At 33.2% G+C, this 67,979-nt stretch overlaps 1 protein-coding gene and 1 pseudogene across 1 annotated transcript; one reads left to right on the forward strand and one right to left on the reverse strand.

Annotated features, from left to right (window-relative positions):
* Positions 1–4,326: 4,326 nt before the first annotated feature.
* On the reverse strand, positions 4,327–4,449 carry LOC123659330 (annotated as a pseudogene).
* Positions 4,450–16,768: 12,319 nt separating this feature from the next.
* LOC123658851 (organic cation transporter protein-like) lies at positions 16,769–57,073 on the forward strand. The gene is made up of 6 exons (XM_045594144.1): positions 16,769–17,185; positions 47,413–47,623; positions 52,313–52,568; positions 52,904–53,566; positions 55,770–55,951; positions 56,772–57,073. Exons 1-6 carry the CDS (start codon positions 17,031–17,033, stop codon positions 56,931–56,933), a joined length of 1,629 nt encoding a protein of 542 aa, XP_045450100.1. The 5' UTR covers positions 16,769–17,030; the 3' UTR covers positions 56,934–57,073.
* The last annotated feature ends 10,906 nt before the right edge of the window (positions 57,074–67,979 follow it).

The following is a 67,979-nucleotide window of genomic DNA, read 5'->3' on the forward strand; positions in this document are numbered from 1 at the left end:
TCTTCACCCATCGGTGTAATGGATAAAAATAACGTCATATTTAATTTAATATATTAAAAATAAATCGTAAACAGAGGGGCTGAAAAATTCCTGGCCAGGCTATATTTAGGTTAGGTTATATTTGCCAACTGTCATTCAAACCACGATTATTCCTTGTCAGCATGCATCATTTATTATTGCTTCCAATTTAATATACAGAATTTGTATGACAATTATAATTCACTCCCTTACGTTATTACAATACATCCGAGATATATTGTTGGATGTATATCGCGGGGACAATAGCATTTGAGTTAACAATCGCCGCTTTAACTGAACTGTGACGTCATTATATTATACCTAAATAAAACTTTCAACTGCGTCGCATTATTTTTTCTTATTTCCAACATTTCTCAAACTTTATCTGCTAGGCTACACATATTATTTTGCCCCGATCTGACAGTTCTTTCTGAATCGGAACAAGCACATTTTCGTTTTGAATTCTTGATTGACTTTGACTTCATTGACTTGACTTGAGTGTTCTATTTTTTGTCAAGTTTTGAAAATAGAATATAAGAAAACTCTTGATTCAGTCATTCATTTTTATAAAATAAATCCCTAATGATTTATTGAAGAGAAACATCTTTAGGCGCTTGAGGGTAATTTTTTTACAGATGAAACGCAGAGTTTTGATGAAACGGCAACGTTTTTGTCGATGGCACTGGAACGGCAATCTAAAGCTTTAGATTTGTATAAATATAAAGGAGACTTAAAAATTTGTTTGTCAAAGAAGTTTCACTACTGACATGTGTACTTTGTCTACGTGCACTTTTTTTTTAATTTCAAGAAGCACGCAATTCGTTTTCGTCGTTGAGTATGAACCGTTTATTTATAATTATGGTTCTTCTTTTTGTACCCAATGGTGTAGCATATATTTTTAATAGCGCCTGATTTCGTTCCTGCTGATGTATAATAGCAGTTATGCATTAGCGTTGCTATTTACTTTTTCTAGGCGACTGATTTAATTTTGGAATACCCTCGTATTGTACTGCGTCGCGGTGCACCTTAGGGGGTAGTTGTGTCGCGACGCGCGGGGGGTTTGCTAGGGTATATAAGCCTCAGGGCGAGTGTTGGGTGCATCTCTAACGTATCTACTCACTCAATTTTTTTTTGTTTAAAGCCTACGCCATAAGTTGTTGTTGTTGTGTTACAACTTAACTCTGGAACGGGTGGCGATTCCACATATTATTTTATTCTATCGAATATATATTCGATTCTAATTGTGTTATGCACATTCTAAAGCCTACATCAGGAATACGGTATTAAATATGGATTAAAAAAAAAAAAATGTTAAATTAAAAATTTTAAGTTGCTGCTGAGTGGTGCTCATTTATAGACCGTCACTCTGTGTGTCAGGGCGTTAATTGTCTAGGTCGGTTAACGCACATTGATAGTTGAATTTCAGGATGTTGTATGTTAGTGTTGTATGATTGGGTCGTAAGACAGTGTTGCAGTGAATTCAAAATTATATGTGGTGTTTTTGTAATTCGATTATCTCTTATGAGTAATCTATCAAATTTTTTTTTCTCTTAGTTTGGAGTTAAATTTTATAATCCCTTCATGAGCTTACCAGATTCTCTCCTTACATTAGTTTTTTTTTTAGAATTTTGCCAGAGATGCAAAATTCTTCTCTGTCGGGGGGGGTATTGTAGCATATATTTTTAATAGCGCCTGATTTCGTTCCTGCTGATGTATAATAGCAGTTATGCATTAGCGTTGCTATTTACTTTTTCTAGGCGACTGATTTAATTTTGGAATACCCTCGTATTGTACTGCGTCGCGGTGCACCTTAGGGGGTAGTTGTGTCGCGACGCGCGGGGGGTTTGCTAGGGTATATAAGCCTCAGGGCGAGTGTTGCGGGGCCTCTTTTTTTGGTTTGGATTCTCTCGCCGTCTTGGGATCTAGCTGCGATTTGTTGTGGGTGAGTCATTGTAGTTCTTAGGTATAAGCTTTGCTTTAGTGTAGTTGATTTTGTGAGTTTAAAAAAAAATTAATTAATATTCTGTAGGATTTTTTTACTCTCTCTCTTGTTGTCTCGTGTTAGGAATTGTGGGTGACGCTCTAACCCAGCAAGCAATTTTTTTAACACGTAGCAATGGGAACCGATATCTACAAGAGTTAAGCCCTATGAAGTATCATAGAGGCAGGGCAGTGACTTTATAGCACAGAGAAACATAACAGACACTTTTGCATTGTTTGCACGATACTAACCTTTTTTTCACACTGTAGGGTCGATTCCAACCCGGCGGAGTCTGGGTGTAGTGTAATAGACAATTTAAATCAATGTGTGTACGAGACCTTAAGAACAAATTTCGAATTAAAAACTCCTTGTTTTAAGCTCGTTTATAAATATAATCAACAATGACTCAACAGTATTTCCAAAAAGATTTTATACGAGTGCAGTCCCATTTCTCGAGCTCGCCTTGCATTTATTTATGCTATATCGAAAGTTTATTCTTGATATACGAAGAAAGACTAAATAAATGAAAACATCAATAATAATACCACGTTTTTAGAAGAACATATGAAAAAACAGTGGATTTGAATTAACCGAGGTCTTACTTTTTTTGGTCTTGGTTTTCCTTCGAGTTCGTGTCAGTTGCTAGCTATCTTCTGTCACAAGTGTATAAATATCAAATTTAGTAGTTTGCTAAAACCTTCAATCACGTTCAATTACAATTATATATTGATCATGTGACAGAAATGATAATTCAACCAAATCACGACGTATAGCTGCTTTGATCCTATAATACCACACTATTGCGTCTTAAAGACGGCTAATCGCTTATATATCTATACAACTGCCTTTGACCAAGCACAGTACATATGAAGGCCCTTATCACTTATGATATAGAGCTTAAATTACATTGATATGTTATGGTACATGGCCTATAAAGCGTGTTTCAATTAATCGTGGTAACAATGTATTTGTGACTAGAATATTACGCACGGTTCTGCCTCGGGCATCCGATTTAGCTCAATACACAATTATAATGCAAATACTGAATAATTGATAAGGAAATACGATTAATTAATACGCCTATAATACTAATATTTTCATCAATTAAATTAGCTAGTCAATCTCATAATCTAGCTACCCTGTCCATTGTCCTATCTGAATTATACGAGTATTGCTCCAGAAGGTTCTAGAAAAACAACTGTATTCGAGATTAGATTTTAAACAACTAAATAGAAAACCCTTGTTTAAGTAAAAATCAAAAATTATTACACTCAAGAAGGCATCAAAAGCACTTTTGAAATTATCATTTAACAAATTAAAATTATACTAGCGTCAATACATTAGTTACAATTAAAAGTGAAGCTACCACCAAATCGAAATGTAGATTCTGCAGAGATTCGGCAAGAAACTTTGCAGATACTCTTTGAAAAAATGTGTTTAATCATAAAATTATTAAAATCCTCCATGAAATAAATACAGCACCACTTAATCCACATGTCTTTATCATTAATATCTTCTTGAAACGAATAATAGCTACTAAATTATTTTTTAATTAAAACATTAAATTTATTTTCTGACAATTACAAAATAGTTTGTGTAATTTTGTTAGAATGTGAACACTACCTATAACCTAGAACAGAAACGTACTTTTCGCAGTCGAAAACTGGGAATTACAATTTTGTCATTCCTTTTCGTGTTATACTGCGATTTTTACTCTGTACATCAAAAAATTAACTTTCATGTAAATATCCTGTGACACAATTGTTAGTATATCTTATTATCATCAAGTAAAGTATTAGGATGCGCGCGCACACCATCAAAAAAATCGACACCCTGAAGTTAGCTAAGAAGAAGAAGATAATAACGTGAGGTTAGCTATACAATAAACTATAACTTCTTACGTGCGTACATAAGTACACACTTTTTTTTATTTGCCTAGGATGGCAAACAAGCGTCACTACAACGATGGTAAGCTGTTACGTAGCCTATAGACGCCTGCAACACAAACGCATCTCAAGCGCGTTGCCGCTCTACTCCTGATCCTTGCCGTGAGCTCTGCCAGCCTTGCTCACCACAGGAACTACACACTTCTTGAGAGTACTATAATTTAGCTTTGTCCTTTTATAGGGCTGAGGCACCCTAGTTTGAGCTCAATAAAAACGTTTGACAACATGAAGGAAACGCACAAGTTTTACAAATGTTAAATTAAGAGTTAAATTTTTATCTTACGTAGTGTGTTCTGTAAATACGTACAAAAATAATGTATGTAATAATCATTGATAAGTTATTTATAGAACGTAATATCCATTGTTAAAATGAAGTGAAAAAGCCAACATCACGTGGTGTTTGTTCCCAGGCGGTCACCCATCCAAGTACTGACCGCGCCCGACGCTGTTTAACTTCGGTGATCGGACGGGAACCGGTGTATTCAACGTTGAATGGACGCTGGCAGCTAAACTTCCTTAAATATCTAACGGATGCTTATTAAAAATATTCTCTATCTGATCTCTACTCTACTACTAGAAAATATGTAAAAAACGTAATAAAAGAGTATTTTATTTTTCGAATTTCCTTTGAAAAGCTTTCCTGGCTTTATTTGAGGTTATTTATATTGTATATCTTTATTACATACTTATTGTTTTACGTATATATAAGACTGCAAAACTTATTCTTGTATTTGAAGCATATTTTCTATCATACGAAACGATATTATGGTAGATTATCTTCGAATTCAATTGTCGTGTGTTATGTAGTATTTTGTGTTTTGTCTAAACTGAAAAAAAGTAAAATTTAAACAAAATCAAAAATATCAATGATCACTATCACTACATAGTATAAAACAAAGTCGCTTTCTCTGTCCCTACGTCCCTATGTATGCTTAAATCTTTAAAACTACGTAACGGATTTTGATGCGGTTTTTTTTAATAGATAGAATAGAATTGAAGAGGAAGGTTTATATGTATAATAACATCCATTAAATAGTGGAGAAATACTGTTATTTTTGAGGTTTCTGATGTGATGTCGTAAATAATTTCATTTTTACCGCTTACATTGCAAACGCAGGCTGAACCCTACGAGATTAATCCAAATAATGTACAAAGTATTGTACAAATTGAAAAGGTGTACAGAAAACTCCGCTATGGTATATGTCTATCTCTTATGGATATCCCACAATAACATTTTTTTTTTTGTTATTTACTTTTTACGACAAATAATGGCTAATTTTCAAAGCGATTTTAACCATTACAACATTAATCCTTATCTAATTAAATACCTTAAATACATTGTTGATTTAATATACATAGATCTATATGGCCCGTTACAGCATATGATTTAAATGAATATTTTCGAAGATATTACAGATTTAAAAATTGCGGGACGTAACGGTTCCGGCCGGCTTTTAGTCTAAAGTTAACGCGTGCGGGCCACGGGCAGTAATGAATAAATAAAAACTACTGGATCGATTTTAATCATTTTTTCAGTGAATGACATAAGCTATAATTATATTTTATACCCGTGCGAAGCCGGAGCGGGTCGCTATTTTCTAATATAATATTTCTACTTTTTTGTTACAGTACCTATATATTATAATAAACAACTGCCTGTATATTATAATAAACAATATAAATAATCAAGATTCCATAGGTCATGGAAGATATAACCTGCTTGTGTGTAGAGTTATTTATATAACTTATAACATAAAAACCCTCTAAATATAAACGGGCTTCAACTAGATAATATAATCTACAAGCCGAACGCGTGCTAAACTGTAGATAAGGCCACGTGTAATTTACTGCGTTATGGCCGCTTATACTCTAGCCGCGTATAACATGATTACACAGTGTTAATATTAACCACATTTACTGATATGTTGTTCTATTGATTAACTAGTTTTTAGGTGTATACTATAAGCTCATAATCAGGATAGTAATATGTAGGTATTTCATATTTTTTGAAGTAAAACTTGTTTAGGCACGCTTGACTTGGAGAGTAAGCTGGTGAATACATGACGAGAGAGTTACGAAAAGTGTGATCAGGCAATGACAGGCGAACGGAGCAAGAGAGTGAGGTGCGAGCATACATTTTCTTTCTCTCCTTCTCTCATCGCTTCTGCCTGTAATATCCCACTACTGGGCATAGGCCTCTTTCCCCATGTAGGAGAAGGATCAGAGCTTAATCCACCACGCTGCTCCAATGCGGGTTGGCGGATATATTCCCTACTATGAGTAACAATCGCTATCAAGTGTACTTGATAACAACCGGGACTGACGGCTTAACGTGCTCTCCGAGGCACGGTGGGGAGACCCACATTCCTTCTCTCATACCTAATTTCAAATATCTAAGACACAGTGCAGGCCTATTGCTAAAGAAGTTTTACTTCAGTCGTGTAGTCTAACAAAGCACGCTCGTTTTTTATTTATCTTCCTAGTAAAGAATTTAATAATGTAATTTGTTAAGTAATAAAATCGCATTTTGTACTTAGAAACGAAATAGGCCTTAATGAGCTAAACACAGCAGGAATCATGCTTAAAATTCTGAGCAGCTCGGCTGAGGAAGTACGTCCATCTAACAGAGCCAACTAACGAAAACTGCTCTCAAGCATTGTTGAGTTCCTATGGAGAGTAAGGTGACCAGAGTTCAGAGGAGAATCAGGAGTAGGATCAGCAATTACCTTACAAGTCTTGGTGTTGCAGACATCCGTAGGCTACGATATTCACTTACCATCAGGTGGACCGTAGGCTTGTTTCCCACCTTAGTAGAATAAAAAAACAGCTTTATTTAAAACCTAGCTATGCCCGCGACTTCCTCCGCGTGGAATTTCACAAAATAGTTATTGTTCAGATCGCAGTTATAAAAACAAAACTAAAATAAAAGTAGCCCAAGTCACTCCTTACTACATCAGCTACTTCCTGTGAAAGTCCCGTAAAAATCAGTCCAACCGTTTCAGAGAGTAGCCGGAACAAAGAGACAAAAAAATTTTAAAAATATTATTTTGGTATATGTACCGTGTATGCATATGGATGCATTTAGTAAAAAGCGGTTATTTTAATATTACAAACAGACACTCCAATCTTATTTATTTGTATAAATAATTTATTTCAATTTAAATAATTATATCAAAAAAAAAATATTATAAAAATAATCGAACATTTTAAGTTCATAATTAATTAGTTTATTAGTTTTGTAAATTTTCACATCGATCTTTTATCGAGTATCAAAAGTTTTATAAAAGCAACAGAGCGTAAAACAGTACGTGTCCAGGTAGGTCAGAACAACACGACACTAGGGCTAGACGTTAGGTCGCACGATTCATTGTTTGTCGGTTTTTCGACACGGTTTTACGCGCTGTGTGGTCAAGTTGAGTTTGGGTTTAGTCGCATTTACAGTTTGCATACAATGCGGTTCGTGTACGTGGGTACACTGGTTTCGCTGTAATGGATCGCTCAACTACAATTGTGTTTACTCGCAAACGAAAAATACTGACTTCAATTACATCAACAAGTCACCAAAACATAGGTAGACGAAATAATAGTCAAGTAAATACGCATTATTAGAGATTACTCAAAAAGAACTGATAAGATCTCGATTAAATTGATGGGGCTACATGCCAAGAACAACCTTTTGTCTATAAAAAGAATCATCGAAATCGGTCCGGACAGTAAATATTTATGGGATACATACACATAAAAAAAATTAAAAAAAATTGAGAAACTCCTCCTTTTTGGAAGTAGGTTAAAAGCAAACCATGATCGACGTAGATAGCTTTAATATGCGATACATATAGTATCTGTAAGGAGTACTTATTATGTGGGGTACAAATGAGCATGTAGTAAAAAAGTTATATTCATCTTGAAATATTTTTTGTGGTAAATAAAACTAAATATAAAAGTAAAGATTTGTAATCCACCACCTCTAAAGTAAAACGATTTAAATAATTTTTCTACCATTTAAATGACAAAATGTCCAGAATTATCGTTTCCAAACATCACTTAATGTAGTGGCATAATAAATAGATGTCAACGTTGATAAAAACGTGACTGACATTCAGTCAGTTGTAAGAAAATAACACGAACAAATCAAAAACACATCAAATCAATGAACACGGAAAACCTCCTCGTTACTACAGAACGGAACCGTGTTATTCACTACACCGCACTTAGGTGAGGCAGTCATTATTTTTTACAGCGCGATCATTTCAAAGAAAACGCCGTTTACACATAAATAGGGTAAACTTTACGAGACCGATCTTGTTAGGTTCCTCGTTACGCCATGAGTGCTTCAACTTTTATTGTATAACAAAAAAAAATCATTCGTTAAAACGTTCCTATTTGAAGTAGAATATGTTACAGAAAGATATTCTTTTACATTGAAATAATGATCAATTTGACGACATGTAATATGTGTAGTGCTGTATTTTTTTTTCGGATTTTGATGCCCTTAGAGAACAAAGATATGTTATTAAATAATAAAATTTAGTTGGAATATTATATTCCATTACATAAAGCTACTCTTAGTGATAACTGAGGTATCCTTGAATAACGACACATTCATGTTTTTATATTGTATAATTTTTATATAAACTTTTATTATTTACTGAAGTAACGTACAGCAGAAAAGATTCTGCTCAAAATCTGGAGCAGCTCGACTGGGTTAGTACCTCGATCTTACACAAGATCACAGCAAAATAATACTGCTTTCAAGCAGTGTAGTGTTTTTATGGTGAGTAAGATGGCGAGAGCTCCTTGTGGAGATATGGGGTAGGGTCAGGGTTCGGTTGTTGCAGGCGTCTATAAGCTTCAGCAATCGCTTACCATCTGGTGAGCCGTACGTTTTTTTCCCGACTTTGTTGTATGAAAAAAAAATACGAGTACATGGAGAGCACTACCCATCGATCATTTAGGTTCACGACGCGTTGAGAAATATCATTTACTTTGAGTCTGCTTCAAATCTCAATTCTGATTTGATTACATAGCTGTAACTATCACCTATTGAGTGACTGTCAAGTTACAACGACCATTGAGCTGAAGTAAAAGTAAGTGACACGTCTGAAGATTTGTCATTCCTAATGTTTACGTATTTCTCAATATCGACGTTTTTGTTTAGGTGACCACAGATTTACAATATTTTTGTAAAAAAAATTAAATCTTGAATTATGTTTTTTCATTATACCCGAACATCCAATTCTTACAAACATATGAGTAAAAGCTTAATAAATTTACTAAATACTTAAAAAATAAATCAGAAACTCGTAAATCAGTCGTCTGTTACCTATAGGTAACATAAGTTGCCTTATACCACGTTTTGCTGACGTTATGTAATCATCATCAGATCAGAAATTGATACAAAACTTAGCAAAAATTTAAATAAACTTGTAGCATTAAGGATTCGAATTAAGTGCTATCTAAAAATATAACAAAAATAAAAGAGGAAAAAGATCAAGAGTGATAGCATCTATTTTTATTTCTAGTATTTTTCAAGTATTGTAGAAATTCGACATTTTAAAACACAACAAATGAAAAACGTAATACCGCATTTACAGTTTTCAGTTTGCGAACATTGGCAGGTTTACGAGTATTATCCTCTGTACCATCTCGGTTCTTATTTGCATATTATAATTGTCAAATTCAAAATAAAATTTCTCGTGTATTCCCATATCTACAATCGCTAATAAATCTTGGGTTATAATTACATATATAACTCTATAATAATATTCATACGATTCATACCAATTAAAAAAAAACGAAAAATTATGAAGCATTTGTTATTTGTTGAAAAACTAATAAAATAAAATGAATGTCAATCGGCAACTGCTAATGACCAATAGAAAAATGTAAATATCTCGTTATGTTTATAAATTAACACATCAATTGAACAATTATTTATTACCTTTAAGGCAGGAGTATGTTACCCTATCTATATAGCGTAGCACTTACTTACCGGGGATGTGTGCTTATTCCTTTTGTTTTGCGGCACTTGGAGAACTATTTATCAAAACAAAAACAGCTACTTGCCATAAATCCCTCTGTAATCCTTTATTTTCTTTCAAGAAACACGAAAATGTGTCTGTAAATAATCAAAAACTCCCAATACCTACAATATGAATCAAGTTGTCGAGTTAATTTGTTAACGACGAGACGCGACAAAATGCAAATTTGTTCTGCGCGACGAAACTCAGCCGATATACTTGCCCCCAATTACATCAAAACTAAACTAATTGCGTTGTAGTGTAAGTAGGCTACATCTTCCGAGGAATTTTTGTTGGCTTTATATATCTAAAATACGTTAAACAAAAGGCGGAGCAGCCATGCAACTCCATATTTAACTAAGGTAGGGCACAGCAGGAAATTTCCTGCTCAAAATATAAACTGGGATAGTACCTCAACCATATAGAAGATCTCAGCTAAATAATACTATTTTCAATCTGTGTTATGTTCCTGTTTGTGAGTAAGGTGACCAGAGCTCCTGGGGGATTGGGGATAGGGTCGGCAACGAGCTTGCGATGCTTCTGGTGTTGCAGACGTCTATAAGCTACGGTAATCGCTTATCATTAGGTATCCTTACGCTTTTTTGTCGACCTAGTGATATAAAAAAAATATTTATATAGATATATTGCTGTTAGCATAATATCGATTATTTTAATACGTTTCGTGACGTCGTGCAACAGTGTTAATAAAAATAGTTCCCTACCCGCTAATACGTTTTGTAACGTCATGCAACAACGTCAATAAAAGCAGTCCCTACCCGTTCAGAGGGCTCTTTTGCTTCTCGGCTTTCGGAACGATAGGTCGTTGTTTCATGACGAGTGCGTTGATCATTTTTATATTCAAAGTAACAGTTGTTTGCTTGGTTAATTTAAATTGTAATTCTCGGTCATTATTTTCGATTAAGTTAGTGGTTAAGGTTAATTTTTGTGATAATTGTTATATTTGTAAAAATGAGTAATAAATAGAAGTTAAGTGTTCGGTTTTCTGTCTTTTTTTTTAAATAAATAAGTTTGTTTCTCCTAAAATTGCAATATATGCAAAAAGGAGTATCAAGATGTATTACGAGTAAATTAAAACAAAACAATAAAATGATAGAGACATTTATACTGACACTCGTAGAAGCTCACAGATATGTTTACTTTCACACATACACAAATACAGAGATCAACAACTTGAACTGTAACTTCGACAATTAAACTGCATGACCTAACATGCACGGTCATCTGAGCTACACATATGGAGTCCAAATATATATGTCTTCCAACTAACAGTGCTCCTGGCTATATTTGTAGACACGATTAGTTCATGCCGCCCGCATGTTGTCCGCACTGCGACTGTTTACTTGCGGCATGCAAACATCAAACAAGAAACTCTAACGACAGGCAAATCTACAATTGCGTTTGCCGAACATTAGGCACTAACTTATTATTGAGTCATTGAACAGGTTGATGACGTTTGATGAAGTTGCACACCTAAGTTAAATAGAGTAAAGTTGGCCAATAAAACTTAAAACAAAATCTAGTGTTAAACAAATCAAAATCAAAATCAAAAATAGCTTTATTCAAATTGGCTCCAAAAGCACTTTCGAATCGTCATTTTACAAATTAAAACATTAGAAATTAATTATTATTTTTGTAAAAGTGAAGCTACCACCGATTCGGAATGTAGATTCTGCAGAGAAGAATCGGCAAGAAACTCCGCAGTTACTCTTTCGAAAATAATATATAAACTGTGTTTTAGTACAAAATTAGAAACATGTTGCATGAAATACAGCGTCACTAAGTCTCTACACATCTTTATCAACTTTGTAATCCTGCACCGAGTAATTAGCTTTATCGAGTAATTAGATTTATTATTTAATTAGCTTTATCTAATAATTTTTTTTTAAATAAAAACTTTAAATTTATGTTGAGACAATTCCAAAATCGTTTGTGGTATTTTATTATACATGCGAATACCATGACCCAGAAAGGAAACGTTTACTTTTCGCAGTCGGAAACTTGGAGTTACAATTTTGTTATTCCTTCTCGTGTTAACAATGCGATTATTGCTATTTATTTCAAAACAATGAATATTTTGGTGAAATATATAATATTGTTATAAATATATAATATAATATTGTTATAAATATACTGCGACGCGATCGTCAATATGTCCACCTTTTGGAAAACATCCCGTAGGGAGACTCGAGCTCCAAGATCGTAAATGCCGCGAAAGCCCTTTTTGCAAGATAAATATAGTCTCAATATCTGCAGCATTACTCCACAGTAACAGGCCGTAAGACATAACATTATGGAAATAGCTAAAATATATTAAGCGTGCAGTTGCAACGTCGGTCAGCTGTCGCTTTTTTTACTGCGAATGCCGCGGAGCTGAGTCTACCATTCAAGGATGACAAATGGAAATTCCACTGAAGTTTTGAGTCCAAATGTATCCCTAAGAAAACTGTAGTTTTATTGACGCCATAAGCCTCTCGTTATTTATTATAAAATTATAATTTGGATGCTTAACATTAGGTAACGAAAACACAACGCACTTGGTTTTTTTGGCGTTCAAAACCAAGCTATTTATTTTAAACCAATCTTGAATTCGCGACGAAGAAGCGTTCACGTCATCATAATTTCCTTTTTTCCTATCAACTTTAAATATTAGAGAAGTGTCATCTGCAAATAGCACTATATCACAAATATATTTAACATAAAATGGCAGATCATTTATATATATTAAAAAAGAAATGGACCCAGAATCAACCCCTGTGGAACGTCCATTTTTAGCACAGATCCAGAAGACTTTGTTCCGTTTATTGATACGTGTTGAATTCTATTAGATAGATATGAAGCAATTAGATTAAGAGCTTTACTATTGACGCCGTAATACTCAAGTTTACTTAATAAGATCCCGTGGTCCACGCAATCGAATGCCTTTGATAGGTCACAAAATATACTAATAGCATTTTGTGACCTGACCCAGGCGTCATAAATATGTTTGAGAAGTGCCACACCAGCATCTGTCGTAGAGCGAGCGACCTCTAGTGAAACCATATTGTTCACTGTGAAATATTCCATTAACTTTAAAATGGAAAAGAAGTTGATTTAGCATAATACTACAAGACAAGTACCAAGCTTGCGACTAAAACAAGGATCACCAAAGTTATGCGGAAAAGTTATGCGGTATAATACTGCGTAGGTCGACAAAAATAGTTAAGTAAATACGCATTATTATACAATCGAACTGAGAACCTCCTCCTTTTTTTGGAGGTCGGTTAATAATAGAATTTAATTTATGACAAACTATAATGATAAACATAGGATATTATTTTACGCAGGTAGAGTGTATATTTGTTTAATATTGCTAGGCTTATTTTATACGCGTATTTTATACTGACTAAAACTAATAAAGTCATCAAGGAAATAATTAATTCAAAATACAAAAACCTACAAGCACATTCATAAACTACCTTTTGATATTACTATGATATTGATACAAAAATAATCAACTATTTTATATAACTAATACTAGTCATCCCGTAACCATGGTTGCTGTAAAGTATCCGAAACGTCGGGCATCTAAAAAGTTAATAAACCGCGATCAAATCCGAAAAAGTTGTTTCATTTCAATCAGTGAAATTCGCATAAACATTAGAAAACAATAACTAAGACTGTTTTGTGGGACAACAATTCTTCCCATTATTTCATGGTCAAACTTGTTCTAAAATATTTCTTACTTTGTTTCTATAAACTTTCAGATGTGTAAAAGAAACGCAGTAAATAAATTAAGAAATATTACAATATATAAATAATGCAATGACGTTCACATTTAATATGCACTAAATAAAAGTAAAACCAAAACTTTAACTTTTACAAATAATATTGTAAGTACAGATTAGAAACTAACAAACTGGTAGAGAATAATTATTAAATACAACTACCTCATAGCAAAAAAGACATCTGCATCGGAAAGACAAGAGAAAAATGGTATCAAACTGCACTTACCGCATCCCTAACAACTGTGAAAGTAATTTAACTTGAGCGAACAAAACGCTACAGACGTAACAAAGTGTAACGTCACAATCTGACCTAGAATCAGCGGAACAATGCGGCTGTGGATACTGAGATAATCCACTTGGCAGCTTCGTACAATGGACTGGCGTCGTGATAGGACCCACCTGCTTTTATTGAGGCGAGTTTAGTAAATGCTTTCTTATAAAACAAAAAAAATTAATGTAATGTTTCTGTATTAATTAAAACTTAATTCGACAATTAGATGACCATCGTTAGCTCACGTGAAGCGACGGTGACAGTGAGATTATGGGGGACAAAAAATATTCACGGAACCAATTAAAATTTAAAAGAAACCTTTGTGGAATAACAATAAATAAACACCTGTTTAAATAACTGATAAGACTTATTCTCAAAAGGTTTTAGTTGAAATAATAATATAATAGCTTACCCAATAGAAATGGTCTTGTGAATTTTGAAACGTGTTGAACTTAAATGGAAAAAAGTAATTCTGGATAGGGACACCCTAACCACCCAGCTGTATGAAATATACGACCTGACCTCATACCTACCAAATATTTAGATTAAAATCACAAAAATCAGGTGAGCAGTTTTGAATAAGTCAGATCACAAACACCGTGACACTAGATTTTTATATAAATAAGATTTTTATTAGAATACCTGACGTCGGGTGAGGTATTCTCTCCTTCGTTCCTCTCTTGCGAACTGTCAAACACACGCACTTTAAATGATCGTTACGTTTTCTGAATTTTTTTCTAATTCCTCAATTTTGTATTCCTCTCTAAGAAGTATAAGAAAATCTTACTAAAAATTATCCGGATTGGTCCAACCCTTCTCGAGTTATGCTATTAGCAACACTTTAGCGATTAATTTTTATCGTAAATATTAAAATTTAGACTTTAGAGTTGTGAAATTTTAATTTTGTTTACTATTTTGGAGTTTAGTCTTTAAATCGATTTTCTATAAGGCCCGGCTACAAAAAAATATGAGTAAAATCTACTGAACGTTTGACCTCGTTACATTTCTCGTAACGTTTTCTAATAAAACCATTTATCGAAACCCTTTGGGTTCCGATAGATGGCGTTATTTGATTCGTTTATTTACCATTTGATATGGTATTAATCTTTTTCTTAGACTAGTAAGCCATTTTTGTGCCTATTTAGACAATCGATCTGAAGGAGTAAATTCAGTCGTGCGTTGGAGCTGATACACGCACTTTTTTTGTTTTATTAATTTTCATTCTTTTTACATTTTGTACATTCTAAAAGATTTTTTTTTAGAAGAAACAATTGGGACTACTATTACCAGTACTAGTTATTCAAAAATCAAATCGAATGTATTTACATAACACTCAAATCCGTTTCACCGTTAAAGCGATTCAATTAAAATATTTATTTCGTACTTTATTCTCGTCTTCGTAGCTCCTGATGAATATTGAATAGCAAAAACGACAAACACGCTGTTGCTATTTGTTTTTAATTCGATAACTTTTTATCGGCAGCGAATTAATTATTTATTGAAACATATTAAAATTTTCGCAAAGATCGATGAGGAATTTTTCACTTGAAACAGCAAACTATTTATAAAATGCAATCAGTTCATCAGTTGTGATGGATATAAATATAAAATGCAATAAATTTGAATAATTCCCAATTTAAATAAAGCGCCAATTTTTTCTTTCTTTCTTTACATTTCTACTTAAGTATAGTAGGTACCTATTTGTAGGTATATTTTACCGTAACTAGGCATAAAATAGAACTGTGACTCTAGCAGCATCTCTTACGTTGTAGGTGTCCTTGGACCACAGTGACCACGTCGTCTTATTTGCTCCCTTTTGAAATTAAAAATAAACCTTCATGTTATAAACCTATTTATTTTAATTTATCTTATTAATTTGTTTGTAATATTAAGGGTCTTTCACCGGTACTGAAAAAAACATCTTACACATAAATTCTTGATAAGTTTTACCAATTAGTTATCATAATTCACGTAGGACTTATTAAATTAATTCAATCAACTAGTTACAATTACAACCCTTAGATTAAAAAAGAATTTGACGGTGAAGGAGAAAAATTTAAAGTTAATTAACCATTTAATAATTGATGAAACGATGCCTGAAGGTATAAATATTGTAACAATAATTATCATTCTGCAAAGCAGTATAGATAGAATCCTCGGATTCCACCTAATGGACGAAGCTATATGTCACAATTAACTATCGTGAGTGGTTAAACAGATGGTTGATTAATTTTTCCAGGTAGATTGTTAAATTGGAAGATCACTGTCAACTCGTTCTGCAGGTACATGGAATTACTCGAATACTATTAACCTTGACTCTATCATAGTGACTATTAATAAATTTAGATCATCAACATTGAAACAAACTATTAAATAACTAGGTAACTAAATTGCTACATAGTAATACATTTTAATTTGGCTGTAAACCGTAATTGTTACTTCTATAAATATGAACGAAGCTATTTCCTTAATCCGTTTGATGTATTTGTTCGACGTTAGTAATGTTATCAATCATATTGGTATTAGCTTAGTTGTCAAGCGACGATATAACGATATAATTATTATTTGTGAGTCAACAACTTCTTTATAATGCTAACACATGATTAACAATTATTATTAAAAATCACCCCACGCGTAATAGGACTGAGATTGTATATCTTTCTCTTTCACAACCGTTGGTTTAATATACACAAGCGTCTAACGCATCTCTTTCCTACAGACGTCGTACGGTTTTGACGGCATTAACTATTTTTGTAACGGAGAACGCATACATGTTTGAACTACAGCCGAGGGTTCTCGTTAAGGCTTAAAGCATTTTATTTTTTGTTGCTTTTACCGCAAAAGTATTTAGTGCACAGATAATAAAAAAAATATAACCAGTGTCGTACTGCGCATGCGTACGAAATGTCAATGACTGAGCACGCTGTACGCGTGTAGTTTGTGATATTTTACGATACATTTTATTAGAAATGTTATTATAAAAGTAAAAGTGACTTTAAAAGTACTAATATGGCTAAAGATATCGGTTTGGACGCTATTCTACGAGAGTTGGGTTCGTTTGGGAGGTATAATATATTGAATTTTGCGCTGCTATTATTCCCAGTATATTTGGCGGGAATGTATGGATCGGTATATGTGTTCGAGGCACCTGATATAAGTTATAGGTAAGAACAAAAGAATTTTGTTTTCGTGACTAAAAAAAATGCTTTTGTGAACTTTTATTTTTGTTAAACATTTTTTGTAATTCTATTTTGAAATCCTTGGATTAAAATAATATATATATACTATATAGATTTTGTAGTAATTAAATAAAATATTAAATTTATGTTAACATGAAATAAAAACTATTTACTACATTTTTAGGTTAAAGGTCCTTAGTCACACGTTTAGTACGCATGTGCAATAGAGTGACTTTAGACAACATTTTATACTCATATTTTTGAAAGTAAAACTTTTTACGCACACTTGACTTGAGGATCAAATAAATAAATAATAATAATAAATAAGTAAGAACCTACCTACCTCTTAACATTTACACATAGTCGGCTGTTCCTAAGATAACAGGTAACAGCCGGCTAATATAGCTAAATATTTAAAAAATATATATTAATGGAAATAATACGTATATACATATAAATACAAATATTACACCCAGACTCTCTACTACAAACTACGCCAACGGGCTAGTCAAAAGTAAAGTAAGCTGGTGAATACGCGTAGAGAGCGTTACGAAAAGTGTGATTGGGCGAGGCGAACCGAAGTTGAGAGGGAGATATGTTTTTTTTTTTAATTTACTCCTTAAGAATCGATTTTCATATGAGGCTCCCGGTATGAAAAAATATGAAGAGTAAAATCTACTAAACGAATGATCTCGTTACGTTTTCGTTAATGTCACGACGTTTCCTAATAACGCCGTATACTCTCGTTCTCTCTCATAGGCCTATAGGGTTCCGATAGATGGCGCTAATTTTGATTCGTTTTTTAGCATTTGATATGGTATCAATCTTTTTCTTAGACTCGTAAACCTTTTTTGTGCCTATTTAGACAGTCGATCTGAAGGAGTGAACTCAGTCATGCGTCGGAGCTGACACACACACTTTTTTATTTTATTAATTTTCATACTTTTTACATTTTGTACATTTTAAAAGAAATTTTTTTTGAAGAAACAACTGGGACTACTATTACCAGTACTAGTTATTCAAAAATCAATATTTATTATTTATTTAGGAAACAGTTCAATAATACAACAAATTAAAAAACTTATACGGTTAATACACAAACCAATAAAGTTTCCGATAATAATAACAATCCATAAATGAGCTATTCATAAAAAGCACACATTAATAAGAAAAAAATCGATAAATTACATACTGAAATATAATTAATTCAAGCAATACTAAAAACAATAATTAGATAAACAAAAATAATAGGAAAATTCCGTCCAATCATCAATAAAATAAATATTAAATAATAAATAATTAAAAGATAGCAAATTAAATTTTATACAACATCACAAAAAATAATTATATCAACTACTGGTTCAATACAATTATGATTATAATTAAATTAATTGAAAACAAAATCAAACCAACCTACTTCTGATTTACGTAAATAATTAATAGTAATTTACAAAGTTATGGCATATCATCCCTCCTTAAGTGCAATCTCCCATCTCCCAGTGCAATCTGCACTGTACAAATATTGGTTGTACGTATGATCGGTATTTACGGTACAATCTAAGAGTAAAATTGTTTTGGGTATAACTGGTCTTAGTTTTTGGTAAATAAAATAGGGACTGAATACGTACAGATAAGGAGAATCGACAAAATTAGGAAGTATCTTAAATAAAAATATTTGGTCTCTCTCTAATCGACGAATTTGTAAAGCAGCATCTTCAAGATTTTCCGTATGTTTCTTACATACGGAAAACTTGAATATGCGGCAAAGCTTTGTAACTTAAGAATTTCATAAATTTATGATTTTTTTTTTTTTTATTGTGCAACATGACATTTGTAAAATGGATTCCATACGGTTGAGCAATATACCAAGATAGACCTTCCAAAAGACTTATAAATTAGAACAATTGTGCTGAAGTTTTTAAAATCATGTCCCGAAGCGAGCAAGCAATTCGGGATGCTTTAGCAGTAACAAAATTAATATGTGCATTAAAACTTAATTTGCTATCGACGTAAACACCCAAGTCTCGCACCTTGGTAATTCGTGTTATTGTCTCCTGATTAAGTTGATAATTAAAATTAATTACGTTAGTCTAACGAGAAAAGGATATCACGTAGCATTTTTTATGTTCATATACATGGAATTCACTGAGCAATAATCGCATAATTTGCTTAATTCTCTCTGACGTAGAATGCAGTCAAAGTTTTTAGTCAGAGTTTTAGTATATCTGAATTCTAGTTTATGTATATCATTTATATAAATATTAAAAAGTAGAGGACCAAGGTGCGAGCTCTGGGGAACCAGTAGAAAAAGGCCCAAAAGAGGAAATACCTTTCACTGTCACTGCTTGGCTGCGATTATTTAGGTAGGAAGAAAGCCATCGAAGGAGATCACCATGTTTACCGAATCTTTCTAGTTTATTTATAAATATTGCATGTTGTATCTTGTCAAAGGCCTTAGAATAGTCGGTTACACGACATCCACCTGGTAACCCTCATACGTGGCGATGTAAATGCCATGGACAAACTCGCACATATTACTCTCCTTTGATCTTCCATCCATAAACCCATGCTGCTGACTCATTAAAAACGATCTAAAACTTGTATAAATATTGTCATCCACAATTTTCTCAAACAATTTAGCAACAGTAGATAATTTTGAGATCGGTCTATAATTTCTAACATTATGCCTACTACCAGACTTGTATACAGGAACAACGAAGGATCGTTTCCAAATATCAGGCATGATACCCGATCGTAAACAAATTAGTGAAGACAGATTGAGAAAGTTACGTTTCTCATATTACTTTAGGGACAACTAAAGAAGTTTGACTTCAGCCGTGTAGTCTAAAGCACACTCGTTTTTTATTAGGTCAAAATATGTAACGGTTATTATATAGGTATTAGGTAATTATTGTGATTTTTAGTAGTATTTAGTGAGTAAATGATAGTACACCTAAAAGGAAATATAATTAAAACTCTACATAACACTAGTTCATCAACCGCTCAGCAGACCTATTGCGTATCTCAACTTACAGTTCATAGTGAAGATCACTTGACATAATGTTCAAGATGAACTGTCAAACAGCTAGTTTCGTATTGGCTAACGTCAGTGACCAACTGGGATGACGTCATAAGCACCGAGGCTCGTTGATAGTCACCGTAACATATTTAGACAACTGTTTCTGTATCGATAAAGTTAAAGTTGCGATTCTGTAAGCGTAGTTGAATCAAATTGATAGTCATTAGACACTATCTAAATATTTTTGAAAGACACTGCTTAAGAACAGTGTTTTACAGATTAAAGGTGATTATCACTAATAATCTTAGTACATACTACATACAGTTTGGGTACTTGCTTACACGGAAAATTAAGATACATAGTGTTTCGTTGTATTGCTTGTTGCTTGTATTTTATTGCATTGTTGTTTGTTGAAATGGAGAAAATGAAAGATGGAAGAGAATAGATTACTGTATTACAAATTACATTATTATGCAAACACTTCGCACGACGAGAAGAAGTATGGGAAAGAGAGTTCAAAATGTCAAATCACTGTCTTATATAGCTAACGTTCTGTCACACCACTGATTGTCTATTGCACTCACAGTTTATAAACACTTCACACCGATGACCGGTAAATTAAGTGCGGACCACACGATGTGAACCAAGAGTTGCAACGCAAGATGTGAGACGTTCCTTAACATACTCCCCCCGTTGAAGAATCCAGATTCTTCAACTCTGTGTCTTCATCGTTGAGTAAGGGGGGGTGGCGAACCAGAGGGCGGCGATAACAGCCTGTAGTGGGCCGATCGCGAGAGCTCCCGTCTGGCCCCGGATATAGTCTGGCTACTGGCGTCCAGTACTCCAATATAAAGGTGGCAGGTCTCCAACCTTTAGCTTAAGTCTTGTTTTCATTTTGTTGTATGATTTGCTTGAGACGTGCGTAGCGTTTTAATTGTGGTTCCCTTTCATTCTCCAAGGCGCGAGCCGGCAGCTCATTTAGTAGTCTTCTGATTAAGAAGTGCCCTGGGGAAAGGAAAAGGAAATCGTCAAGGGAACATGGATAATGGGCGCAAGGGACGACTATTCAAAATAGCCTCCACTTGTGCAAACAAAGTTAAAATTGCTTTAAAAGTTAAAATTTCTTCAAAAGTTAAATGAAAATTCCCATGACTCGTTTATATATTATATATATGTTTGTTTGTGTGATGCATTGTTGATATGATATTTTGCCGGTCACACCGGCCTCCCATATGTCGCCGAAGTGAGGAGCGTAAGACAGAATGAATTTAAATTTTGATGTCTTGCTGAGCTGTAAATTCAGTTAACGCGATGTTTTGTATATCGGTGAATTTACTGAGCTCTCTTGCCGCTCCTACGAAATTGCGTTTGCTATTGGAATAGATGTCCGCTGGCCTACCGCGGCGCGAAACAAATCTATGCAAAAAACATGATGAAGGCATCTTTAGGTAGGTCATCTACATAAAAATCTTTTTGTATAATAATTTTGATAAAACTATCGTCGCATTCATCTCCTATCTGCCCTAGACATCGCGTACTTAAATAGCTGGCACTTGCGGTACAGCAAGTGACAGTATTTAGTGGCATTGCCTTGATTGGTAGGGACTCATCTTCCCTCCATAAATCGACCGTAACTAACTCGAATTAATATGGAGAAAAGAGAATCCTGAATGTTGTGTTGTACAACCATTAGCAAACCGTTGATTGATAAACCAGAAGAAGAGAAAGCGGAACTATCAAATATGACCCTAAGCTTAGTAGATTAGTTGGATGTTTTAAAGACAGCATGATTACAAAAATAAGAAGGATCTGGTAAAGTAACTGTAGATTCCGACAGATGGCCTAAATTTTGATATTCTCTCATGAAATGTAAATATTGAGATTTTAATGAAGTATATTTTTTAAAACGTTTTTCTAAATTGAATAATCGCCTTTTTGCTAAGTTATATGTTTCACCTAGACAATCAGGTAAATTGCGTAATGGAAGTCTGACACTAGACCTGCCAGAAGGAAGCCGTGAAGTGTGAGACCGAAAGTGGTTCTCACAGGCTAATTCTTTTTCGCTTAGAATAGTTTTTTGGTGAAGCTCTTCTAGCTTCCTAAATTTTACTAGTAAATTGTTAATTTTGTTTTTCTTTGGGAGGTTATCATTGATAACTGAATTATTGCAAAAAACTTGTTTAGTTTGATATGAAATAGGACCACCAATCAACCAACCGAAATTAGAATATTGTAATGTAGGCTTGTTTGCACCTAAAGAAATACGTTCGTTTTTTAAGAGTTGCCAGAAAAGATCGGCTCCTATTAGTATATCAATAGGAGCTGGCTGATTGAAATCGGGGTCAGCTAAATGCAAGTGCGATGGTATGTTTAATTGTTGTATATTTATAGGTGCCTTAGGCAGATTCCCAATCAGCCTATCAAGCACAAGACAATTTAATTTAGTCTTATAATTATTGTGAATGGATTTTAATTGGATCACACAGCTTTCTTTTGTTTGGTTATCTGAGTGACCGATACCAATAACATTAGTAGAAATTGGATTTGAATTGATTGAAAGTTTTTGTTGAAGAGATTTTGTAATGAAGGACGACTGACTGCCTGAATCCAACAAAGCCCGTACCTTAAGAGGCTCTTTAGTGATTGGATTCAAAATGTATACTTGGGCAGTAGTCAATAAAACTTTATTTGAATTTTTGTTTGAAAAGTTTGCTATAGTTTCTGAGACCTCACTAGAGGCACTGTTCACCTTTGGCGTGTCCACTGGATGTAATAAAGTATTATGTTGTTTCTTGCATATCTTGCATGGCCCTAATCGACATTCGACTAAAGAGTGACCCTGCCTTAAACAATTAATACATAATTTGTGCTTGGAAATGTCGTTTAGTTTGTCCTTTCTGGACTTTGATTTGAATAATTGGCAATCATAAATCCTATGATTTTGATTGCAGACAACACACCTAGACGAAGTGCTATTGTCGTTTTGATTAGTAGTAATAAATGAATTTGAAATTGGTCGATCACGCTTAATGTGATGATTGTGATGATTAAAATGATTATGATGATTATTGTAATTGACAGGCCTTGAATGTTGCATTTTACTATTGTTATTTGTTGATATGTTATTATGAAAACTAGAACCTTGATCATTCTTATTGTGACGCGTACATTCAAGAACATAAGCCCTATCAATCAAAAATTTATTGAATTCTATTAAACTAGGAATTTCACCTAAACTGTTGCGTTGCTCTTCCCATTTAACCAGTGTTTGCGTATCGAGTTTAGATGAAACCAAATGTATAATTAACGTGTCCCAGTGATCAGTAGGTTGACCTAGGTTAGCCAAAGCGCGTAAATTTTTTGAAACATGATCGACTAAAGAGCGTAATGAAGTGTCCGATTCGCGGTTTATTTTTTCAATATTGAATAATGATTTAATGTGATAATTTACAAGTAATCTTTTGTTATTGTAACGTTCATAAAGTAATTGATAAGCACTATTATAGTTGGCTGCGGAAACCTCAATGTTTGAAATTACCCGAGCTGCATCGCCTTCCAAATAAGAAACTAAATAATGAAACTTTTGAATCAATGAAATGCGGCTATTGTTGTGAACTAAATTATTAAAAGTATCTCGAAATTCTAACCAACGGAAGAACGAACCATCAAACTTTGCAATTTGTATTTGCAGCAAGGTTATAAAATTTTCATTATTATGATCGCGACCACATTGAGCATCTTGGAATAAGGACTCACGGCGTCTCTTATCCTGTTCTAAATTCTTTAATTCATTTTGTTCTTCAATGATATTTTTTGCCATCGCGGTACATAATATGAAATCTTGCTCAATGCGTTCACGCTCATCGAGCTCTTCGTCTAAATTGTCAGCATTTATTAATTCAATTTGAGTTTGCAGCTCATCATATTTAGCGGACAGATTCTCAAAGCGACTGAGCTTCAGTGAAAGCTCAGCGACTTCGATACCCGTCAGTTGAGATTGCCTTGTAATCTTGTCTAAATAGTTTTTGAATTTAGTAATTTGTCCTTTTATAGAACTGCGCTTTACAATTAAAACCTTTATCCCGGATTCTTTGTTCATAGTTGATACTGAAGGTTCGGACATTGTGAAAAATATAGATAGAAAATATTTTTTGTAATTATTGAAAATAGAAAACTGTATGAACTAGAATAATACTAAAATTATTTGAATATGAATATGAACTAGAATAATATAAACTACAATTGAATTTAAGTTAATTAATTACAAGACACCTCAAAAAAGAAAGAAAATAAAATGAAATGATGCAAATGTCTTAGCTGAAGCTCCTCAATCGACGACACATAGAAGACCGGCGCGAAGCGGCAAGACAAGATGGCAGAAGCCCCAACCACGTTGGTGCGCTTCATGTACCGCAACGCTGAAATAGTCGGCCAAATCGTCTAAGCATCGCACAATAAATAGGATTGAGGCTCAATATTGCCTTAAGAATTGAATTAATTTTGAAATGAATTGAACCAACTTTGAAATGAATTGAATTATGTTGATAAGTTAATGTTGTATCAAGTAAGGGAATTTATAAAAAGTTAAATGTAATTAAATTGAATTAAGTATTGAATAAACATTTGTATTATCGTAGTTGTATAAAAAATTTGATGCTGTTGACTCGAAATCTAATATAATAAAATATTAAGTTTAATTTGTATTAAGTAATGGAATTTAGAAAAAGTTAAATGTAATTAAATTGTATGAAGTATTGAATAAACATTTTTATTAATGTATGAAAAACATTTGTATTAGGTGTGACACACCTTGAAGTAAAGAAATAAAAATCTGAAGCGGTTAAACTAGTAATATAAAACATTAAATTTAATTTATTAAGTAAATTTGGAATAAAAAGTAATATGCAAGTAAATTGAAAACTACTGTTATAAAATATTAAATTTAATGTCTTAATGAAAGAAATTTGGAATAAGAAGTTATTGTGAAATATTAATTTTAATGTATTGATGAAAGAAATTTAGAGGTTAAGTTGAAAAACATTATTGTAAATTTGTATTAAATGAAGAAATTCGAACAAGAAAATTGAATATAAGAACACATGTTTGTTTAATGTAGTACTGCAATTAAGAAATTAAACCAAAAATCATTGTAAATTTGCAATAGCGGAATGCTAATTTTGAAATATAAATGGTAATAGGAGAAAAGGAAATATAAATTCAAGAGATTAGGATGGATTAGGATTTAGGATTGGTAATCATGTTATTAAAAATAAGGAAAAATAGAAAAAGGTTAGGATTGATTAGGATTGGGAATCATGGTTTGGATGAATATAGGGCACTTATCTTTTCATGCTGCGAGGTGCATCACTGCTCGGCAGAAGACGTCGGCCATGTGTTCCTTGGATCTTGTTTTGATGTCCCTGTTCGGGCGCCAAATGTTTCGTTGTATTGCTTGTTGCTTGTATTTTATTGCATTGTTGTTTGTTGAAATGGAGAAAATGAAAGATGGAAGAGAATAGATTACTGTATTACAAATTACATTATTATGCAAACACTTCGCACGACGAGAAGAAGTATGGGAAAGAGAGTTCAAAATGTCAAATCACTGTCTTATATAGCTAACGTTCTGTCACACCACTGATTGTCTATTGCACTCACAGTTTATAAACACTTCACACCGATGACCGGTAAATTAAGTGCGGACCACACGATGTGAACCAAGAGTTGCAACGCAAGATGTGAGACGTTCCTTAACACATAGGTTTGCATTGTGTGTGGAATTGTTTTTTATGTTCCATTAAGTGTTTTTCTTCGTTTTAAGAAAATTTGTTATAATTATGGCTCGCGCTTTCCTATTGGGATATACGGAGGAAGAACGTAGACGTAATATTCTACGAATTGAAAGACGCCGTCTGCGTGACGCTAGTGATCCATTGCAGTTGCTAGAGAGAGAGAGTTCATTGGACATTTCGTTTAACAAAACTTGGATTCCAACAAGTTTTGGTGGATCTTAGACCTCGTCTATCAGGTATAGTGGTGGGAGTGGCATTTATGCATCTAAAAACCCGCAGTTTGCGGGTTCGATTTCGGCTCGGGGTGGATATTTGTATTTGTACAAATAATTCTTTCCAGTTTAGATGTCTGTCCTTCAGTGTCTACCCAGATTGCCTCGACGAGCACGTTAAGCTGTCGGTCACGGTTACTACCATATACACCTGATAACGATCGTTACTTATAGTAGGGAATATATCCGCCAACCCACATTGGAGCAGCGTGGTGGATTGAGCTCTGATCCTTCTCCTACATGGGAAAAGAGGCCTATGCCCAGTAGTGGGATATTACAGGCTGAAGCGTAAGCGTAAGCATTTCGGCGATTAATTTTTATTTATAGAGATTTGCTGACCCGATAAACGTATGCTAGAAGAAATCTCTTACAGGGATAAGCAGACCATACGTGAGTCTCCATGAAAAATATATTATGTATATAATTTTATACTAGATCGTTCAATAAGTCCCGAGACTAACCTGGAAATGGCGCATATATTAAAAACTCTTTTGATTTTTAAAAAGTACTGGCTATCAATACAAGAATATGTGTCAAATTTTTAAAAATGGAACAATAAAATTATTGATTTTGAAACATTTAAGTGACGCTACGGTTGTAATTTCGATACAATGGAAAAAAAAACGAGTTTCGCGTGTTGATAAAAGATTGTTTTTTAATGGGAAAAAATACCGTTGAAGCACAGCAATGGCTTATAAAATGTTATGCAGGATCAGCTCCCTCTAAAGCAACCATTTGTCGGTGGTATGCCGACTTCAAACGCGGTCGCATGGACACCAATGATGGGGAACGCTCAGGTCGTCCAAATGAAGCAGTGACTCAACAAAATATTAACCAAGTCCTCAAAATCGTATTGGAAGATCGGAAGGTAAAAGTGCAAGAGATAGCCGAGATAGTGAAGATTTCAGCTGGTAGTGTTTTCACTATTTTACAAAAAATTTGGCCATGAAAAAGCTTTTTTCTAAGTGGGTGCCGCGTTTGCTTACAACTAATCAAAAGGAACAACGTATCAATGATTCAGAGCGATGTTTGGCGCTGATGAATCATAATAAAAAGGATTTTTTACGTCGGTATGTAACAATGGATGAAACCTGGATATACCATTTCACTCCGGAATCCAATCGGCAGGCAGCGGAGTGGAGAGCGGCTGGTGAAAGCCGCCCGAAGCGTCCAAAGACTCAGAAATCGGCCGGTAAGGTTATGGCGTCTATATTTTGGGATGCGCATGGAATACTTTTCATCGACTACCTTGAAAAGGGGCAAAATATAAATAGTGACTATTACATGTGCTTATTGGAGCGATTGAAGTACGAAATTGCGGATAAACGGCCTCACATGAACAAAAAGAAAGTGGTGTTTCACCAGGACAACGCGCCTTGTCACAAGTCCGTGAGAACGATGGCCAAAATTAACGAATTGGGCTTCGAATTGCTTCCTCATCCCCCTTATTCGCCAGACTTGGCCCCCAGCAATTACTGGCTGTTTGCAGACCTCAAAAAAATGCTTCAGGGTAAGAAATTTGACTCAAATAGTGAAGTTATCGCAGCAACGGAGGCTTATTTTGAAGCCAAAAACAAATCGTTCTACACACATGGGATAGAAAAGTTAGAAAAGCGTTGGAGGGACTGTATCGCTCTTGGAGGAGACTATGTTGATGAATAAAAATTAATTTTATAAAAAAGACCTTTTTTTAGTACTTAGTCTCGGGACTTATTGAACCACGTGTTACGTATAAAAATTGTTAAATAAATAGCCGAAATGCAAACATTTCGAATGACTTCCGAACGATTTCATCGTATGTTGTCAAGTCCAGACTGATTTGTATAAAAGAAAATTAACAAAAGTCACATACTCACGACAAAAAAGATAGCGGTAATGAGTTTTCCGGGTCAGTTTTTATAATATAACACGAAGTCCAGATATGTTATCTTGTAATAGTAATTATTGTATTAGTTTAGTCAATAGTAGTTAAATTTTAATGTGAAGATCCTTACGTATTTTGTACTTTTAGAGATTCCTTCTGACAACGACCATGTAATGCTCAACAGATGAGAAAAACTCTCTTTGTAGAGAGAGATTTGCTGAGACTTAACCCTTAAGTTTATGCTTTCATTTTAAATCGGTATAGACATATTAGACATGTACATCATCATAATTACTTCAGCTTATCGCAGTCCACTGCTGGACATAGGCTCCACAAGTTCCCGCCAAAAATGGCGCGAACTCATGTGTGTTGCCCATAGTCACCACGCTGGGCAGACGAGTCTATCCTACAACCTTAATTAGAGCAGCAAATTGAATAAGCTCTCACCCCTCTCTACACAGAGTACGATTACTGGTTATAATAAAATGTTATTACTTATTTCGTAAGTAAAATGTTACGATTATGTCATTTTATTTATTTTCATGATATAGTAATGTCATGTTATTTAAATTCAAACGATAAGACGATATAATTAAATATCATAATTAATAACCATTTGCTGTTTAATTCTTATATAATTAATTTACGAATGATGTACACGTGCAAAAACCGCCAGATAATAATAATTTATTAATGATAACACATGACAATAACAATCATAATAAATTATCCTATTTTTTTTAATTTTATCGGCTTTATCTTTTACAAGAAAAAGATTTTTTTTACGGAACTGTGGAAACTTGCCTTTTTATGTTCCAAACACATTGTAATTTTTTTTTTTTTTTTTATTTAAAATATTGATTTTTTCACCTTATTTTGACCTCAATATTGAAAAAGCTTTCATTTTCAATCAAAAATTCTCACATCCAAATATCAGCTTTTAAAAAAAAAGGCGGTGGGTGTTTATTGAAATCTCTATTTTCTGATGGTATGGTAAATGTTCTCAGAAAATTCAAAGTTCAAAATTAAGTATAAAATTCAATTTAAAGTTCAAAAAATTTTGGAATAATTTTTAAACATAAGAATGTAGATGAACTCGTCCTTCCGTAAGTGAGAATGTATTAATGTACGTTATCAATATGACACTTTGTCATAATAGTTAGAGCCCTTATCTCCAACTCATCACATCCGTTTTAACAGACAAAAATTAGCCTATATGTTTAAACCAAATACACTATCTTCATACTACACTTAATGATAATATTTTGTGTACATACGTAGAGTCCCAAAAAAGTTATATATACACCCTCAAAAACTTTAACGATTGTATTTTGAGCCTGTTTCACCGTTTGTGCATATCGCTGTTTGAGAGACTAATGATGGTATCCAACAGAAAAAAGGTAATAACATATTATTGACTTTATTTATTATGACACCATCGCAATCCATTAATCTTTTTATTTTACTAGCTGACCCGGCGAACTTCGTATCGCCAAACAGTCGATTCTTTAATTTTATTAATTTTTTTTTTTTTAGAATTTTTCTCTCCGTAAGAACCATCCTCGTACTTCAAGGAATATTTTAAAAAAAGAATTAGCGAAATCGGTCCATCCGTTCTCGAGTTTTGCGCTTAGCAACACATTCAGCGACTCATTTTTATATTATAGATTATAATTTATTTTATGGGATGTTTCCATTCGCAAATATGAAACTAAACGTTGTAATTTGTTAATTGAGAAGAAATCAAAATAAATATATAATCTCAAATTTAAATAAAAAACATAACTGAATTAAATTAAACTGGTTGGTCGATCTATCGGCATACAGGGTTTAAACGATTGATGTGTGATTATTATTATGTAATTAATAAACGCTGTGATAGACTAATGTACAATATGTACCTAGTTACCTACTGATAATGTCGACAACACTGATGTCCGGTAAAACTCGAATAAGTTTTTGTGGCATATTAATATTAGTGATTGTAATTTATATTCTTTCATGTATCTTAATAAAATAAATAAATAAAAAAATAAAACAGGTCCTAATTGAACTATTCTACGTCCTGCAGATAAAGCTTATCCTTAACTTATGTGCTGGTTAAATTGTATCCACAACTAGTTAAAGCGTTAAATATTAAAAATTGTACTCACAAGAATTCGAAGACACAAATCCTAAAGCTGATGATCCGCATTATGCATGCACTCGGAATTATATGACAGTGTAGCAACGGATGACAACTGACGCTCAGCCGAATGCAAATATATGTAAATAGTTGCATCGGATGGCGCAAATGTGAGTTGTGCCTAATACGTCCTAATGCCTCTATACAAATTGTTAATATAACCCAACTGTTAAATTAAAAAAAAAAAGTTTTCTCAAACAGGTCTGACATGTGACTGGAATTTACACGTTAAGAACGATTACCTGGTACTTAAAATCTATTTATTTTTTCTACTAAATAAATCAAAGTATATTTAAATAAAATAATAAAACTCTAAAATCAAAACATAAATTTACGCTTGCTATTTTACAGCGCTTTTACATTTGTATGCGCTAACTCGTAAAGCGCTGTAGAACGTTTCTTTAAGCGCTAATAAGCGTCCACGTCACTAAGCGTAAGCTTCAGTTATTTCACACAATTTCACTCCCAATTTACATACACAAGCCTTGCATCGTTTATTAAGGAGTGAACTTCAAAAATACTTTAACACTACTCGGGAATTTTTAAACAATTCAGTTTTTAGCTGTACAAGATATTTATAGCATAATCTAGAACCATTATAATTATAAAAATGTTACTATATTATTAAAATAACACACGTATTGTGGTACCGCACCTTTGGGATACCATATTGAGATTGAGGACAAGACAGGAGCGTACTATACGGGATAGTACGAGTAGATGGCGTAAACCGTTAGCGATAGGTCGTTGGTCGAACTATCGCCATTAAATTTAAAATGTACATAAATTATATTCAGTTGGTTTATGATATCATGTGTACTTTAGTATTATTACTTTAGAAATAGTGCACTGTCAAATTACTAATTGTTTTTGCTGCACTGTTTATCACATTAATTTTATCTATTTTTTTTTTTTTTTTTTTTTAATTATCTAGTGTGTTTGAAAACCTCTTGTTGAAACTTATAATATGTATCGTAAAATTTTTTTAAGAAATGTATATCTTTAAATTTTAAATTAAGATATGAGGTTTAAACATTTTTCAGTTCGACTGTATATATTTTTTTATATACATATGTTACTTCAGAACTTTTGACGAGGTGGACCGATTTCGATAAAAAAAATTTAATCGATAGGTGGTGCGTGTCATTTGGTTCCATTTAAATTTATTTGAGATTTAACAACTACTGTTCAAGTTATATCTAATAATGCGTTTTTACTTGACTATTTTTTCGTCGACCTACATTGTATTATACCGCATAACTTTTTACTGGGTGTACCGATTTTGATGATTTTTAATTTAATCGAAAGCTGATGTTTATCATGTGGACACATTTAAATTTTATCGAGATCTGATCAAAACTTTTTGAGTAATCTATGATAACGCGTATTTACTTGACTATTTTTTCGTCTACTTACATTGTATACTTGTTGATATAATTGAAGTCGGTTTTGATTCGTTTGCGAGCAAACACAATTATTGTGAATAAATATATATAAATACTATTGTATGATAATATTTTTAAATTATGTATAATATATGTATGTTATTATTTTTTATACAAACCTTGTCCAAAGAATATAGAACACAGCAAAAAAATTATTATTCAATTTACTGCAGTCGTTCGTAAGTTACCCGCATACGTGTATTTCGAAGATTATTATTCGGAGTTTAAATTAAGAATCGATTTTCACATATGGCCCCCGGAATGAAAAAAATATGAGGAGTAAAATCTACTGAACGAATGACCTTAAATGTTTATTTACCATTTGATATGGTATTAATCATTTTCTTAGACTAATAAGCCTTTTTTGTGCCTATTTAGATAGTGGATCTGAAGGAGTAAACTCCAGTCATGCCTCGGAGTTGACACAGATACTTTTTTTTATATAAAAGTTATACTTACTTATAAAGCTATCATCACACGATTCATAACAGCAACGTTTTACATTTTCATTAATAATAATTCGTAAAACCATTATTATAAACCATATTCGTAATTTTAAATAATCTATACATATAATAAAATGGTAGGAAAGTCAAAACTGTACATTGAATATTTTTTTAAAAGAATACTTGGGGTGATCTACAATCGATACCGAAGCCAAAAATATAGTTTTTAAAATTTTTGTCTGTTTGTCTGTATGTATGTCCGGGATAAACTTAAAAAGTACTACATGGATTTACTTCAAATTTGGCACGAATATTATTGAGAAGTCGGGTCAACATATAGGCTACATATTATCACCCTATCACCTACTGGGAACGAGCAGTGAACCTTTATTTCTTCAACGCATTCTGTAACAACGTGTAATCTAACGACGCATATTTGAATGTCGTTGTTATTATGTTAATAACCAGCTTCACACTATAAATAAAGACACTCTGTAGTATATTTAGTATCAGCATTGCACCCGTGCGAAGCCGGGGCGAGCTACTAGTATTTAAATAAAAATTATATTCTAAAATTATATTTTTACTCATTTTAAATTATATTTGAATACAAGTTATATTCAGTGTGCAACTACCTTAATATCATTTATTTCGCAGCATCCGAGCACCAACTCGTTGTATCTGTCTCATTTGTGTTTAATTATGAAGTTTTGTATGATATATTGGTAGTCTAAGTTGAAATTTATGACGATTTATGAAACTCGAAGACATAATCTTTTAGTGAGACAATACTAATGTTTAAGTCTTGTATATTAGCCGTCATAAATAAAATAAGTCATATTAGGATGAGGATCTATAAGTATGTAATTCGGAAACATACCCACAACAACAAATTAGATCTAACTAAAAAAACTTAAGGCTAGGTATATAATTATAAAAAAAAAAAAAAAATTATCAGAAAGAGTATCAATTTTTAGCCGGCTTAAAAAAGAAGAAGTTTCCCAATTCGACTACATTTTTTTATGTATGTTACCTCAGAACTTTTGACTTGGTAGACCCGTTTCGATAAATCTTTTTTTAATCGAAAGGTTGTGCTTGTCACGTAGTTGCATTTAAATTTAATCGAGATCTGACAAGTAATTTCAAGTAATCTCTAATAATGCGTATTTACTTGACGATTTTTCCGACGACTCATAACTTTTTATTAGATGGGCCGATTTTGATGATTTTTTTTAATCGATAGCGGATGCTTGTCGCATAGTTTCAATTGAGGTCTGATGAGAACTTTTTAAGTAATCTTTGATAACGCGTATTTTATTCACTTTCTTCTTTCATCTTTTCATCTTTTCATCCACCTACGAGTTAATTGAAGAAGAATTATTATTAATAATAGTATTTGATGAATTATTATTTATTATAATTCATAAGAAATTATCGATGTAATTGAAGTCGTTTTTTTCGTTCGCTATCATACACAATTACTATAGATTTATAAAAACAAATAGTGTAGTGGATTACTCAATTACAAATATTACGTCATCAATTGCATCGTATGTAGAGATCCCTAAAACTTACGTACGTGACTCGATCCTTTGCGTGTAAGATCAACTCGGCACTTTATATGAGAAATTGCCTGCACTTGATGTTACAAAGGAGCTTTGATTATTACGATGTCTCTCAAATTGTTCATTCGTCGGAAATGAATCTCTAAAACGTTATATCTGTGTATTTCTTACAAAGAAAAGATATCTTGCAAATATTATTTTTGGGTGTCAATCGTGATCACAAACATTTTTTTTTTTATCGTTACAAACGCACAAGTACGCTTTGTTTGCGTAAGAAAGTCTAGTTATAGTTCTATTTTGGCTATAAAACCTCAAACTATTAGTACGTATATACACCAGGCTAACCAGTGTTGACCAGTCTAACCTAATTTAGCCTATGTGTAATTCTAGATCATAGAGAAACTTTAAGTACATACCAAGTTTCATTAAAATCTGTTCAGTAATTTTTGTGTAAAATAGTAACAAACTTATTTATGTTTATCCACTCTCATAAACTTTTAAATAGCCTGGCGAGCTTTGTATCGCCTTATTTTTGTCTTCTTGAATATAATAATTATATATATCGAAATGAAATATAGCCTACCTTTCAAGTTGGATCAAACTACACACGGTGCGCAAATTTAATTAAAATCGGTTAAGCAGTTTAGGAGTCCATCGCGGACAAACAACGTGACGCGTAATTTATATAGGTATATTAAGATTATTAGAATAAAGAAATCGCCCATCCATTGTGAAATCCAATTCATTATTATATCTTAAGAGACTTTTTTTTTCAAAGATTTTCTTATAAAAATATGAGTAGTTGAGCAATGGTATGGTATGTAATAGGTCTACCGACGTACGCACGATGTGATAAATTTACTGGAATCTTTACATGAAGTGGGTAAAATATCGTTTGATGCTTCTCATATGGCGAGCTCTTTCACATGTCCTTTAAACTAAGTGCCACGATCATTTGCTGCCAAGCAACCGCTGAACAAAGGTTTTTGAGAAGTAGCATCACGTATTACATAATATGTGAAAATATGAAATGTTTTTTTATTTGATTTTTTTTTTTACGTACCTACGATTTTAGTGATGACTATTGTCCATGAATGTTTTTTTCTTTGTTTCATCACACCAGCCTATCGCAGTCCACTACTGGACATAGGCCTCCACAAGTTCGAGCCAAGAATAGCGCGAACTAATGTGTTTTGCTCATAGTCACCACGCTGGGCAGGCGGGTTGGTGACCACAGGGCTGGCTTTGTCGTACCGAAGACACTACTGCCCGTCTTCGTTCTGTGGATTTCAAAACCAGTAGTTGGATGGTTATCCCACCATCGGTCGGCTTTTTAAGTTCCAAGGTGGTAGTGGAACTGTGTTATCCCTTAGTCGCCTCTTACGACACCCACGGAAAGAGAAGGACCTATTTTCTTTAATCCCGTAACCACACAGCATACTTTGTTTACTTACTTAAATTTTAATTTTAGTACTTGCTATATGTTGTCTCAAAACACATATAAGACACAAACACCCAAACAGCTGTCAGTAGGTCATTACAATGGAATCACGTAGGCAACAATCGAAGGAAGTGGGGCGGTGCTCAAACTAGAATCTACTTTACATATATAAAAAACGATGAAATTTGCCTTAAATGAAAGCAGAATATTAAAACTTGCGACAACGATACGTAATTTAGCTAAAATGTTGTCTCCATTTACAGAAAACTATGGGTATTGAACCGCCGTTGTAGACAGTTGCAATAATAACTAAACCTAAGTTTAGTAATATATTTATGAACGTTTTTAATTCTACGGGAAATTCCCTATATTTCTGCGACGTTGCAGAGGTCATGGTTGCAAGTGAGAAAGACATCGCGGACAATCGCGGTAAGTTCCGTAGAATGTTCATAGATCGTAAAAGATAAAAAAGTCATAATATATATATACATCATGATACCTGACGCTGGTATATATATTACATCATGATACCGTCATAACACTTGCCATTTTCAAATGATATAGCTCTGTGTACTAGATGTCATTCAAGGAGGAACTCAAACACCACTTAAGACATCGCGCGACACTGTATAAACATTTTAGTAACATATTCCGCGTCTGATGAAAAGACAAAGACTCTGGATGAACACAAAGCCGTTTAGTTGGAACACACTTTCTTAAGTGTATTAAAAAGTTAAATTGGGGGTTAAAAGAACGAAAAAATAGAATTAAGAAAAATGCTATACGAAAAAAAACTCAATTTTATTTTAAATTAATTGTAAAACATTTTTACCAGAAAACTTTTGTGTGATGCATGTATTTTACAAATTGTATGCAAAAATTAGGTATATCGGGAGCCATCCATAAAATATAATACGTCACACGGAATTTTACCGTTTTGAAACCCCCTCCCCCCTCTCGTCACACTATTAGTAACACTAATAGATAACACTTTCAGAGACCCTCTGACAAATATTACATTACAAACTGGCTTGGCCGTCCCCCACCTATATAACGTGATCAAAAATAGTATACAAATTAATAATTATATGGTTTATATTCTGTAGATTATGTAAATGTAATGAGCATAAAAAAATTATATAATTACAGCACCTGCACTTTCATACGTAAAACTATAAATAAAAATGTCCATACCGAACTACAATTCAATAGCAGCAAAAAAATCTCATGAGCGAGTCTCATTGTTTTGCCTAAAACTCGTACCAATTTCGGTCAAACCGCAATAACATATTATGACGGTGTGTGTCTTTATTACACGATACCCTCAGATATCAAAAATATTAACTCGTTTGATTTATTCAAAAAGCGACTGTCTCATTATATTATTACAAAAATATCTGTCTGAGTACGTAGAATGAAATAATAGTGGTTTTCAAATCGTGGTGCTGTTTTTGTTTTTATTAATCTGAGGTATCTGGTTGGTTGGTGTTCATTGATTTGTGTGTGTTATTTTCTCCATTGAAAATGTAAGTACGACAACGAATGGCTGTTCTTTGTTTTTTATTTTAATTGTGTTCTCACGTAATTGATGTAATAGTCCTTATGAGAATAAATAATCTTTAAACCTTAGATGCATAAAAAAAATCTTTCACTTGCCAGATATCGTCAATGATATTTCCCTCTATATTAAACGTATTTTATTGACAAGATCTTATAGAGATATTAACGATAAATTAAATTTCTACAGAAAATGTGTCGCATATTAAAAAAATGTATGCTAATATGGAAACGAAATCCGCCAACCCGCATTTCCGATGAAAGAATTTGTAAAATCGGTCTTTTGATGTTATACATTATAAACAAAAAAAAGAATAAAATTTTTCTCTTTATTTAAATAATAACGAAATGAATATGAAAAAAGTTCATATGACTTATCAATTTTTATGCATTATATAACTTGTAATGTATATAAAATTAAATAATTTAATCCAACCTTTGACATACCACTGCTGGACAGAGGTTATAGACCTCTTTCTCCATGTAGGAAAAGGATCAGAGCTTAATTCACCACGCTGCTCCACAGCAGGTGGATGGACACCACGCTGCAGGTGGATGGATACATTCCCTACTACGAGTAACGATCGCTATCAGGAATTTAAAAAAATCTAGAAATACGTTTATTTAAATGCAAAACTTACATACATATATGTAAAGTAAATTCGAAGTCTCACAGAGAGATCTTACCAAAGCCATTCTGAACCTGAATCTGTCTACATGTCTAATAAAAGGGTTTCCCCGGATGTGTAATCCGCGCGTACTAATGATTTACCTTCGTCAGATTGACAAATTGCTTCAAGGAGACCGGTTGTCTTCGAACGAGAACGAATTTATTTATACCTTCATGCCTAATGCTTTAGATAATTATGTGATATATTATTTACCCAGTAAAATTAGCCTGTTGTTTTTTGATGATAACTTTTTTTTGTGGTTATCAGTACCCAATTGTATGAAAGTATTATTTTTTTTTTCTTATGCAATAAATACAAAACTATTTTTGAGGGTTGTCAATTATTAATATTATAATATTTACATACAAAATAAATTTATTTCGAAGTTGTTCTATGTACTAAGTTAAATATACATTTTGTTTTCTAATGTTAACGCGAATTTCACCAATTAAATTGAAACAACTTTTTCGGATGTTATCGCGGTTTATTAGATTTTTTTTAACATTTATTTTTTATAGAGGGTTTGTTCACAGGTTGAACATGCCACCCTCATTTTTACACACTAAATCTTACACACGATGCTTAAGATATATCTGTACAATTTTATATCTATATATATTTTTTTTTTGCTTCTTCGCTAAGAGGAAAAGCTAGGATAGTATTATGAACCCCTATGTCACTACGTATTACATTGTGTTCTGTATAAAAAACCTCTCTCTCGGCTTCAATCCGGACACATTCAGTCAAAATGTGATGGACATCTTCTGTTCTTTCGCACTCCGCGCAATTTGGTGAAGTTACCTTTCCCATAAGAAAAGCAAATGCATTAAGGGGAATGTGTCCGGATCGAAGTCTGAAGACAAGATCAGACCTGCTCATCTTTGCATCATCAAACCATGGGCGAGTAAATATACTAGGTTGGATAGTCTTATACCATACTCCTTTTGTCCACGAACGTTCATCAAAATACTCCCTCCAAATGTAATGAAATCTGCGGTTTATTAGATTTTTTACATGTCTGACGTTTCGGATACTTTACGGCAACCATGGTCACGGGAGGATATATATTTATTTATATTCTAAAATTGTTATTACTAAGACTGTTAGTTTCGAGCATGTCGTATTTGGAGAGAAAGTAATTATAGAAACTGAGTTTCTATGTTATCGAATTGTATGAATAATCACAAGTATCGAAACGCTTAAGAAACCTACTAATAGATAGATATTATATATGCGAAAGCTTGTCCCGTCCCGTTAATATCGGTCCAGCCGTTTCAGAGATTAGCTGAAACAAACGGACAGACAGACAGACAAAAATTATAAAAAATGTTATTTTGGTATATGTACCGTGTATAAATATGGATGAATTTAGTAAAAAGCGGTTATTTTAATATTACAAACATACACTCCAATTTTATTTATTTGTATAGACAATTTGTTTGAATTACAATAATTAGGAATATCAGAAAAAATAGTGTAAAAGTAATCAAACATTTTCAGTTCATAATGGAATATTTTGATAATCAACCTTTTATCGAGTATCAGAAGTTTTATAAAAGCAACAGAGCGTAGAACAGCGCGTGTCCAGGTTAGAACAAAAAAAACTAAAAATTAAAAAATGTTATTTTGGTATATGTACCGTGTATACATCAATATGCACTTAATAAAAAGCTTTCATTTTAATATTAAAAACACATACTCAAATTTTATTTATTTGTATAGATAATATTATTTTTATAATACTTTTTATTACAACCTCTCTGGTTTAGTGATGCGTGTACTCGTCTAAAACAAAGATGGTTTACGGGTTCGATTCCCACTCTCTCTGTATGGATATTTGTATTTACAAACATTTCTTTCCGTTTTGGATGTTTGTTCTTCTGGGTTTCCCCACCGTGCCTCGGATAGCATGTTAGGCTGTCGGTCTCGGTTGATATCGTGTATACCTGATAGCGATCGTTACTCATAGAAAGGAATATATCCGCCAACCGCATTGTAGCAGTGTGGTGGATTAAGCTCTGATCCTTCTCCTACATGGGGAAAGAGGCCTATGCACAGTTGTGGAATGTTACAGGCTGAATCGAGCGAATCAAATATCATTTATAAAATCAGCTTTGTATAAGGATAAGTCTCTAGTCAATTACAATAAAAAGGTATAAAGATTTACGTCTTATGATCTGGCTTATTTTTATATCTAGTATCTCAAGGTAGGTTATCACCCAGGTTATCTACCCAATGGCTAGATAAATCCTTCAGCCTCCTTAATTAAGTTAATCAAATTTTGAAGAAAAAAAAATCGTGTTAAAAAATAAAAAAAAATTAAATGTATTTTTCGCTCTTGATCCGTTAAGCGTTGCTAATTTAAGATCCTGGCGGTGTCTTTGAAGTTAGACGTTCTTTGAAAAAAAATGTTATTTTTTTTTAATGAATCGCCATCTTATCTTTTAGGTGTTTATTTAGGTATCTGGAGAACTTTACATACGTTTACACAAAATATTTAAATGTATACTTAAATCAGAATAAGTTTTAACTAAAACAATAACCACTTAATTTCCATTTCATTTACAACACACATGATTCATTAGACTATTAAACGTATTACAAAAAAATTCAATTCCGAAAACGGGCAGCAGCGTCTTCGGTGCAAAGCCAGCCCCGCGGTCACTAACTCGCCTGCCCAGCGTGGTGACTATGGCAAACACACGCCAAACATTATGGCGCGAACTTGGGGAGGCCTATGTCCAGCAGTGGACTGCGATAGGCTGAAGTGGAAAAAAAATCAAAGACAATTCATAGTTTCTAGAAAAAAGTCACCTTTCCATACAAAATTACTTTGCTGAAGCCCATAATCCTGATATATATCTGAACTATTCGAGTACAAAATGTTTAAGCGATTGTAAAATTCGTTTCATTACACATCATAGAGTAACTCAGATATTAATCTATTTCGATAACTGTCGTCTACCACTAACGGCCTGTATTAATAAACTGTATTTCGATTTCTCCTACCTTAAGATAGAGTTTTATATATCTATAATCACCATTGGAATTGTATCAGAAATAAATCAAAAAGAAAATTAATTATTGAGACCTGCCGATAGTAATTTCACCTATTTTATTCTACTTACACTATAAATACGCAAGTGTGTTATACTTCTATGCAAATACTTCAACAACGAATTTACTCAAATAAATACGGATAGATAGAATAAAACATAACGAATCGAACACCCTGTATTTGACGTGCCTACAGAATCGAAAGATACCATTGTCTTCAACATTACATATCTATTATCGGAGGTTATAATTATAGGTATACATAATCCATCAAATAATCTTAAGCGAGGACAAATATAAACAAATGAAATTATATATGGTTTAAAATCGCAATTACTCAGAAAGCAAGTAACCACGTCCTGACGTCGAATAGATTAGAGATAACATCACTTACAACTGTTCTAATGTCTACAATCAATCACGGACGCTCGACTGATATTAATGTATCAGCTTTAAGCTTTGCTATAGTTTATCAAAATTAATGCACGTGGAAACGTCCGCGGATGTTAGGGTTGACTCAAACTAGACTACTTACTACTTACTTACTTTTGACTAACTCGTTGGCGCAGTTTATAATGGCCCTGTTTTCTGCTCCGCGGGTTGTAGGTTCGATTCCCGCCTGAGTCTGGCTCATAGCTTACCATAGGATCAGATGACCGTGTGTTTGTTATAAGCTACTTATTGGAGCATGAAAAAAATATTTGAAGTAAAATATACTGGACTAATGACCTCATTACGTTTCTCGTCAGATAGATGGCGACATTTGATTCGTTTATTTACCACTTTAAATGGTATTAATCTTTTTCTTAGACCAGTAAACCTTTTTTGTGCCTATTTAGACAATCGATCTGAAGGAGTAAACTCCAGTCGCGTGTCGGAGCTCCAATAATAATATCCATCAAATTAACAGGCGATTATAATTCTGTGATTCATTTCATTTGTTAATTTGACTCCAGTAGTCAAACATTATAAATTTTTATTATTTTCGCAAATATTCTTTTTTAAAACAATTACGTTAAACGGCTGTGTTCAGTATGAGGAGCTTCATTGAATTAAAATTGAATTAATACATCTAGACTGTCTTAAAATAAAAAAGGAGTAAAAAAGGTCAAATTATAAACAGGGAAACGATTGAACTTCGAAAGCATCTCATTTTACCTATCATCATACTAAACTCTGTTAATATGTATAATTTGTGACTGTATCGACCCTAAAGCTGTTATCGTGTTTAATATATATTTACTGAATTTTATTATAAAAAAAAATGTATGATAATACTAATCTTCTCCTTAAAGCTTTTATTAAACTGTTTATGATAATGAATTACCTTCAAACCTGTCAACTCTACGTGCTAACATAAAAGACAAATCATACTGTATTGTATGTTTAACTGTTCTACTTGTAATGTTCTTATGATGTGTTGATGGTGTGTCTGTTTAAATAAATTAATTAATTATGTGAAATTACTGATTAAATTCCTTCGTTTATTTATTGATATGATTGCGTTATTTCATTATCGTTACGGTGTTATGTACAAAAAATGTTTTATAATTACTATTTTAACTACAACAAAGTTTGTATATGAGCTCTGTCTGTAATGTTTTATTTTGCCTACCGGGTATGTTCTTCTATACAGTCTTAAAATATATTATAACTATGTTGTTTTTCTACAAATATACTTGTCAAATTCCATTAATAACCTACTTTTCTAGTAATTACAAGATCGTGTGTACATAACATGGGTTAAAATTACTAGAATACGTATCTAATTACAGTTAGCGTATATAATTTTTAGTAAAAGAGGCTTAAAATATTTTTGATAATCGAAGCCTAGGGTCATTTTTATGCTGTTAAGAGTACTGAATTAAACCAACATGGAAATATATCACTGATAGCTAGCGATTTTTTTTTTTCATGTCAAATAAAAGTTCAAGTGAAATTAGCAACGTTGCACTTTCAATAGCTTTACATGCTTTTAAGAAAACGCACAAGTATATACACCCAAACCTAATACAAATTATACGGATACAATTCTCTCTCTTTTATTGGAAACTAGCTGCCCGGACAGTTTTCGTTCTGTAAAAAGTTAATAGGAAATTTTTTTATTGTTTTTTTTTTCAAGATTAAAACTATACGGGCCTTAAAGAATATACAAAAAAATAAATTAACCGAATTGGTCGAGCCATTCTTGAGTTATATGCGCATAGCATTTTTATTTATATAGATTTACAACCAAGATCGTAACCATTTTTCTGGGTACCTATAATGAATCAAAAATAGTCCGAGCAGGCTCAAGAGGCAGGTGGGTTACGTCATCTCAGTTTTGGTCAGACAGTATTATGTATCACCGTACTAAGGGAGATTAAAAAGCAAGATTCTTAATCACTCGGTCCGGACGGTGAACAATTAGAGCTGGGACCTTTGTTCAACTATAATTGCTACTCTCATCTGACTAGACCAACGGAACCTTTTAAATCTTTGTCGGCTTTACTGAAACAAATGCTTAAAATTAATTTTCATACTAAGGTAATCAAACTGAAAGGATTTTGAAATAAGCTCGTTTTAAAGTTCGCTCACGCTTCAGCCACTGATAGGACGCTTTCTGCGTGTAGGAGAAGGATTGGAGCTTAATCTATCGCGTTGCTCCACTGCGAGTTGGCGGATATATCATGTGTCTATGATATCAACAAGAGCGGTCGTCGTTTTAAAGTGCTTTTAAAATGTTCAAAAAAATTAAAAATATGTGGTCTCATGGGAAACCAGGTAGGAACGAAGTTCCTTCGGATAGTATAGAAGCAACACAATTTGAAAAAAAATGTTGAATTTTATATATATTTTCTAGTTCTTGATTTTTTTATTTAATTTTGTTGATTGGTTTTTAATTAATTACATAAAAGTATTTAGGAAATTTAGTATTTTAGAAAATAACAAATACCGTAAAATAAAATAAATCAAACAAAATAATAATAATAATAACAATAATTCAAACTATTAAGTGAAATAAAAAAACACGTGTCACAACAATGTCACACAATATTTTAGTTTTACAAACGTCATATTATACAGTATCGTGACTGATATTATGTCAGTTCCGTTATATGTATATTTTTCTTACGGTTTTAGTATCACATTTTTTTCAGTTCGGTCGCCCATCCAAATATCAAGCCTGCCGTAAGGAACTTCGTTCCAAAAAAAATCAAGAACTAGAAAATATATATAAAATTCAACATTTTTTTTTCAAATGTGTTGCTTCTATACTATCCGAAGGAATTTCGTTCCTACCTGGTGTCCCATGACACCACATAATTTTTTTATATACTAAGAATTCTCCCAGCAAATAAAGAATTTCATCGAGACTTTTCGTTATTTTTATATAGATATTCGAAAAAATTAGTCAAAAGTAATATATCAAAGCATGTTTAGTTATGGCTGACAGCTTGATTGCATCGCCTATAATGGCCTATAGTGTGAATTTATGAGAACGCGTAAATTCATACGTCATTGAACGATCAATTAAAACGTCTAAATAATTAATATAGATATACGATGGATTAGCTTAGTCAAAGGTTCTGACTGTACCACAAGAGTTTACGAATACCCCCCCTCCTCCTCTTACGATATAGTAACTATATAGATATCTATGTTTTACGTCAAATACAAAGTTTTATCGTGATCTCGTTTTTTGTAACGAATATAAATTTCATCATTACAGCCTATACAGTCCACTGCTGGACATAGGCCTCCACAAGTTTACGCCAAAAATAACGTGAACTCATGTGTTTTGCCCATAGTCACCACGCTGGGCAGGCGGGTTGGTGACCGCAGGGCTGGCTTTGTCGCACCGAAGACGATAAATTTAAATTAGTAAATATAGAATATATATTATATAGAAGAATTTAAATTATTAAAATTAAAAAGTGCTTATGAAGCCTATTTCAATATTTTTGTTTTTTTTTTTTTCATTTCCTTCACGTTTCTTTGACTTTTACTTGTATTTTGGATTATGTTATTTTGATTGTGCAGTTAGAAATCAAATAATTAATTAATTAAAACTAGAAGTTGTACATATATAAAAAAAGATTTTACAAAACTGTTAGTCTTAAAAGTATTTCGCTGTATATTTTAAATAACAAACTGTATCCAATATGTGCAGAACAACAAACTCTTGTGGAACGTTGCCAAATACTACCAAAAATAAAAACCAAGAATTTAAAACTGTTAAATCGAATTCTATATGGAAATCTTCATTAGGCAATACAAGATACTTTTTAAACTTATTCAAAAACATTATTAGTCCGACTTCACTGCTTTCTTTTCAGATAAAGAATATTTATTTAATACAAGGCAACATCATTAACAATATCCTGCTGTGTGGTTACGGCAGTAAAGAACCTTGCAACTTAAAAAGACGACCGATGGCGGGATAACCATCCAAACTGGAAGAAACTTTTGACCGACTTCGGCCTGTGTATTTCAAAGCCAGCAGTTGAATGACTATCCCGCAATCGTTCGGCTTTTTTAGTTCCAAGGTGGTAGTGGAACTGTGTTATCCCTTATAGTCGCCTCATACGACACCCACGGGAAGAGTGGGGGTGGCTATATTATTTATTACCGTAGCCACATAGATTAACTAGTCTGCTAAGTGTTTCACTAAATTACTGCGTATTTCCACTTTATGAAAATAATCTTGTACAAATAAAAGCTCAGAACTTCGAATGACTGCAATTGTCAGGAATAAGTTTTGTATAACAGAAATTTAAAAAAAAAATCAATGTTCACAAAAACAATTCTGTGCAAAGTTTGCAAGAATCAGCATGTGGTGATATAAAAATCGGTAATACTATAGTGTAACTAACATCAGTATTTCAATTTCGTCATAAATCAACCAAGTTTATGTGATTCAACCCGCTAAATGATTGTAAATAAAACATCTTTAAAAAATACTCCGAAAGGTTCGTGTCTGATGTTACTCAAAGAACTTACTTCTAGATATAAATTTAAATAAGAATATATCTCCAACACGAATACCGTATACCATAAAAATTTCATCTCGGACCGTAATCCTAATCGGTAAGTCTTCCCCCTGTATAGAATTACGATCGGTCCGGAGATATGTGACGATAGATTTGCATGCGTATAAGAATTCTACTGGACTCGAATTTATTGCAAAGTGGATATACATCTTCAAACGTGATTTCGTTATCCCGACGTATCCTGACGAAGTTTTGAGGGAGATTCGTTTTATCTTTATTTCGTTATGTTTTCGGGTATTTAGTTCCTTTATTTACTACTTTCTTTTGTTCTTTTGAAGTCCGAATATTTATGTGTACAAGCTGTGTTTCAGTGATTTATAATAGTGTACAATTTCTTTGTTAAACTCACCTACCTATATTAGTAAACCTACCTAATTGATTCGACTACTAATTAAATTAATTAATACAAAACTTATATGTAATCATTTAAATAAACTGTTAATTGTAATTAAATATATTTGAAGGAACTATTTTGCGTTACATTTTTAACAAAATTCCGCAAAAAATCTATATTAATAATTAAATTACATGTTTCCAAGTAATTAGACAATTCAAAATATCCGAAAGCAATTAATAATTCATTGATATCGACAGTACAATACAAAGCGGAAGCTTTAAGCTGAACCAATCAAACAAAACGCTCTAAAAATAAAACATCCCATCTACAATTCTCGTTAGTTTCGGAAAATAATTAAATATTTAAATGAAATAGAAATCCAAATAAAAGTTTTAAAATATGCCAATATACTGTTTAAATCCAATCCTTTTGTTTATTGTTTGATGTAAATAGAATAATGCTCGATGCCTCTGTATCTACAAAAGTTGGAAAAGGCATAATAAATATCAAATCAATTTACTTATTCACTGTAATACCTAATAAATAATCATAATATGTCACATTAACACGGCAACATAGATAGTGTGAATTTAATAGTGGTTGTTTAATACAATCATTTTAATTAGTATATTAACGTTTTCAATCAAAATAACATCTATTGCAAATATGCATAATTATATCTGTTCTTATATAAATCGTAAGCAACTTTATCCCTCCACCTCCTCCACTAGCATCATAATACTCGTAACGATATACGGTCGGCCAAGAAAGTGGTGTACCAGTTTTGATTTAGTTTCCTGGTCATCGATGATTCCAACATGGTTCGTTATTAAAAGATATTACTGAAAGAGACATATAATAATGACGTAAACCTAATTAATAAGTATTCATACGTCATTATTATACATGAAATTTTAAACTCTATTAGATATAAACAATATCGTTATCAACAATCAGATAAAGACGGCAATAGAAGTTGTCAAATCGATCTGCAAGCGAAAATAATCTTTATCACCTATGAATCTGCAAGCGGCATTCAACCTTAGGGTAGTACACCACTTTCTTGGCCGACGATACTTCCAACATTACATACTAGAAACTATAAAAGAGTTTCTATATTTTATGTTATAGCTCGACGGAATATATATTTTTTTTTGAACTTTTGGATTTTAAGCGGTTACAGCTGTCCTAAAAAGTGAACTATACGAAACTAATATGAATCAGCCTGTAACGTCCCATAGCTAGGCTAAATCCTGTTTTTCTACATACATACAAAAATAGATCTCAATCCAAGATCCATTAACAATATTTTCTTTTACGTCTTTTTAATAATATATCAAAAATCGACCGTTTCAGCGGCGATCGAACCTCCATCTCGGGCTGACTGTGTCGGTGCTCTAGCCAATTAAGCTGTGGAACGATGTATCCGCTAGATCGAATCTATTATGATATTTAAAAAAATGTTTAGAATTCCCTAATGTGTGGGTAGCACAAAAATAAATAATACGAAGATTTCCTTTTTTTTTAGGTGTAACGTGACACAATGCGAAGGTCTGAACCATAGTGATTGGCTAGAATATGCAATACCAAAGGAAAAGGACAAGTTATCAAGATGTGAGATGTATCAAACTGTGAAGAATAGTAGTGATACTTGTGATATTGGCGACTTCAATACATCCGCTGCGGTCGTTAGGTGCGACCGATATGTTTACAGTGAGGAATATTCTGCGGTTAAGGACGTAAGTCATATTATCTCTATATATTATATAATACAATAGCGATTGTTACTCGTAGTAGGGAATATATCGCCCAACCCGCATTGGAGCAGCGTGGTGGATTATGCTCTGATCCTTCTCCTACATGGGGAAAGAGGCGTATGCCTAGTAGTGGAATGTTACGGGCTGAAGTAATATTATATAATAACACTAGCTTACCCAAAAGACAGTTAATGACTGTCAAATACATGAAGTTTGAACGATTGCCACGTTTCCTAAAATTTTCAACTTTTACGCTTAATTTTATCCTTTCAGTTACAACCTTCTAGAGTCGTTCACGAATTTACGCATAGCAACACATTTATTTATTTTTATTTATACATAAACTAGCTAACCCCGTAAAGGTTGATTTGTAACATATGTTGTTAACCCCTTATAACTTAGGGGTATGAATAATTCTATTTGCTCGCAAACGAAAAAAATACCGACTATAATTACAGAAAGACGAAAAAATAGTCAAGTAGGTAAATAGGCGTTGTCAAAGAATATTAAAGAAGTTGTAATCAGATCTCGATGAAATTTAAATGTGACCACATGATAAACATCAGCTTTCGATTAAATTAAAAATCATCAAAATCGGTACACCCAGTAAAAATTTATGTGGTTATAATACAACCTAGGTCAACGAAAAATAGTCAAGTAAAAACTCATTATTAGATATAACTCGAAAATTCAAATAAATTTAATTGGAAGCAAATGATATGCACCACCTTTCGATTAATTTTTTTTTTTGTCGAAATCGGCCCACCCAGTCAAAAGTTCTGAAGTAATATACATAAAAAATACAATCGAATTGAGAACCTTCTCCTTTTTTGAAAGTCGGTTAAAAATAGATGCTGGCTAATTCTCAGACCTACCCGATATGCATACAAAATTTCATAAAAATCGGTCCAGCCGTTACGGAGGAGTATTTTATCTAACATTGTGACACGAGAATTCTATATATAAGATAAATATAGATCCGCCAACCCGCATTGGAGCAGCGTGGTGGATTAAGCTCTGATCCTTCTCCAACATGGGAAAAGAGGCCTGGGAAGAGTAGTGGGATATTACAGGCTGAAGCGAAGCGATAAATATAGGCTATTTTACATTCTGCTGTTAAAGTCTATTTGTAACTTATGTGCCGGATAAACTCTATCCACAGCTAGCGGTAAAACAGGCCCTTAATTGAAATTAAAATAAAGAAAAACATTAACATGAAGGTCATTTTGATTATATAGCATGAGAGCCACACTGCTAAACTGCAGTTTTACGGACATCGGAACATTAGGAAGATAAATAATATCGTTATCATATGTTGATTATAATGAACTGAGATCGATAGTTCATGTTCACTGATGCAAGACAGGAAGACCACTAATAAAAATATCAGTAGTCAATAATTAGTTACAGTATTATTTATAATAATAGGTCGGGAAAAAAAGTCTTTTCGTATTTTCTATTAAAAAGTTGTGTCTAGTAAAATCTTTTTGGTTGTATTGTTTGTAGCTGGCTGGTTTTGATACCGTGATAAGGTGACATTTTAAAAATGAAATTAATAAGTAAACATCAGTTGAGCTAGATATACAAAAAAAACTCGATATATGGGTGCCATATGAACTCAAGAAAGAAATCTAATAGACCGTATGTTAATTTGCGATTCTTTCTTAAGACATCATAATAATACCACGGAACCACTGATCACTGGTGACAAAAAATGTATCACTTAACACCTACGATAAGAATGTACGAAAGAGATCGTAGTCAAAGGTTGGTTAAGCTGAATCCTGTCACTACCTACGAGATGGCGGCAAGCTATCGAACAAAATGATATATATATATATATATATATATATATATATATATATATATATATATATCCCCGATCTAATATAAAACTGTGCAAATATATACGACCACAATTCAACCTATAACATCTAACTGCTGGGCATCGGCCTCTTACTACATGTAGGAGAAGTATCGGAGCTTAATCCATCACGCTGCTCCACTGCGGGTTGGCAGTTATATTCCTTACTATATGAGTATTGCTAGCACATGCAAATATACTTATTACAAATTACAAAACCAATATCACTAAAATGAACTTTATCGACTGTCTTGTAATTATTCGTATAAGGTATTACTAATATTTATTATTAAGTCGTTGCAATTAATCCCACATTGTTGCAATCTGAAACATTTTTATAGTAATTGTTAATTTTTACTACGGTTGAGATAAGAAGTATAAACATGCAATATCCGAGGTCGGTGGCATTAGCATTGATACCGTTATCGGTCAAAAGTTTAAATAAATATTTTTCATTTATACACGTAATTGTTGTGGGTGTATAAAGGGTATACCCAAGCATAGTAGGGCCAAGCGTTGTAGGATTTTTTTTAACTTCAATGTACAGCGACAAGTAACAGAATGAGAACATTATCAAAGTAGATTGGAAAAAAAATATTAATTCACTTCACCCACTTCAGCCTATCGCAGTCCACTGCTGGAGATATGCCTCCCAAGTTCGCACCATAAATAGCGCAAATTTATGTGTTTGCCTATAGTCACCACGCTGGGTAGGTGGGTTGGTGACCGCAGGGCTGACTTTGTCGCACCGAAGATGCTGCTGACCGACTTCGGCCTGTGTATTTCAAAGCCAGAAAGTTGTTGTTGGCTACACAGGCAGTTGGATGGCTACCCCGCTATCGATCATCTTTTTCAGTTCCAAGGTGGTCGTGGAACTGTGTTATCCCTTAGTCGCCTCTTACGACACCCACGGAAAAATAGGGGCTATATTATTTACTGCCGTAACCACACAGCAGATAGTCAATTAATACACATTATTTGGGATAAATTATAAAGTACTCGTCATATCACGCTCAAATTTAAATTGATTCAAAAAATCTCTAAAATCGGTACATCCAGTAAAAATCATGAGATAATCCTTTGATCCATTCATAACATTCTCTATCACAAGTCACAAGTCCTTTAAAAATGCCATCAAATTCCATTTAAATTTATACCACATAAAAAAAATTCATGGCAACTTCTTCTGTAAATGTAACACGTCATGTACCTAATAAAGATTGAAACTAATCTCTTAAATACTCCCTTGAATACTCGTACTCTAACAACTATAACATAAATATCCCATGAAAATTAGAAATCGTTATTAAAGTATCTTAAAGTAGAATAAAAAAATGAAATGTCGCAAGTAATTCATTACAATGATTTATATAAATAAAAATTAACGACCTAATGTGTTGATAAGTCCAAAACTCGATAACAACTCGATTAATACCAGCCTATTTTTTAGTTTTCTAATATTTTGTAGGGGTTCTTCATCATCATCATCATCATCATCATCATTGACTTTAGTCCGTCTATTGCAGACGATTTAGACAGTGTCAGAAAGACACTGTGTCACCTAGGACACTCTTCAGGAAAACGCAGAGCTGCCTAAGCTCTGCGCCACCCTCTCGATCTCGCTGGCTAGGCCCACAGGAAGGACGAGTCGATACGTGTGGAGCCAGTTCGACTGCAGGAGTCTTTCACATTTTAGAGCTATGCCATGAATGCTTGACGGAGACTTCATTCCGGGCTTCAAATGAAGTTTTCCTTCTCCAGGACCCTGATAATTTTGAGCCAGGTTTATCCCTCGGTCGCCTTTTATGACCCCCACGGGAAGAAAGGGGGTGATGCTATTCTACTCGGCCGACACCACACGGCATAGAAGGTTCTTAAGAAATAAATAAATACGAAAATTGCGCAAAAAAAAATAGAACTAGAGACAGAACAAAGTTTGTCGAGTTAGCTAAATAACAAGAATAAATAAAATATAAAACACTATCAATAATAAATTTCAAATAATTCGCCTTCAAGCTCGTTAAGTTAAAAAAATTAATACTTAACATTCTAAACATTAAAACAATTATCTAAATATTAGCAAAGATAATATCGTATGAGCTAATAAATAATATTTTATCTTGCGATGCATCACGCACGTGAGGACTGAGCTTTAGACGCGCGTGGCGGGGGCGTGGCGATAACACCGCGGTTATCAAAATAACAGTTTCATAGGTTGACTTGACAACGCGTACTGGTTTCGCAAGCAAGCACTGAGCACTGAAAAAACTAATGTAACAATGAATTGGGACATATATCCAAGAAAACATTGATTATTAAACAAATAAAAAATAAATAAATAAATAAATAAATGTTGAGATTTGTCTTTTTACTCGAAAATATTTCGCTGTTAAAGCACTCATTGTGCAATTTTTTATTACCATGAGTCTTCTATTATACAGAATACTAGCGTTAGGTAAGTTAGGTACGCTCGCTTAACAACGTTATATATTTTTTCCAAACTTTGTCTACTTAACTAGGCCCAAAGCGACTTTCTGTAAAAACGCCACACACTAGACGTAGCGTTCTTCTGAGAATTATGTTATAAAAAATTTTGATCTATATATATAAACAAATCATCACTGTTAACATACATGAGATATATGTATATAGTTAGTATAGTAATGAATTTTAATGAAAATCTCTCTCATCTATGACAATCGAGGTAGGTATGGACAAATAGGTAGAGGTAGATTATGTCTACCTTAATTAAAATTCATGATTACCATTATTACTATCAACAATTCAAATATAGTTTTTCTTTTCAGTTCGATCTTGGCTGTCAAAATTGGAAGAGAACTTTGATAGGAACTGTTCACAATGCAGGTCTTTTTGTATCACTACCTCTAACCGGAATCATATCTGACAGGTTTGGAAGAAAAGTCGCCCTGTCTTTAGCGTCTCTTATGAATGGTGTATTCGGATTTTTAAGATCCTTCTCCACAAATTATATAATGATGCTCGTGTTTGAGTTCCTGGAAGCTAGTTTAGGTGCTGGCGCATACAGCACTGCCTTTGTTATTGGTGAGTTCGATTATGATTAACAATATAGTGAACTTATAGTTTATATGCTTTTTTCTAATGGATAATCTACTGTGGGCTAAGTTTCCTGTCATTAGTTGCAATCGCTACCTGGTGTCTGCGATTACAACTTGGTGTTTACGCGATCTTCAAGGCATAGTGGAAAGATGAAGAGATAAACCCAAATAAAAAAATGTTTGTACAAAAACAACATCTGCACCAATAAGAAATTGAACCTACGATCCTCAGCGTTAAAGCTGCTTCTAACAATTCGCACTAAAACTGAAAGTAATAACACTTTAGTTGTTCATTTAATAAAATGGTAATTCTTGTTTCAGCAATGGAATTAGTTGGCCCTAAAGGTAGAGTATTTGGTAACACCCTAATAAACGGTGTTTACGTTATGGGCTTAATGTCATTAGCCTCGTTTTCGTGGTGGCTTCAAAGTTGGAGAAATGTCCTTAAGCTTATCTACACTCCAGCGCTTTTCATCGTCTCATATTATTGGATTCTCAACGAAAGTATTAGATGGTTGCTAAGTAAGGGACGTCGTGATGAAGCCGTTGAAATACTAAAGAAGGCAGCTAAAATGAACGGTGTCAAATTATCTGATGATGTTTTATCACCGCTGTACGAACTTGAAAAATTAAATGAAAAGGAAAATGTTACGGAAAAAAATAAAGAGGACGAAGCAAACGAAGTCAGTAAAGAGGAACCTTCGAATTTTAGAAAAGTGTTCAAGTCTAGTATTATTAGAAAGAGAGTTGCGATTTGTTCGTTTCTGTGGATAACGTGTACATTCGTTTATTACGGATTATCTATAAATTCAGTTTCCTTGGCCGGTAATAAATATGTGAATTTTATCTTAGTCGCGTTTGTGGAGATACCGGCGAATATAGTGTGTTTGTTGGTGCTGGATAGATTCGGAAGAAAAAAAGTGTTAATTATAACGTATGTTTTGAGTGCGTGTTTGTGTATAAGTTTATCATTTTTGCCTAAAGGTGAGTACCCTATTTAATTTCCGCTATTATACAAAAACTTGTCATCAAGAATAATACATTAACTAACTGCGCCTCGCTAATTCACCTACGTTTTCCACCAAAAAATTATGGGTTGGGGCCCCAATGTCAAGTAAGAATGTCAAGATAAAAAGTGAGCTATCAATATAACCTACCATGTTTCACTTTAGTTAGTTCAGTATATTCGCGTGAAAGAGTTACAAATATCCGTCAATCCTCATAATCTTCATAATAGTAGGATCCTAATACTCCTAAAACTTACTACAAAATACACTTTCAAAGATAACAAAATCACATTAACGTCTCGCAAAGATACGAATATCTCTCCCAATCTCTCATCCAAGCACGATTTGACGCGAACAAAAGCCGACTTGATAATCCTCAAAACAGTTTACGCTAAATTGACGACGCCTCAAGTTTGGACGGAATTTTGCGGTGTTTATGTTTATTTAGTGATCGATGTTTGCTCAACGGCCTGAATTAATGGAATATTCGAGTATCCGATTTAGGCATCCGTCGAACATTGAAATTTGTCTTTTTTCTTAATCTTAATATAACATATATATGTTTCCTCTGTACGTGTTTTTGTCACCTAACTACTGCTAAGCGGTTAGACCGATTTAGTAGAAATTTCGATTGTATCGCCCATTGACATCATTCGTTATTCATGAGTGGTTTGAAAACACAATTGGACTTGATAGATGGCGCTGCTGTTATCAACATACATTTTTAGTAGCTGATATTCCGCTAGTTTATAGATATAATTATGGTAGAAGATCCGAAGCTGAAGAGCTGGTAATAAAATGAAACATACTTTATAACAAATTTAGTATATTTGATAATACATTAAAAATAGTTTACCTAAAAATTCCTCGTACGTCGGGCGTCGGACACTTGAAATAACATATTAAACAAACATTGCATGAATAAATGAATGAAGGTTACGATCCGATGTAGGTTTCATATTGCACTTTTAATGGCGATAAAATATAAGATTGGCAAACTCGGGGGCGAGTTTTACTGTATTTTGAGTGTGTTTATATATGAAATAAGATTTTATACGAGGGATTTTATTCATAGCTATTTGTGTGTTTCGTTATGATACAGTAATAAAATTTATCATATAACGTGCTACGTCAAGTTAATTCTTTATTGGATAAAAATGTAATTTTTTTAAGAAGTTATTAATTTTTTCAACATATCTTTAATTAAAACAATATATCTGTAGCACAATGTACAGTAATTTCAGTTGTAGCGATCACAACCAAACAATAGAAGCAAAAAGGAGATTGCCAACAGAAAACGGAAATTCGTTTAAATATCAATATCTAGATAACATACTTAAACAATACACAGCTACATAATATACGCATATATTTACACATAAATTAGCTACATACACAAATACATAGATATATGCACCATAAGTACAAATAGTTTTACAACTTTTCAAACAAAACTCGCGGTTTTATTCCGTGTTTAGTCCCATGAGCATATCGAGATAAATAGTAAGCCTGAAGGCTATATGTTATTCTAGACCTTTCTTCTTGCAGACAACTATGTCGACACACAAGCGTATGGCTCGTCTGATGGTAAGCGATCGCCGTAGCTTATACACGCCTGCAAAACCAGAATCATCATAAGTGCGTTGCTGACCCTATCCCCAATTCTCTCCAGGAGCTTTGGTCACCTTACTTACCAATAGGAACACAGTACTGCTTTAAGACTGTATGTTTAGCTGTCATATCCTATAAAGTCGAGGTACTACCGCAGTCGGACTGCTGTGCCCTACCTCAATTAAAATCTTCAGCTTTCTACGCGACGACGAGTTGGCGTAGCGGTCACAGCACTGACTGTTGCGCGGGCGGTCGCGGGTTCGATTCCCGCTCACGACAGACATTTGTATCGATCATATAGATGTTTGTCGTAGTCTGGGCGTTGTGCTTGTGTATTGTGTGTGGTTCCGAACCACCAACACAGGAGAAAATCCTACTGGGGGCCGTTGAGTGTGAAGCATTTATTATTATTATTATTATTCTACGTACTACATAGTGTTCATTACAATTCGCTTAGTGGGTTTTGAGTGAAAGAGTAACAAACACACATTCATAAATTCATTCATCCTCACAAACTTTCACATAATGTTAATAGAATAACAAATCCTTTTTAATCATTCTTTTTACAGATCAAAAATGGTTATCGCTATTCCTGTACTTATCGGGAAAGTTCTCGATCACAGTATCATATAGCTCTGTGTACATCTATGTATCTGAAGTGTTCCCTACGAACGTGAGACAATCGTTGTTGGCGATCTGTTCGTCTATAGGCAGGGTCGGATCTACGTTAGCTCCACTAACCCCACTGCTTGTAAGTATATCTTTATTACGATATTAACCACATAGTACTTCGCCAAATTATGACTTAAAAAGTTAGAGATCCATCCCAGATCTTGATCGAATTGTTGTAGATTAGGTATATTAAGTTTTTAAAATTTTAGTTTTAATGTGGATCAATACCTAGTTACCATGTAGATTTAAAATCATCTACGTCTAGTCTTCCAAATTAAATATTAAAACCATTATTACTATCTCAGATATAAACGTTCGATACAATCTACGCTTCGGCCTGCAATATCCCACTACTATAGGCCTCTTTCCCCATGTAGGAGAAGGATCAGAGCTCAATCCACCACGCTGCTCCAATGCGGGTTGGCGGATATATTCCCAACTATGAGTTACGATCGCTATCAGGTGTACATGATAACAACCGGGACCGACGGCTTAACGTGCTCTCCGAGACACGGTGAGGAGACCCACAAGGACTGCACAAACACCCAGATCAGGGCAAACACCTGAATGGCTAATACAAATGTTTGTCACGTGCGGGGATCGAACCCGCAACCGCCGGCGCAACAGGTACAATCCATGGCTGAGACCGTTGCGCCAACGCGGCGTTCGATACAATCAACTTTCATTTTTAGATAAAAAATGTCTTTAACTTTTAGAACGACGTTTATTTTGCTACCAACAATCGCTCATTTACATTTGATCGTAAATAAACACAAATTTTGATTTACGTCTTTATAATTTTATTACTTTTATCCACTGACACAGGAGTAAATTTTAGTGAGGTATTTATCAATTTTTTATCATTTTTAATTAAATTATTAATTTTGTTCCATCCACAGGCATTATACTACGACAATCTACCAGCCATTTTCTTCGGTAGTCTAGCTTTAGTTGCTAGTGTACTTGTATTCTCTCTCCCTGAAACTATCAACGTTCCCCTACCAGACACCGTTGAGGAAGCTGAGAGAATATCGAAAAGAAAAAACATGGAATCTGCTTAAACCATCACATCTAATAAAATCATCATTACAAACTTTAAATTAAAAAAAAAAAAATTAGTAAACATTTTTGTTATGACCAAAATATATTTGACTGTAAAAATTAGTTTTTGTACTGAATTTTGACCGATATGAATGCTTCATAGCTTATAACTGTATATTTGAGTAAAACTAAACAATATAATTATATAAGTATCAAATAACAAAACTAGATTTAAATAATCATTATTATTATTTAATATCATCACAAAAATCATTACACAATGATTAATCTCAAGTTCATAATTTATTTAAAGTACTATAATTTTAACATTATGTTGTAGTGTACCAATAAGTATTGTACAAACATTATAATTGATTTTTAAATAATAACGAATGCACAAACTTAATCAACGATTTTGTATTCAAATATACATACATGTACAGAACCGATATCAATTAATAAAAATCATCACAAAATTTACTATCCATCACTTATTTTAACTGTAGTCATAATTTACTCAAATGTATTGTAGGTATATGGATATTCATATCTATAGAATGCAGATTTCTTAAAAATTAATAGCAAATTTATATATATATTTTTAAGTTTTTTTTTTCAACGCACAAATCAATCATATACATTTTAAAACGCAAATTGATGATTATAGCAATAAGCTTCATAAACTGACTGACATATTAATATATAAATACATATGTAATTGTCTTCTAAGCACACATATTTAGAGTGTTTGTATATTTTTCAATTACTGTATGAGTATTTTATACTATGTAAGTTTTATATGTGTAAGAAAATGTAAAATAAAATAAAACATGATATATATGTACATATAAACAACGTGAGCTATGTTCATCCTCAAGACTCAATTAGTTTATGTAAGAAATTATAAACCCAAAACAATAAAATTTTCTTTTTTTCGCACATTTTTTTAATTGTTTTAATGTCTTTTCTTATGCTTAATTGTATTGAAGGATTTTGTATGCAAGAGCTAACTTTAATCTACGAGAACTACAGATTTTTTTGTCAAAAATTGGTTTCAATTTTGATTTATTTTTCTTTAAAAAACGATCAGTTACAAACAAGTTAAATAGTAAATTTGATTTGAAATAATTTGTCACTTTAGATAATTATTTATAGAGTCAACCCAAGTTTATTGCACTACAAAAATTGACAACTTATAATAAAAAAATGTCCAAAATTAACAACAAAAAGTGCTATAACGAGTGTACTTTGTGAATTTTTTCTTAACTTTTATAATATCTAAGGATTTGAAATTTCAAAAATGTCAACTCTGCTCTGTTTTATTATTCCTAAAATAACGTACGTCTTTTTTTTATGTCACTAGGTCGGCAAACAAGCGTACGGCTCACCTGATGCTAAGCGATTACCGTAGCTTACAGACGCCTGCAACACCAGAAGCATCGCAAGCGCGTTGCCGACCCAATCCCCAATCCCCCCAGGAGCTCTGGTCACCTTACTCACCAACAGGAACACAATACTGCTTGAAAACAGTATTATTTAGCTGTGATCTTCTATAAGGTCGAGGTACTACCCAGTCGGGCTGCTCCATATTTTGAGCAGGACATTCCTGCTGTGCCCTACCTCAGTTCTTCTTCGTCTATTATATTTCAAATAAATATAATACGTACTATCTGTTTCCCGCTGCTTTGTTTTCATGGAAATTTGCATATTGTTAACACTAACTGTATGTTATTAACCCTTTAACTTATTCTTTGATTCTCAGACCTACCCGATATGCACACAAAATTTCATAATAATCAGTCCAGCCGTTTCGTATAAGTGTCAGTATTTTAACTAACATTCTGACACGAGTATTTCATATATATAAGATTATTACATAGTATAAAACAAAGTCGCTTCCCGCTGTCTGTATGTTTAGACCTTTAAAACTAAGCAAGGGATTTTTCTGCGATTCTCTTTAGTAAATAGAGTGATTCCAGAGGAAGATTTATATGTATAATACATACATAATATAATAGAGGAACACTGATAGTTTGCAATCGTCCGAAGCCGGGGCGGGTCGCTAGTAAGATATAATTATGTTATATTACCCCATGCAACTGTACTTTTTTTTATAGCGAATACCCAATTTTATTCTAGAACGTGTTTAAAAATATTAGCTATGTAAAATATTTTGTCTAAATAAATGGAACGGTAACTATAAAGGTCAATAATAAGGTCAAATTGCACTAAAACTATTTAATAAGCGCCTTTAAACAAATTAAAGCAAAAAATGTTTTTTGATTTTGCTATAATTTAGTTACAGGTGTTTGCGATACGATCAATAAAATATGTCAAAATTAAGAATATAAAACCTTTCCTTTGTTTGAAGATTTATTTAAGTCATTCTATATTCAATAAAGAGAAAGAAGAGTTTTAAGAATTCATTGTTTTGAAAGAGGTGGAAGAGTCTGTGATCTTGTTTTCAAGAATGAATTTAAAAAAGTCTTTTGTGTGTAAGTATGAATGTTTGTGTGGGATTATGTGTTTTTATATGTGTGTAGGTTTTATTTTGTTCCCTTAAAAGTACCCTAAAAATGTCTAGTGACCAAAAGCTTTTCCATCTGATTGTAATTTAATTCCAAAAACCATAATCAATTTACCTCTACATACACGAAAAGTTAGAGCATAAATATTTGATTCCTCATCTATTTTATTGCACAGTATAGGACTCGAATAATTATACCGACGAATTGAAAAATTTTTGTGATGTAATTCTATTAGGCAGTCTGTCACATCTACGCTGTTAAAAATTGTTCATCAAATTTTAAAAATTTGTAATTTCTAATTGTTTTTTTTTTTTTTTGAACAAAGGATAAATAACTCACGAACTGTTATAACAGACAAATCTCGTACAATTCTGTATTTAATAAACGAATAGGTCTCGTTATCATAACCTTTGTGATACATCTTTGCCCTCTTTCCAGTTGAAGCATGATCGATTTCGTTGCACCACCCTATACTGGTATTCAGTAAGTTGGCGAGGATTGCACAAGCACGTAATAAACCGTCTTCATAATTTTGAAACTAGCACTTGATCTTAATATTGTCGAAAGACGTAAACGGGAAGCAATTGCTTGAATCTGATTTTTCCAAGATGTTCATCGACGAGTTTGTCAAGAAATTTTACAACGCGAATCTAAGGCCGAGTTATACTGCTACAACTGTCTACAACCACATTTGGGGCAGCATTTTTGTGCGGTTATGGAGAAAAAATTGAGAAGTAAAGAGTATTTGTAGCCAAATGCCATAAATTGAGCCTTCTCTAAATTTAAAGTAGATGTTGTTGGACCACCAACTCATCACGACAGCGAGATCCATTTCGCTATGCCACGTGTCCCAGTCCAAAATTTTTTTTATGAACAACAAGAGCAGCGTCATCTGTATATGATATGATATAAAAATCGTATGGTATGGATTAGTAAGGATTTTGAAAATGCTTTAACAATTAGACACCTTTAGCTCACCTTTCTACCACCGAACCGCAAGGCATCGCATGAATCTGCACCGCTATGTGGTTGAAATCCCACGATCTCGCACTAAACGATTTGCTTCCTCGTTCCTAATTCGCACCGCTAAAATTTGGAATGCCCTTCCGGCTTCCGTTTTTCCAACGAACTATAACTTAGGTATCTTTAAATCAAGAGTGAATAGGCATCTTCTAGGCAAGCGCGCACCACCTTAGGCTGCATCTTCACTTGACTTCAGGTGAGATCGCAGTCAAGCGCTAGTCTATATATTAAAAAAAAAAAAAAAAAAAAAAAAAAAAAAAAAAAAAAAAAAAAAACGTTGAGAATTAAAAAAAATCGGTTGTATCTTGTCTAAAATAAATTAATCCATTATTTAATATATATATATATATATATATATATATATATGTTATTTATATTTCTATTTTTCAAAAAATATTATCAAATTTAATATTTTCATGCATTTAAATGATTGGACCGCTTTCTCTTTATTTATCTGAAACTTTTCCATTAACCCCAATGCATTTCAATTTTGATTTTTAGATAAAAAAGATATAGAAGTGTTTTATTTAATTTTACAGAGATTAATCCACATTTTTATAATTAACTAGCTGACCCGGCAAACTTCGTATCGCCTAACACAAACTTTATCGTATGGTATTAAAGTTCAAATTGACTTTTAAGTATTATCACAAATCTTTTGTATGGGAGTATAGAAAAGTGTTGTTTATAGACTTTTTCAGGAAATTTAAATTTTTTTTTTGAATTTTTCTCTCCGTAAGAACCATCCTCGTACTTCAAGGAATATTTTAAAAAAAAGAATTAGCGAAATCGGTCCAACAGTTCTCAAGTTTTGCGCTTAGCAACACATTCAGCGACTCATTTTTATATTATAGACAAGCTGACCCGGCGAACTTCGTATCGCCTAACAGTCGATTCTTTAATTTTAATAATTTTTTTTTTTAGAATTTTTCTCTCCGTAAGAACCATCCTCGTACTTCAAGGAATACTTTAAAAAAAGAATTAGCGAAATCGGTCCAACCGTTCTCGAGTTTTGCGCTTAGCAACACATTCAGCGACTCATTTTTATATTATAGATAACGCACAAATGCGTTGCTTAAATACCTGTAAGTTTATCATTCATTATTGCCATAAATTATTACTTTGCCATTTAATTAACAGTAACATAACATAACAATGCGTAGACTTTATTGTAAGTACACCAAAACAGAAAAGATACATAATAGATTGATATTAACAAAGTATCATAAGGTACAAAAGGCGGCCTTATCGCTGAAAAACGATCTCTTCCAAGCAACCTAGGGGCAGAGAAGATGGTATTGTGTCGGTGTAGGTGTACAAATTGTGACATAAGCGTGTAAATATATTTACTCAAACACATATACACATATAAATACATACATATATACATACCCACATACATACAGTGTCTAGCAGTGTTAGATAGCCCATTTATCGAGGAAGGCTATAAAATATTTTAGTTTTTTCTTTTTTTCTTAAATTAACGTGGGAAAAACCGTAGGGCACATCAAGTAATAACTATTCTCACACTCAACTTTGGCAGACTTTTTTTTTACGTGGGGAAAATCCATCATGGATATATATTATGTCAGACTCCTACTGACTAAAAAACCACCACGTGTGAGCAGTCGTCCGCCTGGGTGAGGCAAGATGGGGTCGCGCTAGCAGTCGCCACCTCGCCCCGGCGGTAGGCCCGGACAAAGACTCCGGGCCCCGGCACAATGGTAGGGTGGCCTCGCTCACAACAAGGCTACCCCTCAGTCGTGTGGGGTCATGTCGTCCGGCCAGCCGAAGTCCCTTGACTGTCGGCCGGCGACCCCACTATTACGAGGGGGGGAGTAGGTGGACAAAACGTCACCTTATTGCCCCTGTACGTCTGCGCTGGAGTGGGTCAGCGCAGACATCATTCTTCCTGGCCCGCCCCGCGGTCTCCTTCTGCGTCATTACCTCTTCGCAGAAGGAGACCGCCGCCTGCCACGATCTCCCACTGTCGAGCATGGCTTTTACGTTGCTCGGCAGTGAAAAACATTGGCAGCCTACCTTAGCAACATACGCTGTTTAGCATATTTTTTAATCAATTTTGCATGTATTTTAAAAATAAGATTACAGCCAAGGTCTATAGTTTCAAAATTAAACGAAATAGCAATAGTTTAGTTTTGTAGCGTACACTACAGTGTGATAATCTTCACTTTTACACAAAACGTTTTAAGCACGCGACCGAAGATTTATTACTTTAATCACAGACAAAAATATATTTTGATAAACTCCGGTTCACTTGGAACTCATAAATAACCGATATCGTTCGTGAAATCTCAAAGGCTAGAGCGCCACGACTATTTTTATATCGCTTAATACTGAAAATATCACAATAAAAATTGAGACAAAACTAGTTCACTTTTCATTTAATATTTTTTTTTATAATTAAAAGTTAGTACTTATATCTTTCAAAAAAATACTATGCGACAGTTGATAATAAAGCCAGCCAGTGACATCCCACTGTTGCGCATAGGCCTCTTTCCCCATGTAGGATAAGGATAATAAATAAATAGTACTACTACTAAGTAGTCTACTTTCGATATTATCGACTTTTGTAAATACTAAGTACAATACATATTTCCTTAAATTATTGTCACGTACGTCAGCCGTTTACATTACATGTACATAAATAAATACTGTAAAGGATATTTTTTTTATAAAATGTTTAAACGGAAATACTTATTCCTAAGTTTCTTTTGCTTTTGAAGCCTTTGCCATGCAATGAAATGTTCTCAAGCTTTAAAAGACAGGCATAGACTATAAAGTATATATGCGATGTAATTGACAGCAACTATGAGCAGAATATGTAAGGAATTCATATAAAAATTCAATGTATTTATAAGAATCAAACTTATAAGGCAACTGCGCTACGTTCACTTCGCTTTACTGGGTCACGGTCTCACATGATATCACATCGTGGCGACAATACTTTATATGTACAGATTACTGCCACAGAAATTGGTCATTGACTTCTCTATCTATATCTTTATGTATAAATAAAAAGTAATTGCCGCCAAATTGGATAATTGTATATTTGTTTTTTGTTGTATTCCTTATTGTCAAAATATTTTTATTACAATAAATAAACAATGTTCGCTAGGCCAGATTCTAGATAATAGCAATATAAGTGATGTATTAAACGCCTATAAATATGAAGCTTTTAAAAAACTGTTATAACTATAAAGGTGTCTCAAAAATCTGTCAATGGCAATGTGATCAAACACAAAGTACACAGACTATATATTTAGCTCAATATGTTGTACACAACCTTAGTTTAATTTATACGTACAAATTAGTTTTTCACTACTCTATGAGGTATATTGTCTATTATTATTATTGTTATCATTATTTTTTTATCTAACCTGTGTATCTAATGTATGTAAAAAATAATGCTGCTGTGCTCAATACTTGAAATAAAATGTCAGTCTCTACAAATTTTATAACATGTAAAATTCTTATCAAGTTATCATAGCATGTATGTCTTACTATATATATAACATTTTAACTCTGATGCTTGTTGCTAAGTAACATTACCTATATATAAGATATTTTGATTTTAAATGTTGCGTAATTAAAGTTTTTATAGTCACTAACTGCTGTACAGACTTGATTTTGATATTCGCTCTACGTATTTTAAATGTGACCCAAGTTATTTTAACAGTTATTATTTGATTTTGTTGCTTGTACTCTATGTTGTAACGAGATGGTTTTAGTCAATCATATATGTATTTACTAGCTGTACATGCGACTTTGTTCGCGGTATACATTTTGTTTTACACTCTCTGCTGCTCAGAGAGCTCTTCAAATGCCCCCGCTCTTAATTTCGGTATAAAAAGAAACCAGCATCATAGCTCGTAGAATATAGACTCAAGAAGCACTAAGTGCACTAGTTAAGTGGTTTTAGTGTGATACGCAGCCAAACTACAGATTAACTGAAAGACAGAAAATCAAAAACAAACATATATTTTCAATTTGGATTTATATCTTTGTACATTATGATTCATCGTATCAAAAACGATTCCTGAATTAAAACTTTTAACAGATTTCTATTCGAAATGATGTGTAGAGAAAATCGCTTCACAAATTACATCTACAGTTGTATGTTCTTGTATTTGTAGTCCCCGACACAGAACCTGGCGGTCGTTTACTGCGAACGATGTTTCTAGTAAAGTTTCTTCTTAACTTCTTTCTAGTACTAACATATAATAAGCTGCAATACTAACCTGCTAAGGCTACGCATTCTCTGTGTAATCTCAAAATTAGCTAGATCTATGAATTTGGACTTTGGAATAAAGATATATTTTTAGAGTATGTTATCTAAGGAAGGATTTTGGTATAGATTGGCTTTGAAATAAATTAAAGGTGTAACAAGACGATTACCAAATTGTCATAACTAATTACTATCAAGCTACGGCTTAATCAGCACTACTGCGAAAATACGTTATACTCCAAGTATAATAATAAACGCTTCACACTCTACGATCCTAGAATTTGAATCCTATGTCAGGGATAAAACCATATATGTTGAAGCATTACAATGGTTATCAATGCTTGAAAGCATTGACAATGTCAAGGTGCATCTGATATCTCAAAGCGTTCAATGTTGCTTCCATTTACAATTGTACATCTGCGTACAGACCATTCAACTGATGATTGATGCACGGCGCCATCGCTGTGTCACAGCAAATACAAGTTTACTCACACATACTTAGAGCCTGTGTGTATGTGTGCGTAAATTTGTAAATGTAACACACAAAGGCTATGTGTATGGCTGAGTGAATTTTTAAATAATATGCAAGTTTGATTCAAGTAACAGTGACGCGACAGTATGGCGACAGTCGTCTACCGAATAATATGCCGTCTTATCGATTTGCATGAGTACCCTCAGGAAAATATTTAGTTTTACATTTTGATGTAGAGATTTTTTATTCGAAGAAATATTAAATTGTAAGATCCAACATTAACAGTTATTTATTTCATCGCTTTTTATAATCACAACCAATAACGACATTCTTTTATTTCAGACTAGCTGGTACCCACGACTTCGTCTGCGCAGGATTAGTAAGTACTTCGAGTAGCTTAATATCTTCTCAATACGTACCTTCATACCAAAATTTATCAAAATTGGTTCTGCGCAATAAAAATCAATTTGTGTGCATGCCAAATGTGCATTAGAAATATATTATCAATTTTTATTGTATTTATGGTTCACTGTTTTTGCGATAATGGCTTACTCATAAAAGATAGATATATGCTGTCGCGAACTTTTTTGTAGGACTAATTTTTCTCATACATTATATACGTGTAAACTCTACAGTTTTTGCACCGTACGCCAGAATAGCTCACAGATGGCAGATTTTTTTTCTGACTTATTTGATAATTATCTTTATATTTTGGACAATTCTCACACTATCTTTAAAAATTATAACCTATGTGTTATTCTAATGTATATGTTGCAGTCAAAACTCTGAACCAGTCAAAAGCACTATTGACTAGCAAAATCAGTCAGAAGTACTTTTGACCGTTTGCTTTAGTCAATAATACTTTTGACTAAAATAACAGTTAAAAGTACTTTTGCCCAATGGAGCTGGTTAAAAGTACTTTTGACTAAATGATTCCGTCAAAAGTGGTTTTGACTGGTTATCAGTCAAAACTCTTAAAAAGTTAAGGTGGTCGATAAAAATAACGACAAATGCACATATAAACTTTTATATTACTCATTATTAGTGGAGAACGTGCTGATATTAGAACAAAAATGAGTGACTACGAAAAGAAAGAAGGCTTTTTGCAAAGAATTTTAGCGATGGAAGATATGAAAGATAGTCATTTCAATGTGATGACAAAAGAAAAATTTAAAAAGTTTGCAATGGATGTGGAAGACGCGAAATTTAATAAAAAGGAAACACCCTTACAGTACAGTAGACTACAACGCTTTAACACATTGAAGTTTGTGGTATAAAACAATTAGTTACAAACACAGAACCTGTCAAATATTTTTGCCGGCTGAGGAAATCTACGACATTATTGATGCTGCTCATATTTCTATAGGGCATGGTGGTCGCGATAGACTTAAGAATGAAACGGCAAAAAAGTACGCTAATATTACAAAAGAAATGATTAATATATATTTATCAATGTGCAAAGTATGCCAAAGGAAGAAAAGCAAGAAAAGGATGGGTCAGGTTTAGAAACCGATCCTGCACACTGAAATGAACAGCCGCTGCCAAGTCGATCTGATTGACATGCAGTCGCAAGAAGATCGTGGGCATAAATTTATTATCGTTTATCAGGATCATTTGACTAAATTTATTCACATCTAACGAGTTAATAGTGCTTTTGACTGACGCTTTTTTGCAGTTAAAAATACTTTTGACGGAGAGCGTCAGTCAAAAGTATTTTTGACCGCGAATTTGCAGTCAAAAGTACTAATAACCAATAATTTTCAGTCAAAACCACTTTTGACCAACTTGTCCAGTCAAAAGTACTTTTGACTGATTTCGCTAGTCAATAGTACTTTTGACTGGTTAAGAGTTCTGACTGCAACATATAAGCTATATTATTGTAAACTTTCATTTAAAATCCATTCGCTAGTTTTTGCGTGAAAGAGGAACAAACAACATCCATGCATCCATACATCCATACATACAAACTTTCGCGTTTATAAAATATTAGTAGGATTTAGAATATATTTCGATCTGGTTTTAAATCCAAATTTAATTATTCTATACAAATAAATAAAATTGGAGTATCTGTTTGTAATATTAAAATACCCGTTTTTTTACTAAATGCATATAGATTTATACAGAATACATATACCAAAATAACATTTTTTACAATTTTTATCTGTCTGTTTGTCTGTATGTCTGTTTTTTTTCCGGCTAATCTCTGAATCTAAATCTAAAATGAGTACTCTGTTGACAGCGAAGGAATACCCCTAACCGTCACGTCCATCCAATTTCGATTAGCGGACATTTTAATATTAAAATAGCATATTATTTTCAGGCATTATAGTTTACAGAAAGTGTAAAAACTTGTTTTAATACGTCTTTCATTTACATTAATCACTGAACTATTTCTAATTTGATATAGAGACCTTTTATAGCCTACCAACTATTTGATTAATAGGCTATTTAGGGGGAAAAATAACGTTGACAACATCAGATCAATTTTTTATTGAAAAGACTACCTGCGCACCCAATTTTTTTTAGTGTCCTGCCATTAGGTATATTGTTTTTTTTAATACATATGAAGCTTTAACGGCATATTTAAAATGGTATTAATCTTTAGTAGTACAATTTTAGTATAAATAAATATCAGAAAATATAATTTTTGAAAGTATTCATTTAGTACCATATTTTAGCACCGTATTTTAGGTAAATATACTGTACTGTAACGCAGTTTTATAATGCAATTGTTGCGGCCGTCTAAGTTCAATATAACAATGAGGAGATAGACATGAACACAGTCATGTTGTAAAAC

This window comes from Melitaea cinxia, chromosome 13 (genome assembly GCF_905220565.1).
Source record: "Melitaea cinxia chromosome 13, ilMelCinx1.1, whole genome shotgun sequence".
NCBI classification, from domain to species: Eukaryota; Metazoa; Arthropoda; class Insecta; order Lepidoptera; family Nymphalidae; genus Melitaea; species Melitaea cinxia.

What these genes read in the sequence shown, in the direction of transcription:
- LOC123658851 (XM_045594144.1), top strand. Translation starts at nt 17,031, where the DNA reads ATGGCTAAAGATATCGGTTTGGACGCTATTCTACGAGAGTTGGGTTCG. An exon ending in GCACCTGATATAAGTTATAG is followed by an intron (nt 17,186 to 47,412) that starts GTAAGAACAAAA and finishes CTTTTTTTTTAG; the next exon opens with GTGTAACGTGACACAATGCG. An exon ending in CAGCACTGCCTTTGTTATTG is followed by an intron (nt 52,569 to 52,903) that starts GTGAGTTCGATT and finishes TTCTTGTTTCAG; the next exon opens with CAATGGAATTAGTTGGCCCT.